Genomic DNA, 52,585 nt, shown 5'->3' with positions numbered 1-52,585 from the left:
GAAACAGCGCTCTAACAAGGTAGAAAGTTACCTGTCCAGGCAAAACCTCTTATATTTGTATGAATCTCAAATAAAAATTGATTTTAATCTGGATTGCATTAACAGAAACAAGACTGACTTTTACTTAGTGGTGTTTATACACAAAAATCGCTTCATAACCTCTCCAAAAGACCTATTTTTATTGACAACTGGGTTTCTTTTCAAGTTGATCAAGCTGAATTTATATGAGTCAGGGAGAACTTGGAAGCATGAAAGGCCACACTCGGTCCAAGAATCAAACCAAGGACCGTTTTGTCTGTGCTCAACTCTTGTTCTAGAGTCTATTTCAACAACAAGACAACATTTTGAGCACTTTTTTTCATTCAAAAGACACAGTTTTTAACTAGGACAACGACCCAATCCGAAACCCATGCATAGCCTACAATGTTATTCCCCCCTTGACTCATACATATAAACCATGTGGGCCATATCTTTGCATGAAACTCACCACTATCCCGTCTGGTGGATCGCTGAAAGCACGTTGTTGTTTAGGAATGTGGAGGTGGTTCTGTGGGCCGGACTAGAACCACAAAGACTTCACCACATCTCCTTCTGTGTGCTCGGGCCCAGATCACCGTCATGGAAACAGTTTGGTGTTGGGCGCATCTTGGCTGAGTCAGCAGTCTGATGTTTAATCTGCGGATCACTCACACTTTGGGTCCAGCTGCTTTTCTCCTTTATTTGCTCTGTGAAGTCACTCAGGATAAACCCACTTCACTGTAGTTAGGAGGATTTAGGGTGGCTCAAGGAAATCGAACCAAAAGACTAGTACCAGAACCTTTGGCACCACTTTATAATTACTACTACTTAATTAGACTTAATATAGCATGAAAAAGCTTAATTTATAATGAACTAATAGCTGATTAAAGGAGATCTACAATTCAAAATCAACTATTTAAAGGTCCTATATGTCGCAAAATGGATTATTGTCAGCTTTTAGTCATGTTATAACACTGTGTCCTCATCAAAAACACACCTGGAGTTGCGTTTTGTTGCTTTCACACATGTTTGAGTAACTGCATTATTTGTCTGTCTACATCTCCAAACCTCAAAATGCTCCGTTCCACCTCGTGATGTCATGAAGTGGTAGGTTTCAGGTTAACAGCGACATTTTATCTTTTGTTTAGAACGGATTGGAGTAGAGATTTAGTAGAGGTAATTCCAGAGCTGAAATTATCCAAATGATTCTAGTGAAGGTGTGTGGAGTTTAAAGACGCAGGAGAGCTACTGCGTGACGTCACAAGGTGGACTCAGCCGAAATTCGCATGGTTTGTGCGTTAAACACGTGTGAATGAAACAAAACACAACTCCAGGTCTGTTTGTGACAAGGAAACATTATAACATAGATCGGAAAATACAACTTTGAACCATGTTACAATTGTTTTTTCTTCTCATTTACCCTGATGTTATATTTATAGTGATTCATGCTTGATTGAGTAATGTTTATTCAAACCGTCTTTGTTCTGATTCACCACCACTTTCCCCACGCCAGGTACACGCCCTCTGCTCTGGTCTTACCTCTTTCTCACAATTGTATTTTGTTAATCGTTGATACGGAATCAACCTGTTTCTTTTATTAAATAATTTTAGACCAGTATTGTGATTTAATTGGTTAAAGTATAACATAGTGACCCACGGATTTATAGATTTAAAGGATATAGTAGAAAAAAGCACAACATGATTCAAGCTTAATAACTACTTAAGTTAGAAGTAAGGGTTACTTTTGTATATATCTATGTGTTAATTATGACTGAAGTCTTTGTTTATGTTTCTTTGGAGCTAATTAAAGTGTGATATTAAAGTGTTCCCAGCAGTAGCGGTTGGTGAGTACTTAAGCAGAATTTTTACGTATTTGTACTTTACTTAAGTCAATTTTACAGTGGATACTTTTTAGTTTTACTTCACTACATTTGCGAGCAGTATCTGTACTTTCTACTCCATTACATTTCTGAATGGGACTGGAAAGTTTATTTGACTGGTTTCGGGTCACTGGAGTTGCCATTTTCAAACTATTCTTTCAAAAAAATATGACCTCGTGCAACATTGATGAAAAAAGAAACAGAAATCAAAAGACAGAACCAAATTAAAATGAAAAATAGTGGACCTGGACGGAGCTTGCAAGAAACACGTCTACATCTCAGCGCCTCCCCACGTGTCTCCCCCTACTGAAAAGTTAAAAGTACTTTTCTTATGATCTGGGGGGTTATTTTTACCGTGTTCTTAGTTCACATGCTGACTAAAGTTTTTGATTTCGAGGAGTTCAGTTTTAATAACACATGAATAACACAAAATTCATAAAAAAAAGAGAAGTTGAGAAGTTCATTCATATTGCAACTGTTGACCAAAATATGTATCACTCTTAAATGAATATCACGACTTTTATTTGAGTAATTTCTTACCTCTGTACCTTTATTTTTTATTTAAGTAACAAAACTCTGTATTTACACCACTGTTTACCAGATTTCTTACCGATAATCAGGCAAAACCCAAGCCAAAAACATTGCGTAACCATTGCACATTTGATTTTTAATTTTGTCTTTTCATGCTTTTTACACTATTTGACATGAAGAATTCCAAATGGAAAGACAGCTCCGATTCACAGTGTGCGATGGTTCACACGATCAGTTAACCCCGATTGCGAGACCCAATACTGGATATGACGCCCAGTCTACGCCCAGTTTCATATCATCTTTCAATCTTAGATCTGACCACAAAAACATCCCCAATATCTTCAAAGTTATGCAATACACTATGACACTACTAGTTGTTACTAGTCTGGCCACAACTTCAACTCCTTCCTGCTGCTAAAGTTCACTATAAACAACTCAATAACTGTATTTTTTGGTGTTTTGGCGATGGACAGTCCTCAATGTTAAGGTCTTATATTACACAAAATTGATTTTCGTGCACTTTAAGTCATGTTACAATGGTGTTACCTCCTCAAAAACTACCTTTTACCTTTAGTTCAGTAGAGATTGGCAATTCTAGGTTTGAAATTATCTAAATGTTTGGGTTTTTTTGTGTGTCCTGTGCTGTTTTCCTCCCTCCCTTCCGTGTTTGACCCTGGAGCTGGGCGGAGACTCTGGCACCACCTCTACACACCTGCTCCTGATCAAGAAATCGAGCCTCCACCTGTGAGGACTAAACGACTGAGGACCCGACACTCAGGGCCAGATCATCTTGTCACCTTCCAATATTCTTGTCAGTTCTGTTTTTCCTTCATGTCATGCTCCGGTTTATTTGTTTGTGTAGCCACCACTCTGCACCTCCGCCTCCGACCCAGCTCTCCACGTCTCCTCTGACCCTGCGACCCACGACCTGCTCCAAGACGACTGCCTACGACACCGCTCCAACTGTCTGCTCTGTCTACCTTCATTCACATTCATGTATCTGCAAATAAACTCTGTTGAACTGTTTCCCGAGTCTGTATCTTTGGTCCATCCGTCAGTCTTTACGACACCAAATCATTCTAGTGAAGGCGAATGGCGTCTAAGAACACAGCGGAGCACTTCCTGTATTACCACATGACATCACAAAGTGGAACAGGGTGTTTTCTGAATGAATGTAGAACTCCGCAGCCTAAATCTGCTGCGTTTGTGCATTAAAAATGTGAATGAAACAAAACAAATCTCCAGATATTGCGTATTTTCCTTGAGATAAGATATGACTGATGTTATCTGACTCTTTATGTTCGATAAAGTAAAGATAACGATTGAAAGACAAGATAGTAGCCCATGTGCTTGACGTCTGATATCATTCCACTCGTCTACTCTTAGTTCCTTTTTTAATAATCCACTTCCGCAGTCATGGGTGGTGCATCACTTTGTCCTCTTTTCACTTGCACAATTCCAGATTATATTCCCGGAACAGCAACGCTTTGGTCAGATCAGGTTCGCACAAATGTTAAAGATAGTAACCGATCCCTTAAACTGCAGTGTTGACTGAGTAGAAGTTACTTTCTTACATCATGTCTTTCTGGTTATTCATTGACCTAGCAACCCATTAAACAGGCCTCTCCACTTTAAGTCAGACTTTCTCCAGAGACAGAAACTAGGCCATGCTTTGTTCACCAGACAAGTCTAAATGTGTCCAAATCTCATCCGTCTCCTGTTTGTTTGCACTGGCTGCTTTGGATGTCATTCAGGTCAGACAATGATTCAGGTTTAATATCAGCAAGTATTAAAAAAGCTTCACTGTGGAGCTTTTCCTGGTAGGGCGTCCACCACCTAATACCACCTAATCGTCTTCTTGTTGTTATTGCTTTGCAGTATTTCACAGGATAAACTCTGCTGTAGCTGTATCTAAGGGGGAAAGCAACAGGTGCCACCAAGCGAAGTTACAGGTCAGATCTATGGAGAGGCGATCCAGCAAACAGTAATAATACATGCACAGTTGGAATTCCTAATATGCAAGTTGGCTCCAGATTGGCCCTTATAACTGCTCATTTGACTTGAGCTGAACGCTATAGATCAGGAGTCTCAAACTCGCGGCCCGGGGGCTGATTGCGGCCCGCAAGACGATATTTTGTGGCCCGCAGGACAATATGAAAGTTTAATGTTAGTGTGGCATTACCATATTACATGTAGAAGCCATATCGATAAACCCCAAACAAATGTGTCACTCGTGCTGTGTATTCCCGTTACAAAAGATTCAACAAATAATAATGTATATCCATAAAACCCACAAGCATTGGAGTATTTCCTCGTGTATGTTGAAAACAGCAAAGACTTTTTGAGAAGATTTTAACAAAGCTTTTTTTGTGGAATACCTGATGTGGCCCAGCTTCACCCAGACTCTGCCTCCTGCGACCCCCAGATAATTTGAGTTTGAGACCCCTGCTATAGGTGATGTCACACTCCCTTAGTCCACTTCTTTAAACAGTCTGTGACCCTTACATCATAAATTTAAGTTACAAAACATTGGATTTAACCCATTCATTGGTCAATATATTCAATCATATTTGACATTCCATTGGTATTTTGTTGTAAATGATATTAATGTGTGTATATTGATTCAAATGTTTAGCATATATATTGTATTATGTTTTTTTTTTTTTTATGTTTGTTTGCACTGTCTGCTTTGTAGGTCAGTCAGTTCAGACCATGATGCAACTTTAATATCAGCAACTATTAAAAAAAAAAGCTTCACTGCATAGTTTTTGTGGTAGAGCGTCTACTTTCTCCTCTTCTTCTTCTTCTTCTTCTTCTTGTTGCTTTGTCTGCAGAGAAAATGAGTTGTATCTATGGGGAAAAGCAGGAGACGCCACCAAGCGAAATTACAGGTCACATCAGTGGAGAAGCGACCCTCCTCACAATAATAATGCATGTTTTTTTTAGTATACAGTGGTCCCTCGTTTATCGCGGGGGTTACGTTCTAAAAATAACCCGCAATAGACGAAATCCGCGAAGTATCAGCTTTATTTTTTACAATTATTCTGTATGTTTTGCAGCTGTAAAACCCCTCACCACACACTTTATACACTTTTCTCACACAGGCATTAACATTTTCTCACATTTCTCTCTCGTTTAAACTCTATCAAAGTTCAAACCTTCGTCGGCGCCTTTGTCGGTGCAGAACGTTTCATCGACATTGTGGGTTTTGTCGGGGAGAAAACAAATTGCAAACATAAAACTGTATACATTTTTAGCAATGAAACACCTGTACGTGATCAAATTAGAGACGAACGAGTGTCATATTGTGGAACATTTATAGCAATAACATCAAGAGGAAAAGCAGGTGGTGGACGCTGTACCAGAAAAGTTATAGAGAACATCTTTAATTGTAAATAATAAATAAACTGCTGCTAGACAGTGAAGGTTTGCATTTGATATTTAGAGCCAGACATCGAATTTCGAGACCTGCTTTCAGTTAGAGCAAACTTGAACATTGGAAAACTTTTTTTTAATACGCTTTTTGGGTTGGTAAGGGCATCTGGCTTTGTCTATCCTCTTGCAATTAGTTCTCCATTTTTGTGATGTCGCTCCAGTCTGCAGCTTCCCCCCCAAACAAATAAAATGAAAAATGCTTTTGGCGTTGCTGTTGTTTTTATTCATGGGTTTATTTTGTTTGGCCCGTCTCTTTTGGACACTTTTCAATCTAGCTCATGCTGCGTCTTCTCTGTATGATGACTCGCCCGTGCCACCGCCGCTGCCACTGCAATGAAATAAACAAACATCGTCATGACAACAGCGATGACAGGAAGCCATGACAGGACACGAAACCATCTTAACTGTGAATGGTTTCCTTTAAAACCGCATATGGAGAGAAGTAGAGTGTGAAAGCTGAACATGTGCCACTTTTGGTTTTGCACTACACTTTGTTTATTTTTGCATTTATATTTTGTGTTGTTTTGTAATTTAAATCAAGCGGAGTTGAGAGAGCGCTCAGGGAAGTTACCGGACTCCTCAGCTGAGTAACTATTGTTTAGCTGTTCCTGTTTAGATATTTATAAAACATGATGTACAATAAGAGGAGCAGCTCTAAGGTTGCCATAGAGATCCATTTAAAACAATAATAACTGAAATCGCAATGAATTCGTCACATTTTTACTGATGCAAAAATGTGATTTCCAAGGCAAATGCAGCCCCCGAGTCTTCTGTTCGGGTGTTGTAGGCCTGTCATGATCTGGGGAGTGAAGCACGAGATTGAGAAATTTTAATGGTAAAAAGGGAATTTCATCAACTTGACCTATAAGTGTCGCCAGATATGACGCAAACCTGATCGAATCTAATGTAGCGTTTATTGGTGAGAATTCTACAGCTGATTTTTTCTTTGATTATATGGTGTTTTAGTTCTGAAGCCAGTTTCAATGCTCAAATGCAGTTGGTTTAAACCGAAAAGGAATCTCTCCGATCTAAATCCTCACTAGCATCATTTTCAACGCTAATGCAGTCTCTAAGTGAATTCTGGAGGTTCCGAGTGTGTATATTTCATGTTGTGACCATAATACCTTTTTTATTTAAGTTCAGGCTGCATACACTTCCTTTAACTGAACTTAAAGAGTCAATATTACACTATTTTCTGATCTATGTTATAATGTTTCCTCCTCAAAAACACACCTGGAGTTGTGTTTTGTTTCATTCGCACATGTTCAACACACAAATCCTGCATATTTAGGCTCTTTTCTCAAACTGAAAACACTATATTTGTCACACAGGTGAACACTGGACTCACGTGCAACACAAGAAAACACAGCCAAACTCCTTGTCTTGGTGAATACATCAGGTTTATTGGAAATACAGAGCCTGCCTGTCTTCTAGATGAGCGAACAAGATGAACAAACGAAATGAACAACCAAATGACAATTCAGTAGCACAAACTGGACAGAGCGGGGACATACAGGCTACCCTCCTGATTAGTAATGAACGGCAGCAACAGGGAGAAAAACAGGGAGGCAGCAAAACAAGGACCGGAACGGGCTGGGAAACGAAGCTGGACTGGGGATAAACAAAACCGGCAGAAAACAGGCAGAACTGTGACACTGTTCCACCTTGTGATGTCATGTGGTAATATAGGAAGTGCTCCGTTGTGTGTTTTTAAACTTTATACACCTTATACACCTGATGATTTCAGGTCTGGAATTGCAAATCGCTACTGAATTAAAGGTAAAACGTAGGTGTCAACTTGAAAATTACCACTACATGACATCACAAGGTGCAACGGAGCATTTTGAGCTTCGGAGACGCAGACAAGCTAATAAACCAGGATTACTTAAGCATGTGTGAATGAAAGAAAACGCAACTCTAGGTCTGTTTTTGAGGCGGTAACAGCATTATAACACGGCTTAAACCTCACAAGAGTCAATTTTGTGTGAAGTAGGACCTATACATTTCTCATCTTCTACAACTATTAGGCTAAAAATACAATTTGGAGGGCAGTGAATCATCCCTATCACAACAATGTTTTTCTGAGTAAGGCCAGGTCATGTCAGACGACTCGGATCCAGTTCCCATGACTACAAACTCGGAGACCATACTTGAGCCGTTTTTACATTCTTTATGGTGGGTAGGTAAGGAAGTCACCAGATTATACAGGGCTGCATGTTCCCCGGTCGCTTATCACTGTTGTTGATATGGGGGATATTACATAATCACATGTGACAGACATCGGGACAAGCGTTCTCTTATCCCGGCTGAGACTCATGTGAGAGCTCGGGTCGCTCGCTGGAGTCTAGCGCGCTGGAAGTCTTTCATGGTGGAAATCCAAAACAAAATGGTTATTAACATATTACAAATACCATGGTTCTGATATGCGAGGCTGAGTTGAAGGTAAAGGTGGCAGTAGGTGACGGATGGAATGAAATAAATTCTGTTTTCAAATCTAAGAAACTGTCAAAATGTTTCAGCTCCATCTAAACTGAAAAAACAAACTCCCCGATCCACATAGTTCCAAAAAGATCCTTGGCCTTTGCTCTGTTGCCTTTTCTTTTCAAACTATTCAGCTCCAGACAGTCTGATGTTCTCTGTAGATCTTAATAATTTCACTAGAAACTTGAAGAAACACATTTTAGATACTCAAGTGTGTCCACGTTGGTCTAGTTCATTTGTACTGTGCTGTATTCATTGTAAAAACTTGCACATAATGATTTTTTTTATATATTTGTATGGATTGTAGGAAACATACTGTATGGAAGTTCTTCTTATAATTTAATAGAATGTGTATTTTTAATGTGTATTCACCTCCTGGGACTGCAGATGGAAAGTAGTCGTAGCTAAATCTGGTACAAATTATCACGTTTCTTCAAGGTTACTGACTTTGTACATGGTCCCTGACAAATAAAGAATAAAGAATAAAGAAATAATAGCCTTACAATTACCCTCACAGCTGTTTTGATTGTATTCTGTTTTGACATGTAGACATCCAGGTCTTTTGGCGGTGAACCAGAATTCATAGAACCGGGGTTACAAGCATAACTTTTGTTTATATTGACTTTGCATGAATATTCAGTCAATGTTTGTGCTTCATAATATTGACTCTAACTCTGACTGTTCACTTGACAAGTAAAATCAAAACCCATATCCGTATGCGCTAAAACATATTGATTAATGTCTTGTGTAGGTAAAAGAAATCTTTCAGGGCAGACTAAGATGCCACAAATTAACCATGCAGCTCAGGTTCAAATGTTGTAGAAATGAACTAGCTAAACTGCAACACACTTAATGAACATGGATAATGATAGAGATATTGCACTGCTGTTCTTTAACAAAGACACTCACTGCCAGCTCAGTCCTTGTTATGGTGGCCTACGTCATCAGAGGTATAATACTCCCTACAACAGATGCCTAGCTAGACTGCACAACACTATTCCGCATGTTTCCGCAAGTTGCCGTGGGCGCCGCTATCAGCTGCTGATCTTGACAGCAAATAGGTTCTACAGGGACTAGAGAGAGACGTTTTAAAGCCTTCAAAGAATAGGTGCAGTTTTGACTTGTTGCCCACATGAGTACTGGACATTTTACACAAAACGGTCAAATTTTTATCAGATTTTAGCGACAAAACTTCTCCCAAATCTTCCACTGAAATGAATTCTGGGCATGTCCCACTTGGAGGAGGCCTCGGGGAAGACCCGGGACACGTTGGAGCGACTGGGAACGCCTTGGGGTCCCACTGGAGGAGCTGGAGGACGTGTCTGTGGTCAGGGACGTTTGGGAGTTCCTGCTTAGACTGCTGCCCCGCGACCCGGTTTCAGATAAGCGGAAGAAAATGGATGGATGGAATTGATGCTTAACTGAAGTTTTGTCAGGTTTATGGCAAAAGTGGGCGGGGCAAAATAAGGTTAATACTGGAATAGACAACACTATCACAATGTGTTGAGGGTTCACATCTTTGGGTCGGGTACTGATAGTAAACAAACTTCTCTGTTAGAACTTCAGCTTCAACTCTTGTAATATTTCAACTTATTTTAGATAGGCTGAGGTGGCTGGTGGTTCTGCTGCGGCGGTACACATGATACAAACTCTTCATCAGTTGTACAATCGTCATCATTTGCCCTTTAAGCGTTACTCCCATCTACTTTTCCAAACCATCTACTTTCTGGTTAGTTTTTTCCAACTTCAAAGAGCCGCGCATTAAGTGGCTGGAGCTTGTTTTTATGCCGTCTCCATAATGGTTATCACAAGAAAAGCCTTTTCACTCTTTTTATCATTGTATTCTCCGCCGACTCAAAGCCTCGTCGGCGTGAAATGGATGTGACCTCTGTGAATTGGTGCCGGTGGATCACGCTGACACACTTCTCAGGCAAGCACTCTTCCAGACACAAGACAAGAGCGCTAGAGAGGGCTAAGCAACAGAAAAAAAGAAGAAAAGAAAAAAATCTGATGAATTGAAAATCAAACAAAAGCACCAGATGGGCTCTCGGTAACTGCGGGGAACATAAAAAGAGGAAGAGATGGAAGGGTGGAGGGAGAGATCACCTTCTTCTCCGTGTTTCAAGTGTGCATATAGGGAGAAAAGCACATTTGCGAGGTGGGGCTATGGGTGGTGGGGGTGTGGCAATTCTGGATGACTGTGTGTGTGTGTGTAAGTGTGTGTGTCTGCCTCTGTAAGCTGCCATGCGCTGTGCCATTGCAAGGCGAGACAAGCAGAGGATAGTAAAGTTAGCCCTCGAATAAAAAAACATTAAAAAGTCAGCCAGTGAAAGCAGCTGCTACCACGGCAACTCAGTACCTACAGGTTGTTCTTCATTTCTGTCACTGTCTACAACACACTTCTCTCCAGCCAGCCTGCAAGATTCAACACTTCAACACTGCAAGGATGTGGAATCTGATATTTGGGGTCACCTTTTTTGGATTTCTAAGCTCATCCCTGGCGGAAATTCAAGGTAAGATTGTGTATATATGCTCTGATGTTGAGTGAAGCAGAGAGAAAAGGGGGTTAATAGAGCAGATACCGGCATAGCGTGCTCTCTGGCTCAGACGTCTGGCAGACAGCTCATATAGACACAAAGGAGTAGAGCCTCCGTTACTCACTGGCTGTCTCATGCTTTGGAGCACGCGGTAGACTAATTCATGCTCATAAGCGGAGGAGGAAGCGGCATTGTGCGGGCTATGGCATCCAAACCCGGCGGATTTCTGTTTTCTTTTGTTGTCTGGTGTATTGCTACGAACTGTGCCTCCCAAACCCGAATCAAACAGGTTCCCAAAAGAGTATCGAAAAAGGTTAACCTGAGGCATTGTGAAGAAAGACAATTAGATGAAGTGAATCTGACCTCTATTTAAAGAAAGTGAGCCCATTAATGATAAAAACAGGGTATGTCTACAGTGTCTACCCCCCAGAGACTGAGCATGTGCTTCTCCCCGGAGGCGTCCTTGGCATGGAAGAGTTGGAGAGCTTTGTGCCACTGTCTGTTTGGACGGGCTTGTTTATGGCTGGGAGTAATTGGTGACTGCTGGGGAGAAGGGTGATACAGTATATGTACGAGCTACTGTGCGGTATTGGGATTCAGAATATGTGTTTTCTAATACCAGTAGAGTTCCAGATTTTGAAAGGGAAGTTATGATTCGGGTCGCTACTTCCTTCCATTGATTGCTGTTCAGTTTGTGGCAAATATACTGCAGTTGCATGCGATATTTTGGTGGTATTGGACTCATTTGAAAGGTCTACACTTTGTAAAATAGGTTCACGCTGGAATTTTGAATCAATTTTTTTTCAGTCATGCCTTTGCAGCATTGGATTTGTGAAGCAATACAAGGCTAACCGTGAAAAAATAAATGAGAAAATGTTTTATAGGTTTAAAAAAATGTTTTAAAAAATGTCATTTTCTGAAAAAAAATTTGAGGAATTTTAAAATCTCATTCTTCTAATACGATGGACCTGGAGATGTGCCTATTGATTAGCCCCTTTTCACATCTTTACTTTCACATTAACCATTATCTGTGTGTGGCCCCAAGAGAAAAAGTTCCAAAAATGAGTCAGATTTCACACAGCTGCATTTTAAACCTTGCACTGTGTAAAGCTAAACATAAAAAACATCAAACTCATAGTGGTACAAGACGTTTTATAGGTCTTGTTAGCTGTTATGACCTTCTCTCTTGTAGCTTGTAACAATTGTATAATAACACTAGCCTTTTATTGGTTCCTTAAGTGTCATTGACGTTAGTTTTATAGCGTAACAGTATCGTAAAAAGGGTGTGTAGTTTTTTGGCGGCATCTATGGCGGCTTCAAATTTGTACCAACATCAAAGTAAACAGGTAAACCTTCACGTTCCCTTTCGAATCGAAGTGAAGATTGTTATATATTGCTGTTTATTCGTGCCATTTTTTGCTTAATTATCAATCGAACTGTTGACTTCCTTTGCTTTTTGAGACAGGTGGTTGCCGGTTCAATTCCCGTATCACTAAAAAGCTCATTCATAGCTCATCTACCTGATAAGATAAGACATATTTGTTAGAAAATGCAATGATTTTACAGTGGGATTTGACTGTAGAGACTTAGAATGGACTTAGAGTAATCCCTTTCCCTTTCTCTTGTACACGCCCATGGAGGCTGGACGCTGTATACTTCCTGCTACTGCTGCTCTGACATTCAGCTCCTTGTTGCAGCCTACACCCCTCCTGTGTGTCCTGGGGGTCCGGTTTCAAGGTGAGGGAGCGGGGGAGGATCTTGGACTTACAGCGGGGCCTTACAAAGAGGGCTTGTGCTGTCCTGGGCCCGTGCCACCTGACATTCTACTAGGCACGTGTTCAAGTCCCTGCTCCTACCGTACAGCGCACCAACCTGTGCATAAGCGTAGTACGTTAAAGTAGTGTATTTATACCTGGCTAGTGCTCAGAGTAGTGGTATCAGTACTGCAGTAGAACAATGATATGGAAAAAGTGGATGAAGTACAGATACAGAGGTAAAAAAGTGATTCAAATAAAGGTATCACATGAAAAAGTATGCTTAAATCAAGGTATTTCAGTTCCTCTTTTAAAATGTGCTTAAAGAGTACAAAGTAAAAGTATTTCATGCAAGTGTTGATCATTTGTAAACTGTTAAATGTAGTGATATTGATTAAAAATGATACATGTTTTGGTCAGCGGTAGCAAAACGAATCAACTTCTCGGTTTTTCTTATGAATTTTGTGTGTTTATTTTTGCTCAAAGTCGAAGCTTGACCTCGAAAATTTGAGTCAGGATGTTACCACGATAAAAATAACGCTCAAATCATATGAAAATAACTTTTTTTTTGTTATTTTCAGTCCAGTTCAGAAATGTAGTGGAGTAGAAAGTACAGATACTGCTCTCAAATGTAGTGAAGTAAAAGTAAAACGTATCCAAATGTGCTAATGTAAAATGTACTTAAGTGAAGTACAGATACCTAAAAATTCTACTTAAATGCAATACTTTACTACATGTACTTTGTTACCTTCTACCATTGAAGTCCAGTCAGGGAGCGACAAAGACGAGCCACCTTTCATGCTAGTCCCAAACCTGGAGAAAGTCATCGCTAGTAATGGCGTGGGACACTTAAAATAAAATACTGCTACTACTAAGAGTGTGATTTCCTGTTATGTTCTCAAATTAGATGATAAACCAATTCCTGTAGCTGTAAATCTGTGGCTATGACCAGTCTAACCTCATTTTGTCACAATATCAAGACCAAGCTGGGTGAAATGTCTTGCCTTATGATACAACAGCAGTACGTAAAGGGAAATGAACTGCTAACCTACAGGTCAGAGCTGAAACTCTTACAACTTTGCTGCAAATTTAGTCAGCAAGTATAAGCACCATTAGCAGTAGAAACGTGGATTACGTGTTAGTATTTGGGGAAAAAATAGCATAATAATACACGGAAATACAGTCCTTTAGCAGTACTGTATGTTAGTAATGATAGAAGTGTTTTTTTTTTGTATATTTCTACATCTCAGTCTTCATGTTTCACACACACCTGTTATGAGACATGCTCTGGCTGTGAAATGCACACAGACTTTTATTATAGGATTAAACCCGATCATCTGCGGAGCTTCCACACACACATGCGCAAATTAGAGCAAAACGATGACATCATTCCACATTAATTACACAGGAACAGACAAGTGTATTAGTCATTACATTAAATCAATAGACCGTTGAGCCCATTGTACTCACAGACCTGTTATGGGAGGATTAGAAATTTAAAGCCATATTAGCGTGTTAATAGTGAGGTTTGGGTGTTTTACGTACTCCGGCACCGTGTAGACGATGTCAGATACTGCGTTCTAGTATATCGTGATGTTGTTTGTTAAGATTTAGATGCGTTTCCAATGGCAACTAGACATGGCGTCCTGTAAAGAGTCTTGCCGATGGACGCAACAGCACAAACGATGTAAACAGTGTTAGTTACTGCGTAGATACTTTTGCGATTTTAGATGAAATGTAGTCTGGTATATCGCAATATCGTTCATTTACTCAAAAAACTGAATAACAGAACCAACAAACGTTTTGAAATTGATTCTGTGAACTGATCTGACATTGGTTTGTTAAGATTTAGATGCATTTCCGATGGCAACAAGACAGGACGTCCTGTAAAGTGTCTTGCTGATGGACAGAACAGCACATATGGGAGAAGTTTGAAATCAGTCGGTCTACAGTATGGACTCATATGCTGTCACCTCCAAAGAGAACCAGATAAAATAAAATAAAAAATAAAAATATATAAAAAATAGGCGTAAATGGAACAGTGTTTGGGTAATAAGTTGACATTTATTGATCTTAAATTGCCACAAAAAAAAATCCCAAATGTGCTTTTTATGTTGTATACGGTTTGGTCTTCCACTGTTGCATGTTGCTTTTTGGTGATCTATAAAATGCCCAAAAAATGAAATAAAATCATAAAAAAAATAATAAAAATGAATAAATAAATAGATAAATAAATAAGTGAATAAATAAATACATACAAATAAATAAATACATAAATAAATCATAATCTTAATTCATTTGTGATTCCTAAAATTGTCTGATTTTTGTGGAAGAAATGGGTTGTTGAAACCTTATATACTTGAACACAGGTTGCAAAAGCTTCAATGTTCATTCTATTTTCTCAATGCTTACTTAACTTTACCGTGTGCCTGAATGCATCCTGGAGAATGGGGCCCCTATGGAATCAGACAAAGGCAGTCCTTCCTCTGACCTTCAGGTAATGTTGTTGAGTGTGGTCATGTGATCTCCTGCTCCACCTGTCCCACCGGCCCGACCCAACATTGTGTACTGCTGACGCCGCACCTTCACATCGACTCCATGAGGGAGGCATTATGTGATGGATTTAAGGGCAGCTGATGTGCTATGGGTAAAAGGATGTTACAGTCGTCAGAGGCCATGTGAACTCGTACAATGGAGCCTCTGTTTGGCCGTGGATCCCGCATTCCTAATGGAGAAGAAAAAAAGCATGGGAATATTTTTAGTCATGTGAAAAATAAATACAGTATTGGCTGCTTAGAAGAAATATTATGTAAGTTTCTGTTCAGTTTCATTTTTTTGAATGAACAGCACATGTCAGGGATGGACGGATCAGTACTAAAAACACAATATGTCAACACTGACTGAGGTATTGAAAAGCATTCGTTCTCATTAAAAATATTGATACTTTGAAAAAAAATGCTTTTTTTTGGTCTAATTTTAATCCTTTTTGGAATACATGGTTTAGTTAAATTCAAGCTGTGATGGGGCAAAGATAATGATTTTTTACAAAAGATGATTTTCAATGCATTTTGATTGGTTTTGGATTGATACTTGCCGATATTACTTGGTACTGGATCAAAACAAAAATCCTCGGTATCACCCATAACTCTTCTGTCTTTTAAGCTGAAAATTGTCATAATACTATCTACCAGTTTCCTAGATACTTAAAGATTTCATTGGTTTGATCATCGCTCTCAGCACTGCATACTGTTTTTGTGTCCTTGAGCAAGACCCAAACTCAAAGCCCTACTATTAGTGTGCTAGTGTGATTATTCTAAAATGGCAATAAATAAATACCGACTGAGGTATCAAAAAAAAAAATTCTCATAAAAAAATATTGATACTTGGAAAAAAAAAAAAAAAAATAAATCTTTTTTTTTTTTTTTTTTTTTTTTTTTTTGTCTTATTTTAATGTATTATTATTATTTTTTTTTTTAGATATATGGTTTATTTTAGTTTATCTGCACATATATTTATTTTTTAGTAAAGTTCAGGCTGGGATGGAGCAAAGATAATCATTTCTTACTGAAGATTGTCACGATTCTATCTACCAATTTTACTAGATACTGATCATCGCTCTCGGCACTGGATACTATTTTTGTGTCCTTGAGCAAGACCCAAACTCATATCCCTACTATTACTTTGTCATGGTGTAATTATTCTTCATAAAACAGGTATCATTTGTTTGACTCAGCAACAAATCCCGTTGCTACAGAAACAGGGTTGTTGCTCATGGGTCTTCAAACATTATTATTATTATTATTATTATTATTATTATTATTATTATTATTATTATTATTATTATTATTATTATTATTATTATTATTATTGTAATATAATTATTATTTGTCAAAGCACAATTTACAAAAGTGATACTACTCAACTGCTACACGTTTATCTCTGAGATTCATGAATATTGTGAGATTTAAGAAGCGCTGGACAACACAAGTCAAACTCCGGCTCATGACAAAGTGCTCTTTACTTTGCCCTTTGCTTATGCATTGTGTCAGGCCATAGATGATATATAGTCGACATCCTTTCGAAATCTGTGACTGAAAAACAACCCAGGAAACCATTTCTCAACTACACCCAGAGTTCAGTTTAACTTAAAGGAAGTGGTTTTAAAAGAAGCCGTTTTATTAATGCTCAGGGATGAAAAGTACAAGCCGATGATCTCGTAGATTCTGGGTAAATGTCTATGAATAAAGCTGCCAAGTTACTTAATTAATACAAGTTGTTGCATTTTAAAGCACTAAATATTCTCAGTAGACATTAATTTACTGATGAAAAGACAAGCTCATTGGATTAGAACTGTTTTAAAATTGCATATGGACTACTGTAGCCCTCTAGGATCATAATACATATAGGTATAAGTATAAGTATAAGTACATCGGCCCTGTTATCAGATGGTTTTGGGGACAGTTCTGTTACTAATGCTGCTGTTTCTGCTGATGTTTCTAGTAGCACCTGTGTCCTAGTTCAGAAATAGTTCTCATTCTTTATTTAGCTCTTCCTAAAATGGTAATTGGTGGCCACTGGTATGTACATGTTTGCTCACATAAATGCAGGGAGTACTTTTTTTTCTTGGCAGTAAAAACCAAACTATGTAAAAATAAAGGCAAAAAAAGTATTAGTAAAATAAATAAACCCGGGCTGTATTTCTGTACAAGGTGATACAGGCAGCCATGACGGTACATCAGTTTGAAGTATTTTCTTTGTGTGAGTGTTGTGTTTGTGTTTTAATCCACCTCGGCACAGCTCTCTCTCTAGAATACTGATTAGATGAGTAAAGCAGTATGTTTTGGTCCTGCTTTAGAATAAGTTCATAAGATTTATCTATGTTAAAGGTGCACTATGTACTTTTCTAATACAGGGTCCGCCCCCTCCTAGGTCTCCATGGAGATATTATTGCTTCACTTAACTATCTTGCATTCATTCAACTACCATTACATACAATACAATTACAGTTTTTGCTCAGAATTCACTGAAAAGCTGTGAATGAGCTCACCTTTCCACAGCTCTGACCTGTCACTTGTCAGAAAGGCCTCACCTTCTTGTTTCCATGGAGAAATATAACTTTATATCTATAGTGTGGGACATTTTAAGCAAAGAGACAAGAAGAACTTACACAATGTAGCTTTAAAGCATGACTCAGTATATATCTAAGTGTAATCTTGGTTTGGACAGTCCCATAAAAAAATAAAAATAAAAAATAAAATAAATAAAGAAAGAAAGGAATAATAATAATAATAATAATAATAATAATAATAATAATAATAATAATAATAATAATAATAATAATAATAATAATAATAATAATAATAATAATAATAATAATAATAATAATAATAATAATAATACCTAGTCCTGTTATTTCCTATTTTGAGCACAAAAAAAAAAAATGTTTTGGTGTATTCCCCAGATTCACTTCTAAAGGGTGACTTACATGTGAAGCAGGTGTAACATTTTGGCAGAATTCCATATTAAACCTTTATACTCTTGCATTTCGGACCCCCAGGCTGTGCGGAGCAGTCTCCTAGGTTTCATCTCCATTCAGGTGACAAAGGGGGCTTTTGTGAAGTCACTAGGCTGGCTGTATAAAGACATGGCGTTTCCTGTGCATACTAATGAAGAAGCCTCAGATACATGTCAGCGCTCCACCAGGCTTATTGATGCTGAGCTAGGCTAGCTTTGATCTCACTGCTTTGGAACAACCACTGCTGTTTTTCACCCACCCATCGTGTTGCATTCAGGGACAAGCCATGAAGCATTCAGGTGTCAGCCGAAAGGTGTGGGTATGTGTGGGTAAAAAAGAGAAAGTCTGAACAAGAACTGGCAACCGCTCTGGTTACCCAACAGCCCAAGACTCCACATCCTGCCGCTGCAACCTCAATGTTTACCAAAGAAAGTTACTGAGAAATGTGAGATTAGCATTCGTACCTGGTGACTTTAGGTTTGCGAAGGTAAATTATATATCAGAATTAAGTTAGTATTTTGGTTTGCATGTAGAAGAACACCAGGTTGAAATGTCACATGGGAATCTATGGTCAAAATATTTTCCCTACTTTGCTCAACTTCCTTCTTTACGGTGACTAACTGCATTGAGGTTGTACTTATGTAAGAGCTGTATAGGAGTAATACCGTATTGAATGTGATGCAACGATCATGAGAAAGGAACAGCTATATCACAAACTTCTGCATAAGATCCTTCAAATGTTTGCATGATCGTTGTCACAAGGTTCAAGGCGTGTTAGCAGATGGGATCACGTCAAAAAATCACTTTAAGTACAGTTTGACCAGTGCATTGGCCTACTGGAGTTGTGTTGTTCTTTGGCAAGAGGCATCACCCCCAAACATATTAGCATTATCTAGTATAGCACTCAGCATAGTGTGGGAATGAAGTTGAAAAATAGTCTATATGATATTGAAAATTGAGCTCTGGAAATGCACCATACAACCATTGAGATCCTCGTCTGTTATTCTTATTAACATTATAATAAAATAATCCTCCAATTTGACCAATAACAGCATTGTGAATGGGTCAAATGCATAAAAAACAATCATAAAACCTATAAACTTATATAATTAGCTGCATTCGGTACTCAAGCTATCAAGGCTAATCCAGGAAGATTTAGAAACATTGATAAAAATACAGTCCCGTGCATTTTTTCCTATAGCCGTTAGCATTAGCCCACAAGAAACGCAAATTCTGAGTAATCAGAAGGGTGTGGGTGGGTCAAGTGCATAAAAAAACAATAATAAAACCAATAAACATTTATAATTAGCTGCATTCAGTACTCAAGCTATCGAGGCTAACCTGGGAAGATTTAGAAACATTGATAAAAATACAGTCCCGGGCATTTTTTCCTATAGCCGTTAGCATTAGCCCACAAAAAACGCAAATTCTGAATAATCAAAAGGGTGTGGATGGGTGAAATGCATAAAAAACAATAATAAAACCAATAAACGTATATATAATTAGCTGTGTTCAGTACTCAAGCTATCAAGGCTAATCCGGGAAGATTTAGAAACACTGATAAATATACAATCCCCTGCATTTTTTCCTATAGCCGTTAGGATTAGCCCACAAAAAACTCAAATTCTGAATAATCAAAAGGGTGTGGGCTGGTACTACCTCATCAAGTATGTTTACGTGATGTTAAGTCTAGTTAAAAGTCGTTGTTTTGTGTGTAATTACTCTCTGGTGATGAGACAAAATAAACATGTAACGACTTCAATATGGGGATTGGCTTTACCGCTCATGTGTATGCGATGGAGCGCTTGGCTTGACACAACAGGCAGGGACGGAGAATTCAGCGTCTATGGACTTATATTGATCTATCGCGTTTCCGTGGCGACACAAGTAAACAAGAACGTGTTTGATGTGAGGGTGCGTAGTGCGTGATGATGTGCGGTTACTGTCGGAGGATGTGTTTAACCAAAAGCTGCGAAAAACACAATCACAAGGGGATAGTCACATCTGCAACTTCTGCTTATCTGCACTGAGGCAAACAGCAGCTTCAACAGGATCCTATCATTAACTTCATCTTTAAAAAAACTATCTGAGGTGATCTGATTAGAAAAAAAAAGACATTTTGCACAGACGTAACATTTTCACGCAGAAAGAAATCCATCACTTTTGCAGCTTGATGGAGCGTTAACTGTTCTTTTCTTTGACTAAAAGTTATAGACAGAACGATATCATCTTTCTGACATAAACCTACATGTTGTTCTTGTGTTTTTTATGCTAGAAGTTGTCAGTTATTGCCCAAAAACACTGCATCTTCTCTATAATATTGCTTAATTCTGAAGTCATTTCGGTGATAAAGCTTCTCGAAGATGTTTTGCATTCTCCAAAGCGAAACTTGACTTGACTTTGATGGTCCTTTACGACGGTCAGCTAAGTATCTCCCCAGCAGACGAGGAGTGTAATGCTGACTGTAGGCTAAAGCTAAGCTACTATTGCTAATGTGCGCTCATTGACCTCATCATTTGCTGTTGGCCTTAAGCTGTGGAGTTGGAGGTGGCCCAAATCGAGCAGTTCTTTAAAAATGTCCTGCACATAACAAGTGTAACAAAAAGCCAGAATAACCACAGACGCCTGTACTTTCAGTTTTCAGTTCAGTTTATTGGAAGCTGACATCTCCAAGACAAATAAAAGCAGACCCACTGAGCTTGTACATGCTCCTGCGTCTGAGGAAAAGGGTGAAGTATTGATCGTGTTCCTGGCTGTACACAGGTCATGAGGTTAGTTGTTTGTTTATGAGTTCTGAGGAAGCGTCATGAGACAAGGTTTGTCCCTTAAGCTCTGCCATAGTTTTATTTCTGAACTGAAGTATCACAGACATGGTTGATTTTCTTCTTAAATAAAGACATTTATAGCCTTGGATTGTTTACCCTGGAAATTCAGTTTGAGTTTATTTTCTGTATTTATGAAGAGGTCCAAGTGAAGCAGCTGCGGAAACTTTCATTGTAACAGATTGGATTTGTTTGTTTAGTTGTAACTACCATAAATGGACTGGTGAGAGAAGTGAAACTGGAAACTATATGTCCATGCCAAAGTCTACGCTGTGCCTTTGACCAGACGAATCATTTGAATTTGGGAGTTTAAACACAACAGCAACTGGTGTCAAGTCACATGATTCAGAAAATATGAAATTACATTAAATTACAAAGCATCTATTTTTAAAAATGAGTCTGGATTTCTGTGTTGTAGAAGAACGAGACTAGAGAACTGTTGACCAAATCCTTTTTTTCTCACAATCAAGAGAAGGTTTAAGCCACGTCCGATCACACACACACACACACACCACATTTGTACATCGGTGAAGTAGTAGTAGTAGTAGTTCGAGCGCCAACGCTAATTTGGGTTGTACACTTATGAAAAAAATATCGTTAGGTGCATCAAGTTCCTCTTAGTTCCATAGGTCCTCTTGTATCATAATGTACAGCGTTAACTGATTGACTTCCTTCCTCTTCCACAGTGAACTCTCGCTCTTGCAGTTATGCCGGGGTCTTCCTAATCGAGGGGCAGGGCCGTCACATGCTCAGCTACAGCGAGGCGACAGATGCCTGTGAGCAGCTGGGCACTGTCTTGGCCAGTCCGGAGCAAGTGCAGGACGCGTACAGCAAAACCATGGAGACGTGCAGGTGACAACACGCGCTCAGCACTTTGATACAAGACCATAATAAAGTTGAAGTCCAGTTAACCTCCAAATAGTATTGCTCAAGTGTGTATAGAAAGTAGTTATCCAAATAACTCCAAAATATAAAATAAAGTTACTGTTTCCATGTATCAAGGCACTCACTTTTAGTACAGGTCAAAGTGGTCACCAGATGTACCAAAACTCTGATCGGTGTCTGATTTTTTGAGTTGCAATGTCCGATAAATTGTTATATCCTGCAGAATATTGGGTAAATTTATGTTCAACTGTTTAATATAGCCAGCATTCTTCTATTATATTCAGAGTTTTCATTCAGAGAAGCAAGTCCACACTGTGTTACTGAAGGTTCCCACCCCCCGCCCTCCAAACAAATGCTTATGTTGGGTTAATCAACTAATGACTTAATGTATCCAAGTGAATTAATGAGGGACTAATCAACGACAAACATAACAACGAAAACTGAAAGCTGAAAATCTGCTGTTGTGTTTAGAAATGGCTGGTTGAATAATGAGACAGTGGCCATCCTCAGACATACATCTCACGGAAACTGTGCCAAGAACCTCACAGGTCTCATAATGAACACTCACGTGACTCTAGATCAGCAGTTTGACGCCTACTGCTTCAACCAAACAGGTAACACTTATACGGAATGTACACAAATGACTGTACGACCTCATAAATTACTGTGTTTCTCTATTTCAGCTGGTCCAGAGGAGGACTGTTCACAATCTTATTCAGGACCTGAAAGTTCTAGTGAAGCAGGTGAGTAATCTCCATCTTTGAGTGTCTTCAAAAGCCTTTTAGATGTCCGCAGTCCGCCTTTTGCTTGTCTTCATCGAGGTTGTTGCTTGGAATGTTCGTCAGTGTGGTATTAAACATATGCCTTATATTGTTACCCAGGTAGTCTATCCATATATCTGAAATGTTAATGCCGTATTATGAAACAGTCCTGCTAAAGCTATAGTATCTCCATGAACACAAGCAGGTGGCCGGTCCATCTTTAGAAAAGTTACATGAACGCTCTTTCTGTGTGGAGTTTGTGTGTTCTCCTCGTGTTTGGGCGTGTTTTCTATTGTTGCTCTGGTTTTCCCATAAAAACGTGCACAAAAGGATAATCCCTGACTAAACCATATATGCTCCTAGATGCTGCTCTGCTCTCACCCGACTTTAAGAGTGGGTACAGAGAACAGTTTTCAGTATGGCAATCCCAATAAAACTGTGTGTAAAGCGTGTCAGCACCATAGACTGTACATATAAATGGACATAGCTAACCTGCTAGCCGCTGTGTTCCAAATAGGAAGTGGTCATGTAAGTGAAAAATTGTCACCCCTCTCTCTGTAACTCAGGGGCGTCAGACACATTTTCAAGGGCCACATCAGCAAAATGGCTGCCGTCAAAGGGCCAGAAGTAAAATAAATGTAACTACTTTTTATACTTGTTCATTAACTGTTTCTGTATTTATTACTTATTCAAGTTACAAATATTGCATATGCATTTGCAAAGATGTAAAAATATGGCTGTGTAATTGCGTATCTACTGATAAAACAGCATTTTAAGACCATCATACCTTTTAATTTACCCTGTTGAGGGCCACATAAAATGATGTGGAGGGCCACATTTGGCCCGCGGGCCTTGAGTTTGACACATGTGCTGTAACTGCTGCAGTGAGCCTCATCATTTTGGTCTTAAAACATTCATATTAATACCCTCTACATGACCCTGTTTTTTTGATTTTGCTATTGTGTCCGTAAATCCAGAATCAGGCACCTTCTTTCCCCAAAGGCGGCTCCACTAGCTACAGGTTTGATTGACAGCATCGCTAAGCGTCCGCTGCTAAACCACTGGTGCGGGGGCATCAACCTCGCTCCGGATTGGCTCTTTGGTTGCTATGACACTCGAGGTCGAAATTCCAAATATGGGACTCGGCTCCAAATTCTTCCCTATAACTGCTAGCCTCATCACACTCACTTTTTATATAGTCTATGATCAGCAGATTATTGCAATACATAGCCCATTCATTTATATTATAATGACAGCATTTTTAGAGTTGATTTTATTTGCACTACAATCAAGTTCTACCATAATATGATTTGATGTGCAAGGTCTTTATGACTCATTATTCTCCTAATTATATGACTAAGAAATTTAAGCAAATACCACTGACGCATCTAATTGTATGGAAGAAAACCCTCTACTTTCATCAGATTAAAATAATGAAAGTAATTTTGAGTGTAATTCTCTTCCCACGCAGGACAATTATCAACTCCCGCAGACACCGAAATCCCAACTTCAGTGGAAAACTACTTGGAGAGCACGGCTGCATCCGAACTGGACAAAGAAGGCGAAGAGGTCACGATTCTCGATGAGGGTCACGTATCCACGACGCTGGTCACGCTGGAGAACATCACCCTCACCCCGGAAACAGGATCAGGGATGCAGCCCACTGGAGCGGAGGATGACGTGGAGGTCTTCACCACCGCCCAAGTGAACGAGCCCAACATACTGCTGCCCGGTCACGAAGAGGACAAGACGGAATCAGAGTCCAAAGGGGATACCACTGAGAGTAAGATCTGTGTATAATATTGTAAGGTTAAAATCAAGACAAACACGTACGGTTAACTGCGATTTGAGTGGTTTGAATTTGAGTATCACTAAATCTACATCAGATCTGAATTATAACAATGAAAGTATGACAAAACTATGACTAAGTCTGAAGAGGAGGACAAAAGTGTGAATAGCATTGCCATCAAAATCCAGATAGCAGTACATAAATACAAACTAACAACATTTCTAGAAAGACAGTACTTCCAAATACTTCCTCTTGTAAGAATACTCCTGCCACGGTGATGCCAGAGTTTGGAATGTAGAAGATATAAAGCTCGCAGTTTGCTTGGCTCTAACTAAAAGCTGTGCATAATTCAATCCGGTGACTTGCTCTCGCTCAGACAGAGAAGCAACAGGTTTTGGGAGGACAGAAGACGCCCCCTTGTGTTAGCCTAGGGAGCACACATTTTACAACTGAAGCTTCTTTTCATTGATTTTAGAGAAGCGAGAGGCTGTCCTGCTTTTGCGAGACAATTTTAGTATTAAATAAAAGCTGAAATTAAAAACTAAAATAAAGAAATACATGAAAACACAGTATTTCATGTCACTTAAATCATTTTTTGACATAGACACATAGAAGTACCATTGATTTTTTTTTATAATTACATGGCTCAAAGTGCACAAAACTGCTCAAGTATCAAGCTCAAAGACAAAATGACAGTGTTTCATGCCCACAGCAGGAGTTAAACTTAAACTTGTGCATGTGAATGTCTCTCCCAACTCTTCTCCTCATCATACTGTGTAACAATTTAACCTTTTCTATTACTTTCAGTGGTTCCACACTCTCCCGGTAAAGGCCGCATGAACCCGGTGCTGGACGAAGGCCCTAAACATAACTCACAGGAAAGCGGGAGCACATCTAGTAAGTCTTTTATATGAAAAAACACAAAAAATACAATAAAATCTACCTCCCAGCGCAGTTTTTGTTCAGTTGTACTGGTCATAACTCGTTTGTTTCCTCTCTCGCAGACTGGCTGGTCGTAGTGGGTGTGATAGTGGCGGTGGCGGCCATTCTTCTGGTGTGCGCGGTGGTGGCCAAGAGGAACACGTAAGGACCCACAGTGCTGTCATGTGTCTTTGTTATGCACTGTAAATACTGCACTAGAGGGGCATTGTGTTTTTTTATGTTCCTTCAGAGGTAACAACAAATCACTGACTCGGGTGACGAAACTGGTTTGTTAATGTTTTACGGTAGGAAGGAGAGCAAAAGTGGCCCTTGCTGTCGTTTTCAAAGGATGATTTAGGGTTTATGGGGTAGTGGATACTTGCAGTATTTAAAGGGCTTGCACCAGATTTTGAACAAAGAGGCAAGAACGTGTTTTACATGCGCCTGATTGTCCCTGTCACTGGCGTTTCTATCAGTTATTACACAAAACATGCTTTGGAAATGTACAATTTATGCCTTTTTGTCTGTTGTATCTGCATTTGAAGAGTTAATTTGCAAAAAAACCCACAAAAAAAATAAAGTGCCGTTTGAAAAAGTCCTCAGAGGCTTGTAATTTACTCTTAGTATAGTAATATTCTCAAAAGCCAACTGTATTTTACTGCTTCCAAAATATAATTATATTCCTTCTTGATTAAATCCACTATACATTTTTTATCATTGCTAATATCTCTAGAACTTTTTGACAGTTTTTCAAAATGGAGACATCTGTTTTTGCATTGAATTCTTTATTTATAGTACACTGCAGAGTATAAAGGAATTTTTTTTAACTAGAAGAATTATAAAACAAAACCATAAGTAATAGCAGGACCTTAACATTTGCAGAGTTTTTAATACCGATTATAATCTAAAGAGAAAAAAAAAAGAAAAATACATTTTTACTTTTACGTTTTTAGTCATGTCACTGTGTTTTGTTTCATTCACACATGTTTGAGTAACCTTTTATTATTAGTCTGTCTACATCTCCCAAGCTCAAAATGCTCTGTTCCACCTTGTGATGTCATGAAGCAGTAGTTTTCAAGTTAAGAGCTACCTACCTTTTTTATCTTTAGTTCAGTAGAGATTGACAAGGGCAGGACAGGGCTGAAATTATCCAAATGATTCTAGCGAAGGTGCATTGAGTTTAAAAACACAGTTGAGCACTTCCTGTATTACCACATGATGACATCACAAGGTGGAACAAAGTGTTTTCAGTTTGAGATAAGAACTCAGCCTGTGCAGGGTTTGCGTGTAAAACATAACTTTAGGTGTGTTTGTGATGAGGAAAGAACATTATAATAACATAAATCAGAAAACAGACTAATATGGGCCCTTTAGCAATTAACTAATTCTAAAATAAATGAAATATATTTGAAGGATATGTGTGTCAGATGCATAAATCTACTAGATATTCTTCTCATTATCAATCATAAAATTACAACATACAGACACGAGCGAGCAACTATGGCTTTGCTCAAGGACACAAGAAAAATATCCAACACCTGTCGTCAAAAAACGTCATTGGTTGAGCCGTCAGATCCAGCTCCCACAGATGATTACTGTTGTTGCGTCCTTGGGCAAGACACTTAACCCTCCTCGCCCCAGTGTCTGCTTACACTGATGTATAAATGTGTGTGTGAACGGGTGCGTATTTCCTTGACGTAAAGCGGTTTGAGTGCCTCGAAGGTGGAAAAGCGCTATATAAAATTTGACCATAGTCACAAAAATAAATAAACCAAAAATAACATATTGCTCTTGCTGTGTCCTTCAGCTTGTGCGGGAAACAGCAGACCCTCATGATCACCAAAGAGGGCGGCGAAGGCAACGGAACGGCCATGTCCGCCTCCAGCTCACACGCCCAGGAGAGAGAGCAGGAGATGGTCACGCTCATGAACAAGGAAAAGATCCAAGAGAACGGCAACACAGAGGAATTCACCGTCATCACGCTAGAGGAGTCTCCAGACAAGGACCAGACCGCCTGAAACACATCACACTCAACGCTGGGGTTGGGGGTCCGAGACGTCGTAAGGGGCCATTCGGTGGTCAGCACTGAATGACCGAAGTGGGAGTGTTTGTAAATTGTTCCGAAAACCTCGCTGTGGGACTGCCAACTGAGCGGCGGTGTCAAAAAACATCATGCATTGTCGGATTATTTTGAATGCATCTGTAGAGGGGTGTGCTATGAATGTGTAGTGTGTTTTTTGTGTTATTATTACCATGGTGATAAAAAGGAATGGTCAGAAATTAAGATGATTTAAAAAAAAAAAAAGTCTAATATGGGACCAAACAATGACTTTTAACAGTTCTTTCACTCTCTTTTGTCTATTTTGTAGCTGTATGTGCCCTGACTTGACCTGTGGATTTGAACCCTCTATATCTTTTAATTTATGCCATTTTCTGAACCCCGTTTTTCCCGTTTTGTATATAAAGTGAAATGTAAATGAGATGCCTTAGCAATAACCGCCAGCTGTGCTTTTGTTTGGTAGAAAATCCGTTTCAAACAAAGGAATGTGTCACGTTGGTAAACTTATTTAATTAGAAGTAGCAGTGGAGGTTGGATTTCGCAATAGATGAAGTGAATAGCAATCATGTTTGTATCGCATCCAAAACTGTGCAACTGCAGCACCTTCTATGTCCAGGTCATGGCATAACAATGTTGTATTATTTAAAACAAAGGGTATGTTCCCCAGCGTGAACCAATGGTGATCAAGGTAGTACAATCTGTGTGTACAAAGTCAATGAAAGAATGTTAGCTTGGTTTTATTGTAGCCTAATCCATTTTTTATGATGTAAATGAGCTAGTCTTTTATTTTGAAGGGGATATTTTGGGTGATATAAGCTTATGTAAGTTATTCAGTGCAGTGGTCAGCGACTATCTGGCTTGGAGGAGCAGACGCAGCGGCCAGTGGTGGAACATAATGAAGAAAAAGTAGTAAAGTACTGTACTTAAGTAAAAACTAATCATCTGTATCTGTACTTTACTTCAATACATTTTTACGTGCGTATTTTTTCTTTTACTTAAGTGTTTTTATTAATGTCTGAGACCTGCTGAAAAGGCTGAGGGGTTTATGTTTTACGAGGTTGTAGCTTGAGCAAACAAAAATGTACAAATAAAAACAGCTAGAAAAAAAATAAAATAAATTGTTTCTGTTGAATAAAATAAGCACAAATCTTTATCAAAATCATTACATTTAAAGCTTTATAAGACCTCAAAATGTGTGTGAAATACTTTTACTTTTCATTGTTTAAGTACATTTTTAAACAGATACTTTAATACTCTTAGTTAAGTTGCATTTTCTTGTGATACTTTTACTTTTACTTGAGTTTTTGTTGCTCCGGTATCTGTACTTTTACTTAAGTAACAAAACAAAAACGAATACTTCTTCCACCACTGGTAATCACACAATATTTGTAGAATGGAAAGAATTTAATCTGACGTGGTTTCAGCAAAGTAACGGATCATTTAAGTTCAAGTAGAATCATATAAATGTGACCAAAATCTGGAGAGAACATGTAATCTGTTTTGTATACGAGTGCTCAAAACTGAAACGAAAAACAATGCTTAAGATATGGTCAAAATACATGCCAAAAATACTCCCCAACTTTTTCGTAATTGCACTTTTATTGTTGTTTATTGACCGTTCTTATTCCTTACATGATCTTGCATAAAAATATCATTGACGATTTTGCTCTAAAAAGCTGCATCAAGTCTCGAATCTGCTCCTCCAAACCGATCTTAGTTTACTACTGATTCTCGATTCTACTGTAGTTACATTCTCCCAAAACACTGGACTGTCCCTTTAAGGTATCTGTAAAGCAGTGAGTGACAGCGGTTTGGCTTTGGATACAAGTAACCGGCCCCAATGATAATGAGGGGCCCCTGTGCTGTACATAGAGCAATGTCCAGGGCTGCTTCAAAAGAAAGACTGATCCTGTCTATGTGTGCGCCCACCCCACGGACTCCCTCTATCCCTCCCTCTCGATGAAAGACGCTTGTATACTCGCACGCCTGATGATATGCCAATCTCTTTCACACATGCAAAAAAACATCCCGTTACCGTACATCGTGTCATATGAAATATTCCATAGACTTGTTTGTAAAGCTTTTGCATTTGACCCTAAGAGGAAGTAGCAGATGTTTTAGTGCGGGCAGCTTTTATAGGTTTTAAGTTGTCACTGAAAAAAAAAAAAAAAAAAAAAAGATTTGTAAAGATCCCAATGAAATAAATGTGTAATGGACGTTGTTGGGTCGTGGATCATTGGGGGACAAAGGCTGGACAGTGGTGTGAATGCTGTGTGTTTTGGTCCGAGGGAGGGGTGAGGGAAGGGGGGCTCGGGAATGGATGCACTCGGTACACATCAGCGGAAGTGGGGTTACCATGGAGCCCGGCTGGTGATGCAAGAGCATGTCGAGCGTGGAAACAAAGGCGGCCATTTTGAAAGATAAAAATGGCACTGTTCCATGCAATATTTAACCAGGACTTCAGTCAATCTGTCGTCTCTGACTGGACGGATTCCCACAACTATTGGCCCATTTCAATGCATCAAGCTCGGTGATAAGAATCTGATCTTATTTATTATATTATATCATACACCCGGTTATATTCAAGACTCCAAACATTTTAAATCTGTCTTCAGTTTATTCTCTGTGCTGTTCCCGGGAGAAGTGGGCGGCTAAACTGCGACGAAAGCCAGATTCTGTGTCGTATCTGGGAACCACTACAGCCATTTAATTAGTGCTAAAATACTCAGCAATATTTAACTTTATAGATGAAATCACACCATCTGACCCTCGTGGAGAGAGACGAGAGTGCTGACCACTATGCCACCTGTTTCTGATGTGAAGTTCAATCAAAAGATCCTCTTGTATCTCATTGTGCACTATATATTTGCCTTATCACATCAGTTCAATATCTCTTTAATTGGCTTCATTGAGAGCAGGAATGAAAGAGAATCCCACCTGGTATTATCTTTGAACCCTGCTCCCGATGCCCCAAACTGCCATAATAATAATAAAAAATAAATAATAATAATAATAATAATAATAATAATAATAATAATAATAATAATAATAATAATAACAATAATAATAATAATAATAATAATAATAATAATAATAATAATAATAATAATAATAATAATAATAATAATAATAATAATAATAATAATAATAATAATAATGCATATGAGTTGGTAGAGTAAATGTATATTTCCAAAACAGACTTTCCTTCATAATATTTTATTCAGAATTTGTGAAATAAACAAGACAAAATTGACCAAAAGCCAAGAGTTAGTTATGAATTGACATTTATTAGTTTTATTTGTATATATGTACACCAAAGGTACAGCACATTTTGATATGTAGAAACAGATTTATGTATAACATAGACAGAGGAAAGGATTCATGATTTTTTTTTCTTTTTTTTTCCCTTTTTTGACCCGAAAACATACGCTCCGCTTCAACATCAAAAGGACAACTCCAGCTTTACAAAGAGGCGTAGAAGGGCCACAGGGGGCTGCCTTCAGCCTGGTCTGAGGAGACACTACCTCCCTCGGAAACTTCATTGAAGCGTTAGCATTTAGCTCCAGGCTGTGTGCATATTTCTATTGTGTCAAAGGCAAGAGGAGGAAAGCAACTGTATTTGATGGGAAACGGTGTCTGACAAAGCGTCTATGGTGTGAGTGCACAATGCTGCCCGAGACTAAAGCCAGCGCTTATGGTGAGGAGATGATCTGATGAATCACCTGAGGAAGTCTAAATTGTGAATGAAATGAGTCTTTACTAAGCCAGGGTCACCTCCGCTGTTCTTCCACTTGAACCTTGAACCTCCCTCGTCCTAAACCTTCCTCTTATTCTCCACGCGTTCAGACAACAGCATCATGCAAACATGGTTTGCTTCACTCCAGTATACTCTGCAACGCCACTGAACAGAACAATTATATATTTATGTATGTACAATGAAAATGAATGCACACTGATTATATCCTCATGGAACAAACATTCAAACGCTTACATTAGATACAAAAAAGTATATATTTATATATTGATGTGTGACAGGTAAGTAAAACCACTAGTTAACAGCTACCAAAGAATAAAAAACAAGCATTTTATCACACACTTTCCTCTATACATTGCATCTAATCTAGCTTTACTCAGGACTTACTGGAGATGAATCTTCTCTAGAGGATTACATTAAAATGTCACAGCAGTGAAACTAAAATTTGTCTACACACCATTTACCTGCCCCAAAAAAGAAACCAAAATGAAAAAAGTTACCTACAATATATACACAAAGTGCAAGGAGGCACTTCAAAATATCATGCTTTTAAGATAGTGGTGCAAAAAAAATAACTATTCATGCTCCAAAAACCTTGTATTTGAACAAAATAGTGGTCCAACACTCAAACCCCCCCTTTGTGAGACTGGGGCCAGCCTCCTTCCTGGAGATCTTTATCCTCAAGTACGATGATTACATTTCTGTGCTCTGCGGCTGGTTCTACTGATCACACGAGTGACTGAAGAATATATGTGCTTTAAGATGTAACAGTATATTTTTAAAAGGGCTACAGAATATAATGCTTTACTATGTGTTTGTTTATGTAAGTCACCTGGAGTTACTGAAATTAGCAGTCTGAGCACACAGTCAGAACATATTCAAGGCAAGGTTGTCATGAGCTATAAGAAGAAAAAACATCACCAGAGAGGACACTATGCACTATCATTCACTCACACAGGTTTAAAAACATAACAGCAGTAGTCCAGTGTGTTTGCAGATTTGTTCAAGCCATTTGTTGGAGAGTGAAATGGAATATTACCTGATACACAGTTGGCAACATTCTGGCAAAGTCTGCGCCCCATAAAGAGTGTTAGATTGGGCACGAAACTGCAGCATCTAGGGTTGGTCAAACAGTCGTGCGCTCTGGGCCTGCTCTATAAAGCTAAGGAGCTAGTGAGGTAACTTCAGGATTAACACTGGGTTTTGCAGTATCTTGAAGCTGGTTCACGTTCTATAGAGGTAGATCTAATTCAGACGTAAGATGTTATGACCACGAACACAAGCAAAACTGTGAGACTGAATGAATCATGGCAACAAAAAGTATGATTTTATATTATTAAAGCCAAGTGTTCGTTTTAAATTTTCATTGTGTGTTCACTTTGCTGTGATCGGTCATTTACTCTGCGTTATCAATGGCACACATAGGTAACCAGCTTCATGATAACTTTAAGCTGCTAGCTTCATAGCACTGGGCCCTTCTTGTAATGTGGCTGAACTCTTTTGTAGTCTTCCCTGTGCTACTTGTTTGGGTGCTTTTCAGTAATTATTCCTTGTGCTTTCGATATAAAAGTTGGTCGTTCAACCGTTGGAATGTACTGTGTGCTGGGATCAGAGCTTTTCTGCCAGTGATTTGGCACATGTCACATTTTCCCTGTAAATATTGTCACTAATTTGTGCTCATATAGGCATTTTTGCTCGACTGAGCCGGTAAACACTAGAGCATTACACTGTTTTGGAGTAAACATGTAGAAGCCTGAGTCTCTCCTGCTGGGATCATGATCGTGAGAAGCTTGATGTGCATGAAGGTGAGACTGTCGGTTAGATAGATTTAGCTCATCTGTGTCTCATCTGTGTTGTGCTAACATATATATGTACACAGATCAGATTTAATTTGATTTAATTCAGGAATTTACTAGGTGCATTTAAAATTTGAGCCTTATTTTGACTCTAGTGCTGGCTATTCTGTAATCCAGGCAGTGCAAAAGCCTTTTTAAGTTCATTGACTTTCTTTCAAAGTTTGGTCCTTATACAATCAAATTAGCCAAGCTCTTAAACAACATGCTAGTCTTTTTTAGCATATACACAAAATATATGGTCCCTTTTGGAAAAATAACAAATTATTAAACACGAATGGGCTCCATGCCGCAGTTTGTGCTGTATTTCTTAATAGACTTTCTCTATATTGTGCTTCCTTTTAATTATCAGTAGCAATCTTCAGTGTAAACAACATTATTATGGCAGTTACTCATGCAGTGAGGTGTTAGAAGCTGGAAGCAGTGGCACATTTTGACAAACAATCTGTAACAACTTGCCATGATTAATCCTTTGCCTCCCACTTATCATCTGCCATGAAAAATGAGTCCTATCTTTAAAGTGTATGACATGCTCACAGCCCCTCCCCTTCGTGCACATGCCAAAGTGAAATGTATTGCTAGGTCTGGCGTATCCATCTTGTCCTGTCCGTCTAACCTGGAAGTCTGCTGTGCAAGTATCTGCTGTACATGACATGTTTGTGCTCTAACACGTAACCTTAGGTATCAGTTAGTATCATCAGTCAGAAAGACAGTTACAAAATATCCTTTAAAGGGACTAATACAAAATAAAGTAAACATTGCTACATAAAAAAATAAAAACAAAATTAGTAGTAGTTCTGTTCTTGTGACTTGTTTCATTCACTCATATTTTTTCACCAGTTATGAAAAGTCGTGGAGCCCAGCAGGAGCAGGGGTTTTCAGTGCTGCCATTATTCCTGTTTCCATGGTTCCTCCTCGACAATCGTACACTCTGCAGCAGAGCCGTTTGTGGCTGAGGTTACCTGCAAGAAGTTAGCATCCACAGCTAAGCATGGCGGCTAAAGCAACACGACGCTACACAGTCCAATGTCAACGCAGTGTCTAACCCGCTGCAGTGTTCCTGTTTCTATATGCTATGTTAAAGATTGTTTATTAAATATACATCCCAAACTCCTATATATTTCAGTGGAACAGTTATTTGTGCGTTTAGCAGAGGTCCAACTCAGGAACTGCCGTGGCATTCTCTTATCCCTTAGCTTTTAATTTGAGTTCTGAAAAACATAAAGTCTTAACTAATTGTAAAGAGTAGAAGACTTGAAACATTCTTTTTAGCTCAGCAAATAAATCATCTTAGGGATCACCATGGTATTCTATAGACATATAACAATTAACAGGTTGATTTATGGATAATGAGGGAGACAAATGCACAAAATGTAGATATTACAAAAATATATAATATATAATATACAAAACACCTTTTATAAACAGTGTTAAGACTCTTAGATGAATGCATTTTACAGTCTACTTTGGAAGCAGGGTGTTAGGAATGTTCTATTTACAAGCAAAACAGAAAAGGTCATTAGTCATGCTGGGAATGGGAATAGCAAGCCTTTGTGTCACATTTATATGGAAATGCCATTCCATTAATAAACGGCAGGGAGAAGAAAGGAGGATGTAACTTTTTCCCTGTGTGTCACTAGGACGACAGGTTTGCCGGCGTTGCTAGGAGACACCTTTCACCCTTTAATAAATGAAAAGGCTCATCATTAGACATTTCTGCTGGGATGTGGGAGAGGGCAGCAGGTCTTTGAACCACTCAAGCCTGTATAGCCTGGAATACATTCAAAGGACAGAGATTGAAAGAGCATTATGTTTTTATATTACAAGCTACTGTACTTCACAGCTTTCCATTTCACAAGTGAGTTCACACACTGTGCATAAATAGCTGGTGTGGAAACGCCACAGCACTGACAGAAAGAGTGTTTTCATATTTTATATATGTATGCGGAATATAGGAGCTGCTAATTAGCTGCTACACTATTTTTATTCACACCGCACAATCTTAATCTCTGATTGTAATGACAATAAGAAGCATCTGTATATGGATTGTGGCACACACACTTGAGGTTAAAAGAAGCTGAGCCGCTAAATAATTCCTCAGCCATGAAGGGGATTATCTCGCTTTGCCTTTTCCACAAAAGCCAATTCCCAACAGGATACATTGATGGGATTGGCTTTGCATAAGCGTTTGAAGCTAAATTCTTCCTAATAGCAATCAATTTAGGTTCGTGCTTTTTCCTTATTAACACTAATTAGACACAAAAGCTGCCATTCCGTCCAAATGAAAGTACATACATGCATCAGTAGTTTTCTCGTATCTCTGAAAGATGGAAGGATACATACAAAAGTTTTCATGCAAAGACCATGAAGCAAAAGTGCACAGTGATCATGCAGAGTTAAAAAAAGATGTTACATTGAAGTCTCTATGCCCGAAAGAGTTAATAGTACCTTGCATTCATCTACTACGATGGAATTGTTAGCAGCAGAAGATTGTGCAGTTGTGCTAGTGGTAGCGGTTAAGACGCACTGGTTGGAATTGTTTTCGTGATGGTTCTTCATGTCGTCGTAGTAGGACTGGGTCTTTGTCATCATCTCGATGTCATCCGATTTGGCCGCGTGCGCATCCAGCTCGTCCAGCTCGGCCTTGGACATGTGGTACACGATGCCTGCACCGTACGAATCCCCCACCACGTTCACCGAAGTCCTGAACCGATCCCTGGAAGATTGGGGATTTACAATAACGAGATGAGGGACATTGGCGCCTCAGAATTTGAGTACTGTCCCATTTTAAACCATCACCTATTCCATTCAACGTGTCATAATGATGTACATTTGAACATCCCTTGCGTACCTCCTTCACAGCAGCAGAATCATTAGCCAACTTAGCCACTCCATCTTTTTCTCTTCACTTAAATCACTGTCTGAACCCTTAGACCACATTTTGTACTGTTATTTTAGAGCCTATATATATGTGAGCTGTTGATAGTTGACCAATTGTTAAGCCACTTGAGGTTTTCTGTTAACTGTCCATCAAATTCTTTCGTATTAGTCTTTATTTTTAACCTAATCTTCAACTTTCCACTTGCCTGTGTCTAAATAAATCTCAGCTGCACACCCCGCGCTGAAATAAGATGGATAGAAAGTGTGGCTATAATGGTTGAACTTACAGCAGCCAGTCGACAGCCACGAGGAGACTGATGTCCTGGGTTGGCAGCCCCACAGCGGTCAGGATCAGCAGCATAGTCACCAAACCGGCACTGGGGATACTGGCTGCCCCCACACTGGCCAATGTAGCTGTCAGACTGCGGAGACACACCAGCACTCGGTCACATTCATTATAGCCACTACACTTAATCACACCCCCATGCTTCAGCTCAAAGTGACCACTTGACCATAAAAATAGCTGTAGCCCGCAGTCATAGACATTGATTTGAGATGATTCATAAGGCTCAAGAGCGTTGGAGTGGGCCCTTACTCTCCTAAATATGTTCAAGATGTAAGAAATGGGATGTCGGAAATAGATTTGTTAAGATGTCAAGAAGCAGATCGTCCATTTTCTTATGTTTTATTGGTATATATGTGTTTACGTCAAATGATTCAGATGGATTTTTATGCATCAAAATAACCAAGAGTACTTTCAAAATAGCATATATAGGTAAGGTTTCTTGTGCTTCAAATGTAATGCAAATGTTTCTTTTGCAAAGTTTATATAACATAACATGTCCTGGATAGTTGGGCTTTATACCCGCAGGATTGAAAATGTCCTATAGTTTTGGACAATGCTAGACTGCTTGCCCACAAACCCAAAGGCTGGAAGTTGGATCACATAACGGGTGAATGAGTACAGTCTTTTTATCTTTGGACAAGGCATTTGTTTTAGACATGGATGCCTTAGAATTTTAGAATTGAACCATTTGAGTTATGACCTTTTCCATCCCACGTAGCATCAAGTTTTGGGTCCTGGGTACAAATCATCTTGGCGGGCCTCTATTACATCATGTCTAATAAAAAATGTCCATTAAATTCTTTGTAAAGGGCCCCATCCTGCGCTGTCCCCTGGGTAAACAATACTCTTTAATGTCCTTGAACGTTGGAACACCCAAGGTTCAAAATGTTTGCTTACCTGACAGTTACAATCTGACCCGGGTCCAGATGAATCCCATTCATCTGAGCAATAAAAATGGCCGCCACAGCTTCATACAGAGCAGTGCCGTCCATGTTGATGGTAGCGCCCACAGGCAACACAAAACGGGTGACTCTTTTGTCGATTCCCAAGTTCTCCTCCAGGCAACGGAAGGTCACAGGTAGCGTACCAGCACTAGAGTCATAAACAAGAATGACAGTTATAGCTTCTAAATATGCGCATACTCACTATAGGTTAATTATTCCGGTGCCGACCTTGAAGCTGTGCCCAGGGCAGTGATCCAGGCTTGGAAAATTCCCAGGAAAAAGGTGAAGGGGTTTTTCCTGACAATAACGAAGTAGATACTAGGGAGGAAGATGGCTCCGTGGATGATGAGTCCGATGATGACGGTGATCATGTACATGCCCAACTGTTTGGCTACCACCTCCAGGTCTTTAATAGAGATGATCTTACCACAGATCAGACAAGCGATACCGAAGGGGGAGTACCTAGCAAAAGAGGTAGTCAAGTTAACTTTGATACGTGTAAGTTTTATCCATCGCACTAAGAGAGATTGAAGAAGCTGGGATCTGAAATGTCACCTGCAGCTCCAGGTTGAAAGAAAGTTCCTAGGTGATGTTCAAATTACAGTGCTAATTAAAGCTAAAGTAAAATAAAGCTATTGAGTTAAGTTATACATTTATTCAGTATGTTTTTTTTTTCATACAGATAAAAAAAAATATCCATTATTTGCTCAGTAAAGTGACTCCACCTGATTTAATTTGCCGTACACTATCACAGATATTTTACAAAAGCAGCGTTTGAGATCAAAATGAGACTGCTGTGTCCTGTTTGCATTATAAAGCATTTATCCTTCAAGAAGTAGGAAGTGCACTGTTAGCATTGTAGTTGTTTCTAGCTTTACATTAGCACCACGACTCCACTCTCGTCGCTTTAAGTTGTGGAAAAAGTTGTGAAAAACGCATCATGGGGGATAATTATTACTCTAGCTGCGTTAGGAAAGCAAAGAATCATTTTGAACTGCAAACTTCTAAAATGCTCTGTTTTTCACTCCATAAAGACAGTAAAAATCAGGTACAGTGCTTTTAAATATTGCAGCGATCACTGTTTTTACTCATGATTCTAATATCGAAATAACCTATAGTTATTTCCACTTGAATGACTTTCCGAAATGGCATCAATGAGATTCAGCTTTGTGATACTAACCACATGATCATGATGACAAGTTTCATCACAATCTCATTGAGGATGTTGAAGAAGTCAATCATGAGTTTGGCCCTCTCGCCCATCTTGCCCATGCAGATGCCAAATGCAATAAAGAAACCAATCAGCCCTGGGACATAAGATGAAATTAGTGAACTCCGTGTGGGATGAGCAAAGCCAAGCCAAGCATGAAAGGTTTTACTATTGGGGAAAATGAGAAGCTCACATCTGGAACAGTTGTGTTTGCCAAAAAAAATGCTCAAATGTGAAATAGTAAATACCTAAAACGTTCATTCCGCTCTTGAACTGCAGAGACTTTTTGATGATGTACTGAGGTTCTTTGGTGACATTCGCCACCAGTCCGTCAATTGTGCTCACATTGACAATCTCTGGCTCGATCTCGACTTTCTTGGTGACTGTTTGGATCTGTAAGGAATTAAGATATTAATGACATACATAAAAAGAGCTTTCATGACCTTTGAATTGTGGTCTAATGGATTTCCCTCATCATTAGGGTACTTTGAGTGATTCACACATGTCTAAGCAAATCTGTATTGCATTTGAAACACCAAGATGAAGATGACAGTTGACCAATTATCACCATTAAGTTAACTTAGATCAATATTGCAGATTAAAATGAACAAAAATGTGTGGTTTTCAGATGCTATAATGTGATGGTGTCATACTGCCAGACAGGAGACAAGAAGCAGTTTCCCCTATTGATTATATTGTATTTTCTCATGAGATATTGAGGTAAAAATCCACGGTAAATTCATAAATGAATGAGTACACCCAAAACCTTGCTGTATTGCTACTAAAATCTGCATTTTAACAATATTAATTTTAACTGCCTGCATTTGTATTAAATATTATTGGTCAGTACTTTTTGTGATGCCTTCCGAAACCAAGCAATACTAGAACAAAAGACAATTCTGTCATTTTTAACACGTGCACTTTGATAATTTCCTGCGATCAATCACATTTTGCACTTACCTGCTGGAAACAAGCTTGGACAAGATTTTCAGGGAACAGGTTTCTGATGAGATCGAAGGCAGCGTCCAGACTGGACACGTCGTCGTTGATGGTGCCCTCCCCCAGGTTCTCCTTGAGTTTGGGGTCACCAGGGTGGATCACCAGCACCAGGATGACTCCCAGGACAGCAGCAATGATAGTGGTGCTCATGTAGTAGACCATAGCTCTTGTGCCAAGGCGACCACTCGATTTGGCATCCAGACCAGCCAGACCTGCAACCAAAATAATTTATTTTCTCTTTTGGAGTTACATCTCGATTAGCCTAGTCTTGTTAGCATAACTCACTTCAACCAAAATATCTCATAAAGGAAGAAATATCCCCAATATTTAATTAGCAAATATTGGTTGCATAAATGTCACTCAATTATGTATTCATTCTGTTGGTACATTTCAATAAATTCTATTTAAAAAATAATTATAATAATAATAAAATAAAATAAATCAAATTTTGCAAATCAGAAAAAAATGCAAGTCTGTCTATAGGCATCATAAAAAAAAAAATTAAAAAAAATTACTCTTTTTATTTTACCTGTGATTAAACTAGAAATGATAAGGGGCAGAATCAACATCTTGAGCATTCTCATGAGAATGTCTCCAGGAAACGCGATCACCATGATGATGTCCGGGTGAATTGGGGAGGCGACTCGGAGCAACATGCCTGCTACAGCTCCCAGGATCACACCTGCAGAATGAAACAGAGATGTATGTAGGTGTACAATTATCATGATATAAAAGTGACTAACAATGGTTCTCTTGGTGTCTTGTCTTTTTCAGTCTAGTCCATTAAACGTAACATGTTCTAATTACAAATTTCAGGAATTACAATGATGTATTTTCAACAAAGTCTTTAAAATATATTGTTCACATGAATTAAAAGGAGTAGTTTGTTTCTTTGTTTTGTTTTTTAGAGAAAAAAAAAAATCCAAATCCCTGATCGTGGGTTTCAGTTTCCTGCTTATAACCACCATTTTGCGCACTAGACGATTTCAAATATATTTTATTTTGTTTTGAATTGTTTGACCGGTGCTGATTTGTCATCACTTTGGCTCCTATAGATAACTTACTTTCCTCAAGTTTACTCAAATTTGCCAGCGTTTAGTGCTTCACTCATTAATTCTGCAGAAATCCAAGATGTTTTTCAGTCGTGATATGTTTTTTCTGATACAGACAGATCATGCATGTCCCCGATTGGCTAATCCACCTGTCAATTACACCCATTTGAAAACACAGAGATTCATCAGTGATCAGACTCACATCTTCGTAGAGTATTGAAGAAGTGTGTATTTTGGCTCCCACGCAACACATTTACCAGAATTTGCCAGAATTACGTAATCTTGGGATGTTTTTCTTAAAGGAATCTCAGCATTAGAGTTGAGAATCTCTCTGTTGCACACTGGAGGAGTATGGAGCGTTGGGGAGATAAAAGGGAGACAACCTGCTGTGACAGAGTAAAGCTGAGGGAGGATTAAGATCAGATCTTTTGAAACACCAGGGTGGAGACTGCATGTCAGACTTCTATGTGCTTGTGTATCTTTTAAACTACTACTAACATATATTTGTTCTTCACAGTCACTTTCAGATGTGATCAAGGGCACGTTTTGTACCTCTCCGAAGCCCCTTTTGTCCCATTTCTTCCATGTCTGAAATCTGTTTTGAAATTCGCTCTTTCGTCATCTCAAAGGAAGCGTTGACCTCTTGGTGATCTAACCCTTGTTGCTCTTTCCCAGTTGTCAGTCTCTGTGACTTTGCCAATAAAACGCCAAACCAAACTCTACTCTTGTGACCTCATGACAGCTGAACTTCCTTTGCTTCCACTTACCACAGCCAAATACCACAAAGATGATTAACAACTAACAGTCGTACTAATGTCTAAATTGTCCTATGGGGCTTGCTCTCTCCTCTAGTCTTCAAGCAATATCCCGGGATGCAATTTGGACGACTTTCCCAAGACTCATTTTGGCTCATTTGCTATTCAAGCCCTGATTTGCCAAGTGACAGGGGATCAATGAAAGTGCTCGTTCAGACTGCCAATTGGGGCGAGATGTACACACAGTTATATTTGCAAGTAAGAATGCAATAGACAAACCAGATTAGACGATATATATTGGATGATAAGATGCTGTGGAGTAGAACGTATGTCAAAGCTGTCTGAATACTGCCAATATATAAATGATGCTGTCTGAGATAAAATTCAATACGCAGTCTTTTCTGATGGTCATTTTTTATAAGTTTTACTATTTGAGTGCCTAGTTCAGTATCGTTTACACAGGCTTAAGGTTATTATGTCACAATATGAAACATATATAAAGAGGAAAATCCATAGAAATCCAAGAAAACAAGTCTCTAAATCCAATCACTCAAAAATAATCTGTCCAAAAACTGTAAATTCCTTGTTGGCAGATGTTTGCTCATGAAACACAGAGTTTATGGTTTCAGTTCCCACTACTGTTATGTAATTTCTGGATTTTTGAGAGATTCGCTTTGGTGTGAATACTATTTTATGTGATTGATGTTGGGCGGGGACGAAACGGCTTATCTGATGCCTTAAGGTAGTTGTGGCGGCAGGATGATCTTATCATCGGAGACTGACATGGGAACGAATGAGTAAAGGACATGATGATAGATTCTAAAAAATACTGAGATTTGCATGATTCAAATAGACTAGTAAACATTAACTTTAGGAGGTGTGGGGTACTGACCGAGCACTGTGAGTGTGAGCAGAAGGTTCTTGACCATCTTGGAACATAGAAGACCACATTTGGACTGGGGCCGGGCCTCGATGGGCTCCAGGTGGCTCTCGTGCATCCTCACCTCCACTTGTTTAGGCATACTGTTGGCACTGTAAAGAAAAAAAACAAAAAGAGGCAGAGTCAGATTTACAGACGTTTCAGAGGGTTTGACAGCAACTGCATCGCCGAAGAAAAGACTACATGTTTGAGTAAGTGAATAAATACATTTTCGAGGAGTTTCGACCTCAAACTTTAGATCTTAGTTTATATTTTTCAGGGTTTTCTGTGTAGTATTAAGTTAAATTCAACCCACAGGCAGATAAAAAGATGATATTTCACATGATACACATTAAAACTAGAGTGTTTAAATGAGAATGTAAAAAAAAAAGTTGGAAGAGGAATTTAAAATCTGTCAAGGCGGCCTCTCACTGCATGTGCTATCTGTTGTTGCCAATAGATGGAGGCTGATGACAAGATGGCGAATAGAAAAGTGAACACTCGTCTGAAGAACACATCAAACATATGGCATTGTTCTCAAATCAGTTTATAAGAAAGTGTAATCCCTCATTCGTCCAGGAGTGGTTCAAGGTAGAAAAGTTTCAGAGGTAATCGTTTGGACGCTGTTTTTGGTATCAAGAGTTTTCAGCTCCCATCCAGAAGCCATTTTCAATTTGATGGTACTGGTTTGAGACATTCAGGTTTCTACTACATTACTTTTACTTTACATTACTTTTTGTTGTATTTTAAAGTAATAAAACACAACACTGCATTTATCTGACCTTCCATTGTTTAACGCTCTCTCAAATATCAAATTTACATCTTTGAGGAGGCCCCAGGGAAGATCCAGGACACGCCGGAGGATCTATGTCTCTGAGCTGGCCTGGGAACGCCTTGGGGTCCCACCAGAGGAGTTGGAGGATGTGTCTGGGGTGGGGGAAGTCTGGGAGTCCCTGCTTAGACTGCTGCCCCCACGACTCGGTTTCAGATAAGCAGAAGAAAATGGATGGATGGATTTTTGTAAATTTAAATTTTCAACAACAACAACATTCTACTGCACTAATTGCATAAACAAAATTAATTTTATGGAATACATTTACATGCATCAAAATAAATGTTAAAATCATGGGGAATATAACCCATATTAACATACAATAATAGTGTTAATATAAAGTTAGATGGTAAATAGTCACATTTTTATATAGCACTTTTCCACCTTCAAGACACTCAAAGCACTTTACATCAAGGAAACACTCACCCATTCACACACACATTCATACACAGACACTGGGGGTGAGGTGGGTTAAGTGTGTAGCCCAAGGACACAATGACAACATCCACCTATAGGAGCTGGAATCGCACCGCCAACCTGTGCGTCAATGGATTTGACGGATAATGTTTACGTCGCGATCCAACCTTCGGGATTCACATTTAGATATTTTCTCTTCAATATAATGAGACTCATCCCAGATACAAGAACAGAAAATGATAAATTTTTCCCAAAAGAAATGGCATGATTGGCCATTGTTCCAAACCTCTATGTTTCCCCTGCTTATAATTCTTGCATTTGTGCTGTATTCATACTCCTGACACACAAGTCAAATTGAAACGTTCTCGGAGGGGAGCTCAGACACGCTGCCTAATTAATTACACGTGAAAGCGCGTCCCATTAAGAGCTGCACAGTGCTGTTTCCTGTTGTCGTTCTGAGGTGTGAATGAGATAGTTATCGGGCAGAGAGGACCAGCTGTGCGAGCGTCATGCAACTTATTGACAACACAACCACGCCGGTGTTCCGTAAAGCCTTCACGAAGCTACTCCAATTTATCAGCAAGTTACGACAATCCATCAAATTATCTCAGTGAGTTTGACAACTTTCTAACAACAATAGCCAATAGTGAAGGTTTCGTGTCCTGCTTAGCTTTTCATCTGCTAGAAAAGAACAGTGGGGACGCAAATGGAGGAAAAGGGGCGCTAGAAATACTGTCAGCGTGAACCATGACCTCGCCCCTCGAGTTCACGTCCTGGAAGCTTTTGAAGTTTGACGCTTTTTGTTCCTCGTCACTCCCCCTACAGTCTATGATGAAGTCACTACGGTTATTAATCACAGTTCTGTCGCAAATCAAAAGGCCAGAGTGAGAGAGCTTCCTCGGCGATGAAGGGTTTTTAATGTTGTTTTTGTGTTTTTTTGTGTAGGAGCTAATAATTCCACATGAGCAACCTCAAACGCACATCCCCTGCCCACTTCCCCCCCTCTGGCGTGGCTATAGGAGGAAGACCACCTGGTCAGCTTCCAGGCGCACAGATGGAGGCCAGCGTTCTCTTATTAATTTCAAAGTGAAGTGTGAAAAACAGAGCATTACATTGCATTGGGATCACGCGCCAATATAAGCTAGGCTCCACATCATTTTTCACTTCACGATGTATTCCCATGCCCTGTAAGAGCGATGGTGGTGTTAATTAATTTTTAGCTCCTGTTTCATTATTTTTAGCACAGGGGGAAGATGGAGCAGGCAGCGGACGTCACGCAGGTTGGTTATTCACAGTCATGGTCTCCCGATTAGAAAGTCTCTCCCAGGCAGAGACGAATGAGAGAAGGAAGCAGCCCTAGATAGAAGTGGAAATGAAAAGCGTGGCATATTCTAAGGTCGTTTTACAAAATATATAGAAGACGATATACATTCAGTACAGTTAGGAAAAATGGCCAGTCTATGCAAAAGAAGTCATTTTCTTTGACTTAATTCTGTTATAGGAAGACCTCACACAACGTAATCCCATAATAGGATTACTTATGATTAGCTGGTTTACCACGCTGCAGGCTACAAACCATAAATCATAACGAGAATATTAAAGCGAGAAATAAAAGGGTGAAATAAACAACGGGCATGAAAAAGTAAATACAGAAAAATGAGGGAATCTAAAGAGAAAATAGATCTAATAAATGTAAATTTTGCTCATTAATATACAAGAGTTTCATTAATTACATTGAAAAAGTGTGTTGTTGTTGTGTAAATGGCACTTGGGAAATGATATAGAGCAATACAATTCAATATATTGTGATAAAAGTCTAAAAGAATATGAATAATTATTTTAGTTTTGAGAATATAAAGTGACAACTGGAAGAAAAAAGTCTTGAAATATGAGCATAATGTTTTAATAAAATGGCATTCTTCATTCATTTAGTGCACATCTGCATCCTACTTACTTCATTTCTGGTGCAGTAGAGTTAAGTGCGATATACATGAACCGCTCCCAGCACCAGCCTTTGGTATTTCAGAATGAATCGTTAGCAGGAAAACAACTACTCCATTCAAAACATAGGAAAAATGTCAGATGTCAGCAGATACGTCCCGCGAACCATATATCCTAAATCCAGAGAATGTCAACCATCCATCTCTTCCCAAGAATCCGTAGCAGTGCAAGCCCACGCCAGCCCAGCGAGTCACAACCACAACAACCTGAATTGCCCTGGTGTAGGATCCACCCCCCTTCCCCTGCTTCCTCCTGCTGCCCCCACCCCTTGACCACCAGACGTGCTGCAATCCTTCAAATAAATAAATAAATTCTAAAGTGGGAGGGGGGAGCACCTTATGCAGCATTATTGTCAAATCCCGGCCCCGGTTCCTCGGTACAGTGGCATGTAATCCTACAGGAAAAGGCCGGGTCCGATAGGGATGAGAAGGATGCTGTTAATGGGAGTACAGTGGGGCTTTATGGGAGAGGTTAGAAGAGGGGATTTACAGGACTGAGAGCAGATGTATTGTAAACTGAAGCCTCGGGACAGTGCATGTTATGTCACTGACAGGCAATGTGTTTTTATCATGAGGTGAAGTAAGTTGCACAACAAATATTTTCATGTGGTGATTTGAAATGACAAAAATCAGCAATACATTTGAGAAAAAGTCATAGAAAGTGGGTTTAGACTTCATGAAAAACAGCGAACACAGGCTCTCCACGTTCGCAAACAGGCATTTGTTATATCGGTCATTGTTATGAGAGTCTGGTTGCAAGCTCTGAGCTGAAAACGTGGGTACATTTTATGAACACATTGCACGGTTGGCATCATTTCAATGGTACAAAATTTCCTGGATCCATTTTATGCAATGTAACTCTATTGGCAGAAGTAAAATCAAACCAGTTTCTAAAGCACTTAATTATTGGATTGGTTATTTGGAAGCATATTGTCGACTTTTTAATTTTGCATACGACAGCGTTTGTAGTAAATTAATAGGATTAGAAATGACACATGTCAGGTGAGGACATAGGTCAGGTTGCGTAACTCAAAATCCTCGATAATGCCCTGGTCTATAGGTAGTGAATGCACCAAACCCGAAAGGCCAGTGATTCATGCGCTGATGGTGTTACGCTGATTTTACCCCCAGTCTCCCAGCAGCATGGGACTCCACATCTCATTCAGCTACATCACATTATTCCAATTAGGCAAATGTGTTGGAAAGCTATTTCCTCCTGCACACAAATGACCAACCACAACAAAAGCCGGAGGAATGCCACCGTGGCCCGCAGAGGTGGTGTCATGAGAATCACTCATGCTAAATCCTGACACGTCACTCAAAGGGGGCTTTTTAAGAGAAACGTGTGATTTGGTCAAGAAGGGGTTACAGCAGGAGAGGGGTACTGGGGTCAGAGTGGTCTCTCAGAGCAAAAGGAGGACCCAGAGAGGGGAGAGTACTAAGGCTGCTGTCCCTCCTCTTGGCTGGCTCCATGTGAAGTTCTCTGCTTCCTCTCGCTTCTTCAGAGCCGCTTTGTTCCACACGCAAACAGTGGCAGTGGCCCCAGTTCAGCCGGCCAAGCGCCACATCCAAACTGGCATGGGTGAAAGGCGGGGGGAGGGTTGCGCGGGGTCCGGACTGTGGGTACGAGGGGCTATAGTGAGCAGGGGCACTGGAGAGAGAGGGAGAGAGGCAGTGTCCAGAATGCCAGTCCTTTCAGGCCACTGATGTCATGCCTGTGCCCACCGTGGGAGAGCAGTGGGCCCCCAAAAGACCCCTCCCGCCTCCACCAGCGAGCCCTTTTTCCAGGATGAATGAATCTTTCACAAGCGGCAGCCCATTGTGCCCCATAATCGACAGCGATTATCCCAATTTTATGCCGCTTTCCCAGTGCGAGGAGGTTCCCGGAGCGGCGCTATTGAGGGCGGCCACGATGCAGCATGGAGCGCCAGGGGTTGTCGTAGCAACAGTTAGCCTCTTAGAGACGAAGAAGGGGATGAAGAGGAAGCTCAGTGCCACACACCCAACACTAAACCCTCTTTAAAGATGGTCAAGTAGTAAATGGACAGACACCATTATGTGCTTTTACCGTCATTTACACGATGGAAGTTTTGGATCAACTGAACAAGGCAAGAGCATTTAGAAACCCCAGAATCCAGATATCATAATAGATAATCCTTAAGCAATACTGATAAAAACTACTGCTTAATCTGAGGGCAACATATACAGAAGATATTACATTCAGTAAAGAGTTATGAGTACTGTATATTAGTCTTTCTATGTAAACCAGCGCAACAAATGATCACAATACTACTTCAAATTATACATTGCAGTAAATTAATAGGTGAGTACACTCTGCTTGTGTACAAGTCTCTCCATGGACCAGCACCAAAGTACATTTCCCACATGTTAGAGCCACATGAACCATCTCACATGAGGAGGACTTCAGAGACTGGGCTCCTGCTGGTGGCCAGAGTCAGGACTAAACCAGGACTAAACCAGTACTAAACCAGAACTAAACCAAGACTAAACCAGGACTAAACTAGGGCTAAACCAGGGCTAAACCAGGACTAAACCAGGACTAAACTAGGGCTAAACCAGGGCTAAACCAGGGCTAAACCAGGACTAAACCAGGACTAAACCAGGACTAAACCAGGACTAAACCAGGACTAAACCAGGGCTAAACATGGAGAATCAGCGTTTCAGTTTTATGCAGCTAAAACCTTGAACAGTTTTCCTGAAGATGTGAGACAGGCCCCTACTTTGACAATGTTTAAATCCAAGCTACAAATGGTTCTGTTGAGCTGTGGTTATAACTGAAAGGTTTTTATTCTGCACTTGTCTCTTTTAATGTTAATTTTATGATGATTTTTAATGTTTTGACTTGTTTGTATTGTGATTTTAATGTCTTTCTTATTATGTAATGCACTTTGAATTATGAAAAACATTTCAGTAGATTTTCACAAAAACCTTGTGTCAGCCAGTCGACATTCTAGACCATTACCAGAGAAGCTCGATATGTTCCACACCACAATCCCTGAGCGAGATGTAAATGAGCAAAGCTGTTTCCCACTGCTCTGCTGAGGGGCCCACTGCCCGTTCTCATGACTGGAGCATCACAATATGCTCTGAGGTAAAGACAAACTGGATGCAGGCCAGGCTCCGGATATATCTGAACCTCCGAGGGCCTCAGCACCCACTTGCCATGCACTGGGAAGAATCGCACTCACACATCTCTGCTGCCTAGGAACTGCGCACAAGGACCCTCCCCCAAACGAAACACTCGGCAAACACTCGTGCAGGTTGCGCCGTGCATAGGAAGCGAGACATAAATTCCGACATCGGGAGACAGGCTGGCTTTGTCACCGAGCGCCTCTTCTTTCTCTATCCCGGGAAAAGTTTGTGAGAATGAAAGGTGACGGATAGTGATACAGACACGCACCAACTATAATGCAAATCTGCCGGATTCCAGCTTTAGTGTAACCTACAGTTCAACTATTCCACAACACGAGATAAAGGATCGAGCAAGAGTGGCTCTGAAAAAGGTCCAAAATAGTTTTCCCATCTGATACAAAAACATGTGCGTAATATAAACACAAGGTCACACGCTGGCTTACTCACTGGCCTGGTCACACGCCTGGAGACACAGAACAGAATGGAATTTAGCAACTAACAAGAGGTATTTGGACAGTTACATACGGAAAGTAGCAAGGTTAAGTAATGTTTAGTCTTCTCTATGAACTATGGAGCACTTCTGCTTTACAAATCTATGCAGGAATCCAAATCTCTGCAAAGCTCTGAGGACGAAACAGGAAGAAGGAGTCCGATTTCTAATGTTTTGCTTTGATTGCCAAGACAAATGCCCCAAAGCGCAGGCCCATTCTGAGCCTCTCGTGTAATCTATACTGACATTATTTACTTCCCCAGGGTTCTGCCTAAATCTGCATGAAGGTACCTGCAAATGCGTTCTCTGTGTTTACATCTGAAATAACTGAGGGCGATGGTGAGTTACGTTGTAAGTCAGTATGCTGCTGTGGCTTAAGGATATTTCAGGACCACGGTCAGAGACATAGCCACGGGCCCTCAGCCAGCTGTACTGTAAATCTGATCTCAAAGAGGCCCACGCACCACTTATGTAATGTGATTGTGGCGGAATTAGCATGAGCATCGTCTGTCTTCATGGTTTTTTCTATTATAGTTTCTGCAGCGATTATTTTTAGATCTTTACCTGTAGGAATCAAAGAACTTTAAAAGCACCGAGGAAGACGCTGCTGTCATGGTATGAAAAAAACTTTAAAAAACAAAAACAAAACCGGTATCCCTGCAAGTTTAACTTCTAAGTAAACGCACACAACACAGGACGAACCCAACTCATATTACGCTGCATTGCCTAGTAAATAGCTTCAAAATATGACCACTAAAAGTACTTCATAATTACCATATACTGTAGACATATTTGGTGCTTTTTTACTCAAACTCAATCTATTATATAATATTCTCAATTATTGGCAAATAAACTCACACAGACGAGATCCGTGTCCTGTTCCTCAGAATACAAGACAGTACATAGTGCTAGTTGCAAGAATCAAACCACGGATCTTTAGGTTAGTGGGCGTTTGCAGTTAAGATAATAGTTCAGTTTACACCAAACACCTGATACATGTTTGTGTCAAATGTACTTAACAGTGTATATAAGCAAAGACTCATACTTTTTCACATTTAGAACATATTTCCAGGTGTTTTTGTCCATATTGTGCCATCAGTGTTTTTCAGCTTAGTTGGTAGAGTGTTTATCTATTGATCTGAAGGTTGGCGGTTCAAGTCCCGCTCCAACTAATGAATGCTGTTTTTGTGTCCTTGGGCAAGACACTTAACTCATCTCACCCTCAGTGTCTGTGTACACCGATGTATGAATGTGCTCTGAATGAGTGAGTGATTCCTTGATGTAAAGCGCTTTGAGAGCCTTGAACGTGGAAAGTCGCTATATAAAAATGTGTCCGTTTACCGTCTAAAAGAGACGGCTGAAGATTCCAATCCCATATCTCTGTATTTTACAAGGTTCCCGATTGTTAATCAAAACGCAGCGTGCTGTAATGAGGCAGTCATTAGGAGAGGAATCCCAAAGCTGGTGCTGTAGTCTGCATTGGGCTCTCAGATGTGACCAATTCCACTATAATTACGTGCTAACAGCCTATTATGCTAGAGAGCTGTTGACATAGCACTGAACTATAGTCCCCTATTATTTTGGATATCTCTAGAGACTGTTTGAGCACATCTATACTAGGGACAAAGTGTACCAGTGGGAATGCTCAGACCATCTTTACGCAACTGTTTTCAACTAAATCTCTTGGGAATTCCATTGTAATTGTAATTCTATTTATACTTTTTTAGAGACTGACATGAGTATATATTTAATATCACAGTACTGAAACTATGGTTGACTTATTTTTGTCCCTTAAAGCAAATTTTTTCTCAAATCTGTATATTTTTTTTTCTCCGCCATTTACTGGAAATGACTTAAAATAGCTGATTCAAATATGCCAGTGTAAAAATACCATTTAGCTGTGTATATGACGTTTGTGTTTTGATTTGTTTGTGTTTTTTTGGTTGCAATGTCTTTCTTCTTCTGAATTCTTAGACTGAATTTTATGTCAGAGCAAATTTGAGCAGGAATTAAAGATCATTGATGGCAAAGCTGCAACAGGGATCCTTCTCCTGGCTTTAGAAACTGTGAGGTTTTCTCAAGCTCCTGAAGAAGAAAGACTTTGTGGTTTATGGGAGTTGGAGAAATGGAAAGTGAAGCTCATTTTTTGTTGTATTGCCCATTTTATGATGAATTTAGAAATCCGTTATTTGATGAAATGTTCACTTAATACCCTGATATGTTCTGGTGTAATGATGACAACAAGATGAAATGGTTGTTTCATTCTAATGTTTATAAGTTGGCATCATTTCTAAGTAATGCCTGGAAGAAGCTGGAGATGAGTTTGTTTAAATGAGTCTATTGTTTTTTGTAACACACGTCTGGACTATTGTATTTTGTTAACAGTGTCTTATAAGCCCATTAAAGCGCTCGGAATTCTTTGCATGCAAGACACAAGAATAAAATAAAATCAATATTCTGTAAAGCAATTTGAATGACTGTGTGCACTTTTTATCTCATATCTACCAGTGTATTTTTTTTTTTTTTTCTTGTCCCTCTAGGTCAGGGATATCAAACTCATTTTCACAAAGGGCCACATCAACAAAATGGTTGTTCTCAAAGGGCCAGATGTAACTAACTGTAAGATAAATGTCACTAAATGTAACTAAATGTAATGTAAAATAAATGCAACTACTTTTTAATCTTGTCAATTAACCTTTTCTATATTTATTGCTTATTCAAGTTACAAATATTCCATATGGATTTGCATAGACATGAAAAAATGGCTGTTTAACTGTGTATCTAATGATAAACTGACATTTTAAAACAGTCATACCTTTTAATTTCCTTTGTCACAGGCCACATAAAATGACGTGGCGGGCCGCATTTGGCCCACGGGCCTTGAGTTTGACATATGTGCTCTAGGTGAACTGACTTAAAATAGCTGATTCAAATATGCTAGTGCCAAAAAAAACAAAACATTAAGTCACAAACTCAAACATTTTGCCATCAAAAACGTTCCTAGTGCTTCCGTACAACCCACATCTTACCCCATTGTTTCACACACATATGTACTTAACACATCAATGGCAGTAGCATCTAACTAGATCAACGGCAACGGATTTATGGACATCTACAATAACGAAAGGCATATCTCTTGTATCACATCTGCTTAATAGAGCTGCCGATCCAGCACCAACGTATCTTTTGATGACTTCTATCCAATCCCCAAGGAGCTCATTAAATCAGGCAGTAAGGCAGGACCACCCCACCCCCTACTACAACCGCTGCGTCAAAACTACCCACCATCACACCGAGGGAGAGCCGATACTTTGCCGATTTGGCGGTTGGGAGGGGCTTGACACAGCACCGTATAAAGATAGATGTGTGACACTGGTTGAAGGGGGGAAGGGTGCCAAAGCAGGAAAAGGTAAGGCATGGTTAATAACTGGAAGACAAAAGGGGCTGGAATGCAGCGTGGATGTTGAAGTAAACCGCGAAAATTGAAGTACGAGGTCAGATGAAAGCAATCAAATAAAGTGGAGCTGTGTAAACACTGTATATAGAGGCTATACTACCAGGTATTGGGTACATGAAAAACTGACATCTGTGTC

General features: G+C 39.5%; 2 protein-coding genes across 3 annotated transcripts; one reads left to right on the top strand and one right to left on the bottom strand.

Moving 5' to 3' along the window:
• The first annotated feature begins 10,477 nt into the window (after positions 1–10,477).
• cd44b (CD44 molecule (Indian blood group) b) lies at positions 10,478–29,605 on the top strand. Its single transcript, XM_033967436.2, has 8 exons — positions 10,478–10,858; positions 21,660–21,825; positions 22,330–22,472; positions 22,542–22,601; positions 24,091–24,402; positions 25,216–25,305; positions 25,413–25,491; positions 27,137–29,605. Exons 1-8 carry the CDS (start codon positions 10,792–10,794, stop codon positions 27,345–27,347), a joined length of 1,128 nt encoding a protein of 375 aa, XP_033823327.1. The 5' UTR covers positions 10,478–10,791; the 3' UTR covers positions 27,348–29,605.
• Positions 29,606–31,380: 1,775 nt separating this feature from the next.
• Positions 31,381–45,542, bottom strand: slc1a2b (solute carrier family 1 member 2b). Of its 2 annotated transcripts, none has more exons than XM_055222249.1 (11): positions 45,304–45,542; positions 42,074–42,213; positions 39,904–40,056; positions 39,336–39,586; positions 38,624–38,768; positions 38,346–38,472; positions 37,394–37,627; positions 37,119–37,313; positions 36,163–36,297; positions 35,523–35,711; positions 31,381–33,957 (listed from the first exon to the last, which is right to left on the bottom strand). In XM_055222249.1, the coding sequence occupies exons 1-11, from the start codon at positions 45,339–45,341 to the stop codon at positions 33,954–33,956; spliced, it is 1,611 nt and encodes a 536-aa protein (XP_055078224.1). In that variant the 5' UTR covers positions 45,342–45,542; the 3' UTR covers positions 31,381–33,953. The 2 variants fall into 2 exon arrangements, with proteins under 2 accessions (XP_055078224.1, XP_033823326.2); XM_033967435.2 differs by having other exon boundaries at positions 35,444–35,711; positions 45,304–45,516.
• Between the last annotated feature and the right edge of the window lie 7,043 nt (positions 45,543–52,585).

Source organism: Periophthalmus magnuspinnatus, chromosome 6 (genome assembly GCF_009829125.3).
Source record: "Periophthalmus magnuspinnatus isolate fPerMag1 chromosome 6, fPerMag1.2.pri, whole genome shotgun sequence".
Taxonomy (NCBI): Eukaryota; Metazoa; Chordata; class Actinopteri; order Gobiiformes; family Gobiidae; genus Periophthalmus; species Periophthalmus magnuspinnatus.
The sequence above is the reverse complement of the archived record's forward strand: the minus strand, read 5'-3'. Positions and strand labels throughout refer to the sequence as shown.

Bases quoted from the DNA above. Each gene is read 5' to 3' on its own strand.
- cd44b (XM_033967436.2), top strand. From the start codon at position 10,792: ATGTGGAATCTGATATTTGGGGTCACCTTTTTTGGATTTCTAAGCTCA. The intron at 22,602-24,090 runs GTGAGTAATCTC...CTTCCCACGCAG, and splicing joins TGAAAGTTCTAGTGAAGCAG to GACAATTATCAACTCCCGCA. The intron at 24,403-25,215 runs GTAAGATCTGTG...TATTACTTTCAG, and splicing joins CAAAGGGGATACCACTGAGA to TGGTTCCACACTCTCCCGGT.
- slc1a2b (XM_033967435.2), bottom strand. From the start codon at position 45,341: ATGTATATCGCACTTAACTCTACTGCACCAGAAATGAA. The intron at 37,628-38,345 runs GTTAGTATCACA...CTCTTTTGCTAG, and splicing joins CTTGTCATCATGATCATGTG to GTACTCCCCCTTCGGTATCG. The intron at 36,298-37,118 runs GTAAGCAAACAT...GTGTCTCCGCAG, and splicing joins GGTCAGATTGTAACTGTCAG to TCTGACAGCTACATTGGCCA.